The following is a 72089-nucleotide window of genomic DNA, read 5'->3' as shown; positions in this document are numbered from 1 at the left end:
TCCATTAGTGGAGAAGAGTATATCTTTTAGAAAGATTGGAATGTTTGTTTTATGAGGGGAGTAGAAGACAATCTCCAGACCTGAAGACACTGTGCTATTGTGTGGATCGGAGAGAGTGTGAGAAACTGATGACGTCATTTTTATCTTATCTCTTTAAAATGTAATGTTCTTTGTATTTTGGGTCAGTACTCTCTTGAATTAAACGCTGTTACCTGACTTTTAAGACCAGGGCTCTGTCTATTCTTATAAAAATACTGGGTCTTATAACCCCTTTAGAATGCATTGACAGAGTATTTAATTCTGATTGGGAAATAATACAGAGGAATTTAGAATTCCTCTAACAATGATAAAGTTAATCTTTATGTCCAAAAACTACATTTGAAATTGGTGTGTTATGTTAAAAAAATGCATTGTCTCAAACAAACATCCAGTGAAAGTGCAGAGAGCCACATCAAATTACAGAAATACTCATAATAAACATTGATAAAAGATACAAGTGTTATACATAGGATTATAGATAAACTTCTCCTTAATGCAACCGCTGTGTCAGATTTCAAAAAGGCTTTACGGCGAAAGCACACCTTGCGATTATGTTAGGTCAGCACCTAGCCACAGAAAAACATAGAGCCATTTTCCAAAGAAGGAGAGGTGTCACAAAAGTCAGAAATAGAGTTATAAATATTCACTTACCGTTGATGATCTTCATCGGAATGCACTCCCAGGAATCCCAGGAAGTCCACCATTTATGTCCAAATACCTCCTTTTTGTTTGCGTGTTTAGCCCAGTAATCCAATTGCACAATGCTCGATCACTTAGTTCAGACGAAAAGTCAATTTTTTTTAATTACAGTTCGTAGAAACATGTCAAACGATGTATAGAATCAAGCTTTAGGATGTTTTTATCATAAATCTTCATTAATGTTTCAACCGAACAATTCCTTTGTCTTTAGAAATGAAAAGGAACGCAGCTCACTCTCACGGCCGCGTGCCTGACTTAGCCCACGCCAGACCTCTTAGTCAAACATGCTCTTATTTGCTCCCCCTTCATATTAGCAGCCTGAGACAAGGTTCTAAAGACTGTTGACATCTAGTGGAAGCCTTAGGAAGTGCAATATGACCCCATAGACACTGTATATTGGATAGGCAAAGACTTGAAAACCTACAAACCTCAGATTTCCCACTTCCTGGTTGGATTTTTCTCAGGTTTTTGCCTGCCATATGAATTCTGTTATACTCACAGACATCATTCAAGCAGTTTTAGAAACTTCAGAGTGTTTTCTATCCAAATCTACTAATTATATGCATAATCTAGCTTTTGGGCCTGAGTAGCAGGCAGTGTACTCTGGGCACCTTATTCATCCAAGCTACTCAATACTGCACCCCAGTCCCATAGAAGTTATATTATCCTGCATTCCTTTCACATTTCCACAAACTTCAAAGTGTTTCCTTTCAAATGGTACCAATAATATGCATATCCTTGCTTCAGGGCCTGAGCTACAGGCAGTTCAATTTGTGGATGTCATTTTAGGCGAGAAAAAAAAGGAATTGATCCTTAAGAGGTTTTTAATATACCCAAAACAAACACGTAAACAAAATACTGGGATGTACCCAAACAAAAGAGCGAAGGTAAACCTTGTACAACGACATTGGGCAAAACCCGTAATACACAATGCACAAAATATGCAGCACAGACTGAGACAATGCATAGGTACTCACACAACCAACGGACATGGGAACAATAAATCGACATCCCAATGGGGAAACAAAGGGCACATTTATACAAACACAATCAGTGAGGAATTGGAAACAGGTGTGCATAATGAAAGTTCAGTGCAGCCTAGAAGCCCGGTGACGTCGACCTCCGGAACTGGTGAACAGAATGAGTAGCAGTACCGGGGGGATCCGTGACAGTACCCACCGACGCGCTGCACTAGCAGCGGGACAACACCGGCCTCGGGGATGAACACAGGGAGCGGTGCGGTCCGGTCACTGACTGTGAAAATCCCTGGTCAGCAAAGAATCCAGGATGTCCACCACAGGAACCCAGCACCACTCCTCTGGGCCGTACCCCTCCCAGTCGAAGAGGCACTGGAGAGGCACATTAACCCCGATGCCTTGAATCCAGGAACTCACGGACCGAGTACGCTGGAGAGACCCATGAAAGGTCGGGTTAATGCGATAATCAACAGGGAGTTGTAAATGGTATGTTACCTCATTAACCCTCCTCAGGACTTTAAACGGCCCCACAAACTGCAGGCTCAGCTTCAATCAGGGCAGGCGGAGGGGCAGGTTCTTGGTGGAGAGCCAGATCCGGTCACCAGAATATAAAACAGGCACTTCACTGCGGTGGCGGTCGGCCTGTTCCTTGTGCCAACGCCTGGTGCTCTTGAGATGAGTTCTCCTCAGCGTGCAGAAATCACTTGTCCACCACAGGGGCCTCGGTTTGGCTCGGATCCCAAGGTGCCAGGGTCAGCTGATACTCCTTTCCAGTGCGTGTTGGGTTGAGGTTAGTAGAGGAGTGGCGGAGGGAACGCCTTCCATACACTTGAGGTGAACTGAGAGCCATGGTCTGACACAATATCCTCCGGGATCCCGTAGTGCCAGAAGACGTGTGTAAAAAGAGCCTCCTCAGTTTGCATGGCCGACGGAAGCCCAGGCAGAGGAAGGAGGCAACAAATTTTGGAAAACCGGTCCACAATGACAAGAATGGTGGTGTTCCCCTGGGAGGAGGGGAACACCATTTGGACCATTTCGGCATGCTCCAAATGATATCAAAATATTGTGTGATATCTGTGGATTAAAATGTCCCAAAACAGTGCTTGCATAATAGGTAATGGTAGCCTTAGTATCATGTCCCATACATCCTATTCAAAAAGGTAGAGTTTTATTGGAATGGCTTCTTGTCCATGGTTCCATTTTCAGTACAGGGAAGTTAGTACAGGAAAATGTATTGAAATTGACAAAATACTGAATATCATATTTTATATCATTTGTTACAGGAATTAAATTCCTATATGTTTTAATACCCAATTAAAATTAAACACTGTCAATTCCTAAGAATTTGTAAGACTCTTATTTGCATGAAATGGACAGAGACCAGTCTCAAAATCTATCAGCAGCGTTTATTCTCGAGAGTACTGAACATGACACATTTTACCACAGATTATAAACTGAAAATTACATCATTCGTTTTCGTACTACCCCATCTCATCAACCAAATCAAATCAAATCAAATTTTATTTGTCACATACACATGGTTAGCAGATGTTAATGCGAGTGTAGCGAAATGCTTGTGCTTCTAGTTCCGACAATGCAGTAATAACCAACAAGTAATCTAACTAACAATTCCAAAACTACTACCTTATACACACAAGTGTAAAGGGATAAAGAATATGTACATAAAGATATATGAATGAGTGATGGTACAGAGCGGCATAGGCAAGATGCAGTAGATGGTATCGAGTACAGTATATACATATGAGATGAGTATGTAAACAAAGTGGCATAGTTAAAGTGGCTAGTGATACATGTATTACATAAAGATGCAGTAGATGATATAGAGTACAGTATATACGTATACATATGAGATGAATAATGTAGGGTATGTAAACATTATATTAGGTAGCATTGTTTAAAGTGGCTAGTGATATATTTTACATCATTTCCCATCAATTCCCATTATTAAAGTGGCTGGAGTTGAGTCAGTGTGTTGGCAGCAGCCACTCAATGTTAGTGGTGGCTGTTTAACAGTCTGATGGCCTTGAGATAGAAGCTGTTTTTCAGTCTCTCGGTCCCAGCTTTGATGCACCTGTACTGACCTCGCCTTCTGGATGATAGCGGGGTGAACAGGCAGTGGCTCGGGTGGTTGTTGTCCTTGAGGATCTTTATGGCCTTCCTGTAACATCGGGTGGTGTAGGTGTCCTGGAGGGCAGGTAGTTTGCCCCCGGTGATGCGTTGTGCAGACCTCAATACCCTCTGGAGAGCCTTACGGTTGTGGGCGGAGCAGTTGCCGTACCAGGCGGTGATACAGCCCGCCAGGATGCTCTCGATTGTGCATCTGTAGAAGTTTGTGAGTGCTTTTGGTGACAAGCCGAATTTCTTCAGCCTCCTGAGGTTGAAGAGGCGCTGCTGCGCCTTCTTCACAATGCTGTCTGTGTGGGTGGACCAATTCAGTTTGTCTGTGATGTGTATGCCGAGGAACTTAAAACTTGCTACCCTCTCCACTACTGTTCCATCGATGTGGATAGGGGGGTGTTCCCTCTGCTGTTTCCTGAAGTCCACAATCATCTCCTTAGTTTTGTTGACGTTGAGTGTGAGGTTGGCTGTATAGTGGCTGTATAGTTCTCAAGCCTTCCCACATCGTTTCTCCCTACTAAGATAATTTACGACCCAAGCCAAGGTGGGGGTCTGCCTGTGTAGATAAGCATTCTAGCCAGTCTGGCTATAAGTTCATTCATTTCTACCAAGGAACAGACAGGCATTGTTCTAATTCTTGATTATATTTACACACATTATATTCAGTACTAAGGTTAAAAGAAAATTCATACATCTATACAGTAACATAATAGTATTCTGATTAGTCAGTCCTGATTGAAATGTATACATAATTAGTCATTATTGATAAAAAAAAATCCCTTAACATCATTGTAATTAGTCAACTTTAGGGAACACCCATTTGACAGTTTTAAGTGATTAAATGTAAAATACTGAAAATGAGGATGGAAGTATGTTCAAGAATCAGTACATTTTGTAGATTTTTGGAGACTTTTCCACCACTTTTCTACAAAAATATATTTAAAGGATACATACATATGACATACCTGGACCATTTTGTTGTGTTCTCCAGACACCCTCAAACATTTTTAGCCATCCTTGGCCTGTATGTACCAAAATTCAAACCCCTTTGTTTTTACACTGCTGCTACTCATTGTTTATTATCGATGCATAGTCACTTAACCCCTACCTACATGTACAAATTACCTCGACTAACCTGTACCCCCTCACATTGACTCGGTACCGGTACCCTCTGTATATAGCCTCGTTATTGTTATTTTATTGTGTTACTTTTTATTTAATTTTTTACTTTAGTTTATTAAGTAAATATTTTCTTAACTCTATTTCTTGAACTTCATTGTTGGTTAAGGGCTTGTAAGTAAGCATTTCACTATAAGGTCTACACTTGTTGTAGTTGGCGCATGTGACAAATAAAATTTGATTTGATTTGACATTAAAAGTGCCCATCCAAGAAAGCTCAAGGTCATTTGCCACAGATAAAATGATGTCAAATCACATTATATCTACCATAGCTTTGATTGGACTGATCATGTCAACATCATACTTTAAAAATCTTAGCTTGCAAGCTATGCTGTCAATCCAGCATGACTTCTGCCGCATTCAAAACAACTGAAAACTCGGAACTGGGTCGCGTTAAACGGAACCCAAACCGGCTGCGCGCGTGCGCCATCGTGCATAAATGTATTTTGTCCCCCCACACCAAACGCGATCATGACACGCAGGTTAAGTTATCAAAGCAAACTCTTAACCAATATCATTAATTTGGGGACAGGTCGAAAAGCATTAAACGTTTATAGCAATTTAGCTAGCTAGCTTGCACTTGCTAGCTAATTTGTCCTATTTAGCTAGCTTGCTGTTGCTAGCTAGTTTGTCCTGGGATATAAATATCGAGTTGTTATTTTACCTGAAATGTCTTCTACTCCGACAATTAATCCACACATAAAACGGTCAACCGAATCGTTTCTAGTCATCTCTCCTCCTTCCAGGCCTTTTCTTCTCTGGACTTTGTATTGCGATTGGCAACTTTCATAAATTAGGTGCATTACCGCCACCAACCTCGTTCGTCATTCAGTCACCCACGTGGGTATAACCAATGAGGAGATGGCACATGGGTACCTGCTTCTTTAAACCAATGAGGAAATGGGAGAGGCAGGACTTGCACCATGATCTGCGTCACAAATAGAACTGACTTCTATTTTAGCCCTTGGCAACGCAGACGCTTGTTGGCGTGCATGAGCAGCGTGGGTGCAATAATTGAATAATATAGATTTCTAAATTATTTTACAACGCTCGCGTTGCATAGTCGGCCTGTTTGACAACCGAACCGATAGAACGAACAACCAGCCTGCTTGGAAAGCAACCCTAGGTTTGTGTCGGGACTATATCTTGTGGAAGGATTAAATAGTATGGATAAATGAATCAAAATAACGTTTTAATGAAAATATGTCAATCATTGTTTGAATATCTTGGTAACCCGATGCATAAAAGTAACAACACCCGTGCCAATATTTCCTCCAAACACCGGCTTATTGGGCATTATCGCTTGAATAATGACTCTTTTTTTTTTTGCACTCCGGCACCTAAATGAATAGCACTAAACTGCTGAGTATAACAGGTTACATCTGCAATGGCACTATAGCTAGACATCTTTATTTAGACTTTTACTTATTTGTTTAAAGGCTGAAAGGGCTCATCATCAAAGTATTTTGTTAAAATGAGTTACCTGTTTCTCTGCTGGACACAATACATTCCAATGGGATTTTACCTAGTGACGTGTGCAGGGCAGATTTCCTGTAATTCTTCTTAAAAGTGACACAAAACAGAATATCATATTACATATCATTGCAATCAGTAGAATTCAGGGAACACCCATATTACTGTTTATAGTGTAAACTATTGGAACTAGCCATGAAAACATTTACCAAAAATTTACCAAAAAACTCATTTGACACCCGGTTTCACCACTTTTCTACTAACGTTTAAAGGATAAGTATATATGGAATTTTTGACAATTTTGTTGTGCTTTTGGAGACGACCACAAGTCTGGTTCATCCTTGGCACCAAGCATACTTCCAAAGATGTGGCAAAATGGCTTAAGGACAACAAAGTCAAGGTATTGGAGTGGCAATCACAAAGCCCTGACCACACAGCCGTCATACCGCTATGGAAGGAGACGTGTTCTGTCTTCTAGAGATGAACATACTTTGGTGTGAAAAGTGCAGATCAATCCAAGAGCAACAGCAAAGGACCTTGTGAAGATGCTGGAGGAAACAGGTACAAAAGTATCTACAGTGCCTTGCGAAAGTATTCGGCCCCATTGAACTTTGCGAACTTTTGCCACATTTCAGGCTTCAAACATAAAGATATAAAACTGTATTTTTTTGTGAAGAATCAACAACAAGTGGGACACAATCATGAAGTGGAACGACATTTATTGGATATTTCAAACTTTTTAACAAATCAAAAACTGAAAAATTGGGCATGCAAAATTATTCAGCCCCTTTACTTTCAGTGCAGCAAACTCTCTCCAGAAGTTCAGTGAGGATCTCTGAATGATCCAATGTTGACCTAAATGACTAATGATGATAAATACAATCCACCTGTGCGTAATCAAGTCTCCGTATAATTGCACCTGCACTGTGATAGTCTCAGAGGTCCGTTAAAAGCGCAGAGAGCATCATGAAGAACAAGGAACACACCAGGCAGGTCCGAGATACTGTTGTGAAGAAGTTTAAAGCCGGATTTGGATACAAAAAGATTTCCCAAGCTTTAAACATCCCAAGGAGCACTGTGCAAGCGATAATATTGAAATGGAAGGAGTATCAGACCACTGCAAATCTACCAAGACCTGGCCGTCCCTCTAAACTTTCAGCTCATACAAGGAGAAGACTGATCAGAGATGCAGCCAAGAGGCCCATGATCACTCTGGATGAACTGCAGAGATCTACAGCTGAGGTGGGAGACTCTGTCCATAGGACAACAATCAGTCGTATATTGCACAAATCTGGCCTTTATGGAAGAGTGGCAAGAAGAAAGCCATTTCTTAAAGATATCCATAAAAAGTGTCGTTTAAAGTTTGCCACAAGCCACCTGGGAGACACACCAAACATGTGGAAGAAGGTGCTCTGGTCAGATGAAACCAAAATTGAACTTTTTGGCAACAATGCAAAACGTTATGTTTGGCGTGAAAGCAACACAGCTCATCACCCTGAACACACAATCCCCACTGTCAAACATGGTGGTGGCAGCATCATGGTTTGGGCCTGCTTTTCTTCAGCAGGGACAGGGAAGATGGTTAAAATTGATGGGAAGATGGATGGAGCCAAATACAGGACCATTCTGGAAGAAAACCTGATGGAGTCTGCAAAAGACCTGAGACTGGGACGGAGATTTGTCTTCCAACAAGACAATGATCCAAAAACATAAAGCAAAATCTACAATGGAATGGTTCAAAAATACACATATCCAGGTGTTAGAATGGCCAAGTCAAAGTCCAGACCTGAAACCAATCGAGAATCTGTGGAAAGAACTGAAAACGGCTGTTCACAAATGCTCTCCATCCAACCTCACTGAGCTCGAGCTGTTTTGCAAAGGAGGAATGGGAAAGAATGTCAGTCTCTCGATGTGCAAAACTGATCGAGACATACCCCAAGCGACTTACAGCTGTAATCGCAGCAAAAGGTGGCGCTACAAAGTATTAACTTAAGGGGGCTGAATCATTTTGAAATATCCAATAAATGTCGTTCCACTTCATGATTGTGTCCCACTTGTTGTTGATTCTTCACAAAAAAATACAGTTTTATATCTTTATGTTTGAAGCCTGAAATGTGGCAAAAGGTCGCAAAGTTCAAGGGGGCCGAATACTTTCGCAAGGCACTATATATCCACAGTAAAACGAGTCCCATATCGACATAACCTGAAAGGCTGCTCAGCAAGGAAGAAGCTACTGCTCCAAAACCGCCATAAAAAAGACTGACTACGGTTTGCAACTGCACATGGGGACAAATATCATACTTTTTGGAGAAATGTCCTTTGGTCTGATGAAACAAAAATAGAACTGTTTGGCCATAATGACCATCGTTATGTTTGGAGGAAAAAGGGGGAGGCTTGCAGGCCAAAGAACACCATCCAAACCGTGAAGCACGGGGTAGCAGCATCATGTTGTTTTGCTGCAGGAGGGACTGGTACACTTCACATAATAGATGGCATCAATTATGTGGATATATTGAAGCAACATCTCAAGACATCAGTCAGGAAGTTCAAACTTGGTTGCAAGTGGGTCTTCCAAAGGAACAATGACCCCAAGCATACTTTCAAAGATGTGGCAAAATGGCTTAAGGACAACAAAGTCAAGGTATTGGAGTGGCAATCACAAAGCCCTGACCTCAATCCTATAGAAAATGTGTGGGCAGAACGCAAAAAGCGTGTGCGAGCAAGGAGAACTACAAACCTGACTCAATTATACCAGCTCTGCCAGGAGGAATGGGCCAAAATTCACCCAACTTATTGTGAGATGTTTGTGGAAGGCTACCCAAAATATTTGACCCAAGTTAAACAATTTAAAGGCAATGCTACCAAATACTAATTGAGTGAATGTAAACTTCTGACCCACTGGGAATGTGATGAAAGAAATAAAAGCTGAAAGAAATAATTCTCTCTACTGACATTTCACATTCTTAAAATAAAGTGGTGATCCTAACTGGCCTAAAACAGGGAATTTTTACTCGGATTAAATGTCAGGAATTGTGAAAAACTGAGTTTAAATGTATTTGACTAAGGTGTATGTAAACTTCCAACTTCAACTGTAGATTCTTGTAATCTTTCCAATCTCCCTCCTCCTCTGTCAGTCTCTCTGTGTTTCAGTACCTCTACTCCCTCGTTCTTTATCATTCTTTATTTCTCCCTAGCCATCTTCTTTACACATCTCTCTCTTTCTTTGTTTCTCCCTCTCTCATTTACTCTATGCCACTGTACCTCTCTGTCTCTATCCCTCCCACCCTCTCTCTAGCTCTACCCCCTCCCTCTCTCTCTACCTCTCTGACTAGGGTGGCATGGTGGGGAGATACGTTAAAATAAAAGAGAGCCGCACACTCTAGGAGCTCAGATGCAAAAATGTAATACCAACGTTTCGACAGCCAAGCTGTCTTCATCAGGGTATAATCACAAACACTGCGGGATGACTCGTTTATATAGTGTCAAAAGACACAGGTGTCTGTAATCATGGCCAAGAGTGGCCTAATATCATTGGTTAATAATCAGATATTAAAATGTCATACAAAGAACAGCATACAAACAACAAATGGAAAGCATACGATCATAGATTAATTTGACTACACAAGTTTACAAACAATTACAATGGCAAAGTCACATTAATCACAAGAATGGCTTGAGATCAAAGTCTACGTTGAGACGTTAAACCAGGCATGTGCGTGCAATGTAAATGTAACCTCAGGGACAGAAACACAATAAAATAAAATCCACCCGGTATCAGGTTTCAAAATGGACACTAACAAATCTCCTCTCATTGCTCACACAGACAGGTTAGCATAGACATAGAATATATTTCATTCTCCTTCAGTCTACTGGCCTGCAGAGGGCAGTCTGCTAGAGAGGTTTAACCAGAGCCCTATGGCCCTGTCAAAAGTAGTGCCCTATATAGGGAATAGGGTGCCATTTTGGTACAGCTCAGCACACATACATCAGAGTATATAGTTTCAGGAGCAATTAGGAACAGTGTACAGTAATTTAATTGGGACTGGCAAACTGTAGTGCACCTAAACAGAGTTTGCATTTATCTGAAGTGCACTTATAAGGAGTGGACTGTCATTGGCCATCAATCTTGCTTCCTCCTCATCAGTCGACAACAATCTGCCTTTATCTGTGTCCTCTGTCTATTACTTGGACTGACGCCCCCAACTATCTCTCTCTCTCTCTCTCTCTCTCTCTCTCTCTCTCTCTCTCTCTCTCTCTCTCACTCTCTCTCTCTCTCACTCTCTCTCTCATATACACCTGTTACAACACCCTCAGCTTGTGTTACCATTATAAATGTAATAGAACACTGTGTCTTTCTTCTCCTCTCCCTCTCCCTCCCCTCCCGTCTTCCTTTCTTTTCTCTTCCTCTCTCTCTGTCTTTCTGTCACTCTCACACACACTGTGTCTCTCTCTCCCTATATTCCTCTCCTTATTTTCTCTAGTTGGCCAGGTCGCAATTGTAAATGAGAACTTGTTCTCAACTTGCCTACCTGGTTAAATAAAGGTAAAATAAAATAAAAAATAAATAGTTATGTTATCTGAACCTGGCTGCCACAACAACAATCTGGCTTTGCACTTTTTGCATGTAAATCAGGATTGGGGTCAATTCCATAAAAATCTCAGTCAGCCCGGGAGTTGGATTGTACTCCTGACAAAGGAACTCCTCGTCCAATTTACTTCTGATGAAATCATATAGGCTGTGTCCCAAATGGTACCCTATTCAAAGAAAAAATGTATTTGTCACATGCTGTGGACTAACAATGAAATGCTTAATTATGGGCCCTTCCCAATAATGCAGAGAGAAAGAAAATAGAGAAATAATAGAAAAGTAAAACACGTAATGACAAAGTAATAATAGATACACAATGAGTGACGATAACTTGACTATGTACAAGTGGTACCAGTACCGAGTCGATGTGCAGGGGTACGAGGTAATTGAGGTCGATATGAGCATATAACTAGGACTAAAGTGACGGATAAACAGTAGTAAACAGTTGTCTGGGTAGCTAGCTATTTGGTTAACCATTTAACTAACTCCTTAGCAGTCTTATGGCTTGGGGGTAGAAGCTGTTCAGGGTCCGGTTGGTTTCAGACTATCGCTTGCCGTGCGGAAGCAGAGAGAACCGTCTATGATGTAGCTGGAGTTTTTAGGGCTTTCCTAAACATGTGCCCTCTTCGCGATTGTGTTGTTGTGTTTGGACCATGATCGTTAGTGATGTGGACACTGAGGAACTTGAAGCCCTGTCGATGTGAATGGGGGGGTGCGCGTCCCTCCATTTTCTGTTGTCCACAATCAGCTCCTTTGTTTTGCTGTAGTTCAGGGAGAGCTTATTCCCTATATAGTGCACTACTTTTGGCCAGAGTCATATGGGGAATAAGGTTCCATTTGGGACTCAGTGTCAAGGCTGTTGAAGGATGAGGACCAAGTTGCAGCGTGGTGAGCCTACATTTTCTTTATTTTAAGCAAAATGATGCCAAACAAAACAATAAACACTACAAAAACAAACCGTGAAGCTCACAAGCAAAGTGCTCTAAACAGAGACAACCTCCCCCACACACAGGTGGGAAAAGGGTACCTAAGTATGGTTCCCAATCCGAGACAACGATAGACAGCTGTCCCTGATTGAGAACCATACCCGGCCAAACACAAAGAAATAGAAAACATAGAACACAAAACATAGAATGCCCACCCCAACTCACGCCCTGACCAAACCAAAACAGAGACATAAAAAGGATCTCTAAGGTCAGGGCGTGACACTCAGGCTATAGAGTAGGAGACCGGTATACTGTAATCTCTTCCCGTGCCTTGCTTTCTCCTCCTATGACCTCAGTCTCTCCAGCAGTTGCTGATAATGCCTCTGACCTTAATTATCCTTATGGCCTTTGTCTTTCACTCCTTTTTTGCTATCACACACCTCTCGCTCTCATTCTCTCACTTTCTCCCTCTTTCTGTGACTCCTTTTCTCTCTCACTCCTTTTATCTTTGTAATGGAGGTGTGTAATGTTGCACTGCAACAATTCAAATGTTTTGTTGAAGAAGACCTCTTGTATGCGGTTGTTTCAGGCAACACTGAAGCACATTGGTTTTATTAATAAAGAAGCACTTTTGAAATCTACTTCTATTGTCCTCCAAGAGAAGCTGAATATTTTCCTCTCTTCTGTTTCACTCTCTACAATGTATATTGAAAAAAGGAGGTGAAGGAAGAGGAGGAGGTGGAGTAAAAAGGTAATGCTACGGTGGTGATGGTGAAGGAGGATAAATCAGCAGTGAATATAATAAATAAACTCATACTTTTAACTTTTAAAAAACGTTTTGAAAGATTATTTAGAAAGATATAGTAAGTAAGGAGAAGTTTGTTCAAATCCATGCCAACATCGGCATTCCAGTCCTCTGTAGGCAGCGGCTTCAGTAACTGCTAGGTTAGTCCACCCCAGGCCACCATACTTCAGACGACAGTCTTCAAGCACCTTTTCCCCAATTGTTTCAGCACATACAATTCTCCTCTCTAAAACTCACTGAAGCACCGTAGAGGAGCGAGAGGACAGACCGTCGTTCCATTGGACATCTGTTCGTCAAGCGGCCGCATTAACACCGTGAAGGGTGACGAAGAGGATGAGGATGACGGTGGTGGTAGTGATGGTGATAATTAGTACGGCGAAGGCTAGGTGGGGGTCGAACACGGGACCTTCACAGCTTAGGTGAAAACACGGCCGGTTACCAGGCAACCGTGTCCCTGCCTAGGCCTTGTAAGGCTCGGAGTGGCAGTGGGGCCGAGGGTTTGACGGCTCTACCACCAAACCCCCTGCGGCTAAATATAACTCAGAGGAGAGAGGGGAGGAGAGAGATTGAGAGAAAGCCTGAGAACAGAGAAGATAAGTGAGTAATATGGGTAGGCAGTATTGAGGAGTGACAGTTGAGAAAGCAAGTGAGAGAAAGAGTAAAGAAGAAAAATGAGAGAAATAGGAGAGAGATAGGGAGAAGAAATGCAGTGTTAAAGGCGGCCGGAAGGGTACAGTAACACTAGCCTATCCCCTCTGTCTTCTCTGGGAAATCCTCAACTGCAACCCCCACCTGTCTCCTTTTACCTAAAACACCCAAGGATAACCCTACCTATTAATAGCAAGTGTTGTCATCTGTCACCGGAGAAATGGGCCCTTCTGTACAGTTAACTATTTTCCCCTCTGTCCTCTTTGTAGCCCCTCTCCCATTGTGAAATATCCCCAGTCAACAACAGATATTCCCAATTGTTCTCAATCCATTCATAGCCAAAACATTCCTATTTCCTACCGTCTGTCACTAGTCACTCACTCTCCAACCACCATGTTCTTCTCTATTGCTATTGGCCAGGGACACCTGGAGATGTTCTGAATTATTATTTTTTTTCTTTCTTTCAGTATTCAGTTTGAATTGAATCCTGAAGATTTATTTGTATTGATTCATGGGGTCTCCTCAATATTCCATTGAGGCAAGCATCTATCCAAAAAAGTATCTTCAAATCATCGCCGTTTCGCGTAGCTAATTGCGCCCTGGGTCAACAGTGAGTGGCACCCCAGGCTAGCTGCCACCTGTGGAGAAACCCTCCTCCAATTCAATGTTAGTAGCATATAGTAAGCATACATGTTAGGTCTAGCTAGTTAGCATAGCATAGCATGTGAAGTCTAGCTATTTATAGTAGCATGTTAGGTTTAGCTACTTTCTATAGTATATCATGATAGGTCTAGCTAGTTAGCATAGCATGTTAGGTCTAGTTAGTTAGCATGACATAACAATACATGTTACTGTAACCTTGGTCTGAGAGCTAGCCAGTTAGCATAACATGTTGCGAAAACAAAGCCAGTTAGCATGGATCATAACTAGCTAAATAGCCTTTCAAGTACATTTGGTTGTCATTTACATTGCTGGTTATGTACCAGCTAATGTGACATATAGAGCTGTTGGTCAGTAGGGCCTATATACAAATTGTCCAATTGAGCTTAGTTTTAAACCTGAGTAATTGTAGTGTGTGCAGTACTCTATATATTTTGTGCCAATTGAGAACTTCGGTCTAATTCCCTGATCTGGATCTTCTCTGGAAAATCATTATTTTAAAAATCTTTTTGTGATTTACTGCCAGGGCCCAGGTCTAGCAGTACTGCTCTAGCAGGTCCTGCTAGACGCCATGTACTGTGGGTGACAGCAAGCACAAGTCATCTGTGAAGAGCCGGCATTTAGCCTCTTAATTGTGGAGACTAACACCAAGGACTGAGGATTTTTCTAGAATAGTGTCCGAATTCATTGAAGTAAATATTGAAGAGCGTGGGGCTGAGATTGCAACTATTCCAAAGGCCCCACCCTTGGTTAAAGAATTCTGTTCTTCTCTTGCCAATATTGACGCTGCACCTGTTTCCCCCCTAAATAGTCATATCTGTTATGCCATTTGATTTAATTATGTCATACGTTTGACCCCCTACACCGCTTTCAATAACTTTATAGAACAGTCCTGTACGCCAAATAGAATTAAATACTTTTGGGAAGTCAATAAAGCAAGCATACACTTTGGTCTTATTGTGGTGGACATGTTATTCTATCAGGATGTTTAGGGTGGAAATATATTCGGTCGTGCGATGTTTGGGTATAAATCCAATTTGGTTTTTACTCGAGACATTGTGCTTATTAAGGAAGTTTAAAACTCACTCTGTACTCTCTGTCTGCCTCTCTCTCTGTCCCCCCTCTCTCTCTTTATCTCTATCTGCCTCTCTCTCTGTACCCCCTCTCTCTCTTTATCTCTATCTGCCTCTCTCTCTGTACCCCCTCTCTCTATATATCCTATATATCTCTATCTGCCTCTCTCTGTACCCCCCCCCCCCTCTCTTTATCTCTATCTGCCTCTCTCTCTGTACCCCCCCTCTCTCTTTATCTCTATCTGCCTCTCTAGCTTTACCCCCCTTCTGTCCTATCTGCCATACATACTGTAGCACACTGGACCCATCATTCAAAGCCCCCTACCTCTCATTCAAAGCACCGCTGCCCCCATCTCCCCCTCCCTGTTCTACTGACCATGCTCGATCCAAAAATGTATCTTATTTTCAGTTTGATGGCACACAGCGGACCCCCTCTGCAGTTGGTGCCCAATTCTTCCACGTGTGACGCCCCCCCCCCTCATAGGGCCCTCCCGGCCCACCCACCTTTGCTACCCTCAGCCAATGAGGTGCAAACGCATGGTGAGAGAGCACCAATCGCCTCACTTTTGTGTCCGTATAAAACTTTTCAGGAGCTTGTGCCAGGTTGCACTTTCTGTCAGTCCAGGGATCCAGTTTTGCCGGAGAGGTGAGAGAGAAAGAGCAGTGAGAGAGAGAGGGGAGAGAGCGAACGAAGGGGATTGTCAGGTTTTATCCCCATCCCACACTTTTATAAAGTGGTGGGTAACAATTAATATCTCTGGTTGTAAAACCTCATAACTGGAGAACTACCTACTGCACCAAGCCATGCATTACCGGATAGACGTGTCCTAAACGTATCTTTGTTTTGTTCTCTTCTCCTGAAGAGTCTCCTGTTTGGTGAGGATGGAGAATGCACACGCAAAAGATTCGGAAGAGGTCGTGTCATACTTTGGTGTCGACCAGACCACCGGCCTCACACCAGAACAGTTCAAGAAGAACCTGGCCAGATATGGTCACAACGGTGAGAAAGAGAGACTGTGATGGATGGATGGATAGATGGGTGGATTGATGGAAAAGCATAGAGAGACCAAGGGATGGACAGAGAGACATGGAGGTGGATAAGAGGAGGGATAGGGCTTGTTGGAAAGATGATGGTGAGGAGGAAGAAGAGAAGGGGAAAAGGAGGAGGATCTGGTTGGGTGTAGAGGTTCGGACCCAAAATGGGACTCATTGGTGCTAAATGCTGTGGAAAGGATGAATGCGATGGAGGGACAGACAGACAGCAACAGGTGTTCCATTGGCTTGGACAACAGCTAGTCTTTGTTTTGGTTATGACCAGGGGAAGGTCGGATGTTGTCTCTTTGTGATTGGCTGCTGGCTGGCTGACTGACACATTGGCGCGCGGCAACCAAAATGGTTCACGTGACCTTGTGATGGTGTGTCAGATACCATTTCAAGGTCAGCGGCACCAAGGGATGCTTGGGTAGTGTAGTTTGTGATCAGTCCAGTACAGGCTCCCTATTGTGGTTGATTGGTTGGTTTCCAGAAGTTCCTGACAACTTCTACTTGCATATCTGTTGTATCAATCCTTTCATTTTTGTATATTTGCAGTTAGCACACTTTATAATAACATTGAGTGGCTAAGCATCAGCCAAGATATACAGAGGCAAAAGTTAAGTTATGAGGCTTATGATAATATTTTATAAAAATGTTTCCTCTTGGTCATCCATGTGTAAATCATGATATGAAGCATTGGTATAGTCATTGTCTCATCCAACCAATGAAAAGTAATGACAGACTCAAGGCTCTAATTAGCTAACCAATCAGAGGTCGGTGAGAAGGACAAAGGTTTTCTATGGCTACTGTAGGGCCGAACTGGGACAAACCAAGGCCCTAACACTTGTTTGCAAAATAAAACCACTTAGTTTGACCCTTTAGAAATAAAGTAGAATCACAGTTGTGAAATGCCAGTTCTTTTGTTTGTTCACATTTTTTCTTTTGCATAATTTAAAGATTTGTAATGAGTTCAGAGAGATTTCAATCCTGATGTAAGTTATCAATGAAAAGGTGGATGACATGAGCAAAGTAAAGGTTTTTAGCTAATTAACTATAGTCATGTGTATCAAGTGCAAATGTTTGCACCTGTATTTTCAAAGACCTGATCTGACCGTTAAACAGGCGGGAACAAAGGCTTCGTAAATCTAGTCCTTTACATTTAACCACAGTGTATAATTAGCATTTCTGCTATCAAAGATAGAGGTAGTAGGCCTAATGCTATCCTCAATTAGCGATGTTAGTCGCAAATAGCAATGCTATGCTAATAATCTCCTCTCTTCGCTTTCCCCTTTTACAGAGCTCCCAGCTGAGATTGGTGAGTTACCAACGTTTATCTTTGCCCCTCACACACCTGTCTGTGGTCGGTCTGCACACACACTCCTATTTCCGTCCCAGTGTCCGGGAGGTTACACATCCCATCAGTCACACTACCTCTTTATTTCTTGCCACACACACATATAATCACACACCTGTTGTTCTGCTTCCTGCCTGGGATGATGGGCATTCTGTCAGTCTTGATATCTGTCATCACAAACCCTCCAGACATTCTGAATTGCCCATTTGGATTGGTTGCTGTAGGGTAGCCATATTTCTTATCCAAATCCGATGCTTGACAGGGAGTGGCTACACACTTCAGAGAGAAGGAAGAGGAGGATGTGAATGGGATTGCTCTTGTTGTCCGACTTGTCATAACCCTGAAAGAGGAGGATATTCCTATGCACAGATCTGTGTCCTCACTTACCCATCACATCTGGCACACAAAACCTTGAAAACCCAGAAGTAAAAACTTGCATGACTGCGTCAGATGCTTCAGTTGGGTTATCACTAGTTTACACAGTCACAAAGTCATAAACCACACCTATTTCCACAGTTTCTCTTCTTAAAATCTGATTTGAAACCCCAGGCGGCTGGTGGCACCTCAGTTGGGGAAGACCGCCTCATAGTAATGGCTGGAACAGAATATATAGAATGGTATTGAACACATCAAGCACACGGTTTCCACGTTTTTGATACCATTTCATTCTCTCCATTCCAGATATTATTATGAGCCTTCCTCCCCTCAACAACCTCCGGTGTTTTAAACCGAACCCTAACCTTAACATTACGCTTAACCACACTTCTCTTTATGCCTAACCCTAACCTTGACTTAAGACCAAAAAAAGGTCCTTTTTGCTTGGATACATTTTTTATGAAACACACCACTTTGACTTTGTGGCTGTGTTATCTAGTGGGAACCTTCCAGTTGTGTTGCGTGTGTCTGTCTACCCATGAGAGATTATTATCACACTGACTATCCCTCCCTGGAACGGTTATGATTCTCACATCTGACAGTACTAAATCATCATGATGCCAATAGAGACATTAGCAATGGTCATCGAAATTGTTAAAATGTTTTAAGAACAATTCTAATTAAATGCAACAGTTGGACAATGGATGAAGGTACTCCAAACTTTTCGAATTTTTATAAACCATCAGATATTGACTGAATTATAGCACATAAAACATTTTACTGAAAGCTGACAAATATTGAATGGAGTCCAGGGGTTTAGGTGGGAATTTAGGTGTTCAATTTATTGTAAAATTTTTGTTATAAAAATTTTTTATTTGTTATATGTATATTTTTTTCAATTGTGTTTTACAATAATGGAAACTATATGTGCCTAATTTGTATAAATACACTGGGTGTATTTGCATATATTAGCACACTAACATAAAGGAGAGAAACAAGGCTGCAGCAACCAAACACTTGCTCTGTCTACCCTATTTGCACTCACCTGCGCTGTCTAGGCTGCCTCATTAATTACTGTTGTTGTCACTTTATTTTGCATAATTGAACAAGTGTGTCAATAACAGGATACCCTCGGATTAAAAATCAACACGCTTGGCTCTAGATTCAAGCTACTTTGCATTGTTTGCGAGATCAGACATGCACTACATGATCAAAAGTATGTATGCTCGTTGAACATCTCATGCCAAAATCAGGGGCATTAATATGGAGTTGTTCCCCCCCTTTGCTGCTATAACAGCCTCCACTCTTCTGGGAAGGCTTTCCACTAGATGTTGGAACATTGCTGCGGGGACTTGCTTCCATTCAGCCACAAGAGCATTAGTAAGGTCGGACTGTGATGTTGGGCGATTAGGCCTGGCTCGCAGTGGGTGTTCCAGTTCATCCCAAAGGTGTTAGATGGGGTTGAGGTCAGGGTTCTGTGCAGGCCAGTCAAGTTCTTCCACACCGATCTCGACAAACCATTTCTTTATGGACCTCGCTTTGTGCACACATTATCATGCTGAAACAGGAAAGGGCCTTCCCCAAACTGTTTCCACAAAGTTGGAAGCACAGAATCGTCTAGAGTGTAATTGTATGCTGTAGCATTAAGAATTCTCTTCATTGGAACTAAGGGGCCTAGCCCGAACCATGAAAACAGCCCCAGACTATTATTCCACCTAAACCAAATTTTGCAGTTGGCACTATACATTTGGGCAGGTAGCATTCTCCTGGTATCCACCAAAGCCAGATTCGTCTGTTGGACTGCCAGATGGTGAAGTGTGATTCATCACTCCAGAGAATGCTTTTCTACTGCTCCAGTCCAATGGCGGCGAGCTTTACACAACTCCAGCCGATGCTTGGCATTGGCATGGTGATCTTAGGAGTGTGCAAAGCTGTCATCAAGGCAATGGTTGGCTACAGCATCCAATGACATTCTCTCTCTCTCTCTCTCTCTCTCTCTCTCTCTCTCTCTCTCTCTCTCCTCTCAGGTAAGACCATCTGGGAGTTGGTCGTAGAGCAGTTTGAGGATCTGTTGGTCAGAATCCTTCTGCTGGCTGCCTGCATCTCTTTTGTAAGTAGACAAAATGTTGTCACTGATTTTGACCGACTATGGAGTATAGATATTGCTATGGGTTACAGAGAAAATATTGCAGAGTAATGACACAAGACAGGGTAAAGTGATGTTATCTGGTCTGCTCCTCAATAATTGGTGTGATGAGAGCAAGGGGAAGATATTCATGTATTGATAATACCTACTGAGTCCTCTCAGATCTCCACAAGTGCATAGAGGGTAGAGTCTACACAGGTCGATATGTTTGGGTGTATTTATGTGTTTGTTGGTGTTAGCACCTGTAAGATCATTGTGAAGTCACTTCCTGTCAATTTCCTCCTTCCACGTCCTCTCCTTACCCCAGTGCAGGATGGGTAAATGTTTCAGCGTAGCAGGTGTGCATGGTGGCAGAGGCTCTGAGATGACACTGACAGCTAACACACACACACACACACACACACGCGCACACACACACACGCGCACACACATGCATGCACACAAGGTTACATACCTGTACTATGAAAGACACATACTGTACACACACAGGTCAGTTATGCTTTGCGCACACACAGAACACATGCTGTGACCGGTCAGGTTATATTTCATATGGATTGATGTCCTCCCTCTCTCCTTCCCTCACTCCCTCGCTTACTCACTCACACACACTCACTCATTCACTCTAGGAATCCCTCCCTCCCCCCTCCCTCCCTCTCTCTCACTATTTCATTTCACTGTTGTCTCCCATCTGCCCTCCTGTCTAGCTCTCTCTCTCTTCAAATCTGTTTTGGAGTAGAGGGGTGACATAATGTTTTAACCCCCCCACCCCAACCCTTTACACTCTGTCCCTGACCAGCTGTCATTATGGCCTTAGAAAGAATGGTGTGTGTGTGTGATGTACTGTGTGTGTGCGTGGTGTGTGTGTGTGTGCGATGTACTGTGTGTGTGTGCGTGGTGTGTGTGATGTACTGTGTGTGTGCGTGGTGTGTGTGTGTGTGTGTGTGTGCATGCGGGCGTGCGTTTGTATGGCAAGAGGGCGCGAGGGGAGAGAGAGCGTGTTATTTTAAGAGAGTCTCAAGCCAGGCCGAGAAACTGTATCCTTCCACAAAGGTCAGGGATGAAAGGAACAAAGGATTGCCGGCGAGAGAGAGATAGTATTGCACAATGGCATTGTTTGTTTCAGATGACAGGTACATATAGTATATGGTTGAGAAAGACACTGTAATGATAGTAATATGTCATTAATAAATGCATAATATATAGTTAATATACTGTATAAATATATAAATGCATTGGCAATATCAGTGTAATGTTTTTCATGTGCTTTCAAATAAAGTTTTGGAATGGAAAGGTTCTATGGTACGTGTGAGTAGGCTTCAATGGATTTCAATGCAGTATAGTTTAGAATAGAGAAGACAGAGAGGATGAATGACATAGAGATCTTAAAAGAGAGGGAATAACAGAATAAATGGATAGAGACAACAACAAAAAATTAACAAACAAAAGAAAGAAAGAAAGAAAGAAAGAAAGAAAGAAAGAAAGAAAGAAAGAAAGAAAGAAAGAAAGAAAGAAAGAAAGAAAGAAAGAAAGAAAGAAAGAAAAAAAAAAGAAAGAAAGAAAGAAAGGGAAAAGAGATGGAAGAATTACATCTTTGCACTAAGGAACAACAGAGTAGAGAAGGGAGAGGCGATGGAAGAAGGTAAAAGAGGACGGTTTGGAGAAAGGAATAGGGAATAAAGGATAATGGATGGATGTATACAATAATGGAGGGATGGAGGGATATCTCTCTTTCTCTGTGGGTTAGATTGCTTCTTCCTCTGCTTCAGTGGACCATAACTGATCTGTGTCCATATCAACACAGCCCCTTTCCTAAACAGACCAGTGACAACAACTCGTTACACAGTCACGTACACGGACGCGCATACACACGTGAAGAAACACACACACACAAAACTCCCTCTATCACACATGCACGTGCACGGACACACAGACAAAAAAGGCTGGCATATAGTGGGAAAAAAGTGTTTCTGTTACGGGCGCATATTGTCAAGTGTCATAAAAGTGCATTCCATTCCATTATCAATAAACATAAATTCCCTCCCTCCCTCCCTCCCTCCCTCCCTCCCTCCCTCCCTCCCTCCCTCCCTCCCTCCCTCCCTCCCTCCCTCCCTCCCTCCCTCCCTCCCTCCCTCCCTCCCTCCCTCCCTCCCTGCCTGCCTCCCTCCCTCCCTCCCTCCCTCCCTGCCTCCCTCCCTCCCTCCCTCCCTCCCTCCCTCCCTCCCTCCCTCCCTCCCTCCCTGCCTCCCTCCCTCCCTCCCTCCCTCCCTCTTGCTTTCAGGTGCTGGCCTTGTTTGAGGAAGGTGAGGAAACAGTCACAGCCTTTGTGGAACCCTTAGTCATCCTCCTCATTCTCATTGCTAATGCCATCGTTGGAGTCTGGCAGGTCAGTTAGTTGAAACACATACACACGCACGCACGCACACACACACACACACACAATACATCACGTGCGTTAGTTTACCCGTTCAGGGTCAGAATGTATTACCCGCGGGGGTGGGGGCCATATTGGCCACAAGCAGCGGGTCCATATTGGCCTTGTGGTGGTCATTTGGAAACTATGCACAAGGATTCACACATGGGGGGGTTATGAGACAAGGGAGCGGGGAGGGGGTGGATGTGATGGGTGTAGGGGGTGGGCATATTGGCATAAGTCAGGCTTTACACTTCTGGAAGGGAGGTCAGGAGGAATAGGAGGAACTGATGTTCTGTGGGGTTATTGTTGCCCTGAAGGAGCGCAATGCAGAGAGCGCCATCGAGGCTCTGAAGGAGTATGAGCCTGAGATGGGGAAGGTTTATCGGTCGGACAGGAAGAACGTCCAGATGATCAAGGCCAGGGAGATCGTCCCTGGAGATGTGGTGGAGGTGTCTGGTAAGATTCAGATTCAGTGATTCAGATTTACGTAATAACTGTATAACCCCATAAACACTGATCTGGGTTCAGTTATTTTTCTCTCCTAATGACTAAAGGGCTCAGATTTAGGCTTAAACTGATCCTAGATCTGTGCCCAAGGGCAACTTCTACCCCTATAAGCCCAAGAGCTGTAGGCCCAGTTCCAAGTCGACCCTTAGCCCCAATACCCACAAGCCACTAAAATAAATGTAGATCTGATGTAAGCGGAAAAACAATCTACCTTGCCTATCAGAGATTAAGGTGTAGAGATTAAAGCATATGGCCCTTTTTACAACAATTTTTTATCACAAAGTGTACAATTTGTCACAAAGTGCTTGAATCTGTCAAATCCTCACAGATGGACATCACGTCTTTAGGATTTGCTCATATATTATACCACCTCTTCCAAAAAATCAAGGCCTAATACCCATAGTGAATATTGCCAGTCTACTGGTTGACAGGCACTTCCCAAAGTGCACTCTATTCACTTTATAGCCATAGGGCTCTGGTCAAAAGTAGTGCACTGTATACTGTAGGCCCTAGAACCCCTGAGGGTACTTGGCCTATCCACAGAATGTACTTGAGAAGACTCATGACACCATAGAGCTACTGGTAAAATGCACATGAGGGGGTACTTCGGGGGTACTCAGGGTAGAGTACAATTCTGTACTGTAACTGAAAAAGATTGGGAACCACTGATGCAGGATATAGAGTGCCATTTGGAATGTATACCAGCGCCTGGTCCTGGGTCAGACTGGTTTATCCCTCTAATGTTTAAGGTTAGGTTTAGGGTTGGCTAATCTGATCCTAGTATAGATTAAGGGACAGATTTGACTAATAAGGGCCCATTTTACTATTTAATGCATGTTGTTCATTTGCAGGCACAATTTCCAAATTTAGCAGGTGATCTACTAAGAACAAACACTATAATCAATGCATTACATTTCCATTTGACATTTTACTCATTTAGCAGATGCTCTTATCCAAAGTGTCTTACAGTAGTGAGTGCATACATTTTTTCTTTCGAACCCACAACCCTGGTGTTGCAAGTGCCATGCTCTACCAACAGAGCCACACAGGACCTGCACCAATGTACTAGATGTGTGGCTCGGACATGTGAATGAGTGTGTGTGTGTGTGTGTGTGTGTGTGTGTGTGTGTGTGTGTGTGTGTGTGTGCCCGTGTGTATATGAGAGGGTAAGAAAGAGAGAGAGGGATAGAGAGTGTATGACAATGACTAAGTGTCATTGTGTGAAGGAGGGAGGGAGGGAGGGAGGGAGGGAGGGAGGGAGGGAGGGAGGGAGGGAGGGAGGGAGGGAGGGAGGGAGGGAGGGAGGGAGGGAGGGAGGGAGGGAGGGAGGGAGGGAGGGAGGGAGGGAGGGAGGGAGGGAGGGAGGGAGGCTGTCCTTGAGACAGTGGGTCCTTGAGGCAATCAGAGGGTAAGAGAGAGGGAGGTATAGAGAGAATGAGAGAGAGAACAAGAAAGAGATGGTATATAACTGACAGTAATACATAGTGGAACCATCATCCATTTTGTTGTTTATTTATTAGCCATTCTTTATTTATTTTTTATCATCTTATTTTTCTTTCATAAAACTGATCGACCGAAGATTCCACAATACAACAGCAGTAGTGTTGTACCGGTATACATGATTAGATGTGCTGTTATTATTACTACTGAAATTAATTGTATTTCATTATCCTCATTGCATTGTACTGAAATGCTGTACCACTATACTTTTTTGGCAATATCTACAAATTGTATTTCATGCCAATAAAGCAATCTGAATTTGATTTTGAATTTGAGAGAGAGATAGAGAGTTAACGTGTATGCTTATTACTAACACCTGTCTCTCTCTCTCGCTCTCTCTCTCGCTCTCTCACTTTTTCCCATACACCTGTTCTCTCCATATCACTGTGTCCCCAAGGTCTCGCCCTCTCTGTCTTTCTCTCCCTCTCTTTCTGTCTGTCTGTGGGGTCAGCTTTCAGTGTCACTATTCATCCACAGTGTTAAAACTAGTCTTTCTCTCTCTCTCTCTCTCTCTCTCTCTCTCTCTCTCTCTCTCTCTCTCTCTCAATAGTTTAGCATTCTTATGGCTTGGGGTAGTAGCTGTTAAGGAGGCTTTGGTCCTAGACTTGGCGCACCAGTACCGCTTGCTGTGCGGCGGCAGAGAGGACAGTCTATGACTTGGGTGACTGGAGCCTTTGACAATTTTGGGGGTTTTCCTCCGACAACGCCTAGTATATAGGTCCTGGATGGCAGGAAACTTGGCCCCAGTGATGTACTGCGCTGTACGCACTACCCTCTGTAGCGCCTTACAGTCAGATGCAGAGCAGTTGCCATACGGTGATGCAATTGGTCAGGATGCTCTCGATGGTGCAGCTGTATAACTTTTTGAGGATCTGGGGACCCATGCCAAACTTTTCAGTCTCCTGAGGGGAAAAAAAGGTGTTGTCGTGCCCTCTTCACGACTGTCTTGGTGTGTTTGGACCATGATAGTTCGTTGGTGATGTGGACACCAAGGAACTTGAAACTCTCGACCCGTTCCACTACAGCCCCGTCGATGTTAATGGGGGCCTGTGTTTGGCCCGCCATTTCCTGTAGTCCACGATCAGCTCATTTGTCTTGCTCATATTGAAGGAAAAGTTGTTGTCCTGGCACCGCACTGCCAGGTCTCTGACCTCCTCCTTATAGGTTGTCTCATTGTTGTCGGTAATCAGGCCTACCACTGTTGTGCAGTCAGCAAACTGAATGATTGTGTTGGAGTTGTGTTTGGCCACGCAGTCGTGGGTCAACAGGGAGTACAGGAGAGCAGGTGAGCAATACCTCAAGACTTCTTTAATATTAGACATCGCGCACCAGTTGTTATTGACAAATAGACACACATTCTCACCCCTCGTCTTACCAGACGTAGTTTCTCTGTCCTGCCGATGCATGAAAAATCCCGCCAGCTCTATATTATCCGTGTCGTTGTTCATCTACGACTCGGTGAAACATAAGATATTACAGTTTTAATGCCCTGTTGGTAGGGTAGTCTTGATCGTATATCATCCTTTTTGTTTTCCAATGATTGCACATTGGCCAATAGAATGGATGGTAGTGGAGGATCCTCACTCACTCGCCTACGAATTCTCCAAAGGCAGCCCACCCTCCGCCCTCTTTTTCGCCGTCTTTTCTTCATGCAAATGACGGGGATTTTGGCCCGTTCCCGAGAAAGCAGTATATCCTTCACGTCTGACTTGTTAAAGAGTAATCGCTGTTCTGATGTCCAGAAGTTATTTTCGGTCATAAGAGATGGTAGCAGCAACAATATGTACAAAATAAGTTTAAAAATAAATGACAAACAACACAAAAAAACTAACAAAATAACACAGTTGGTTAGGAGCCCGTAAAATGGCAGCCATCCCCCCTCCGGCGCCATTCTCACAGTGTATGGTTTTTTTTCCCCCCAGTTGGTGACAAAGTCCCCGCTGACATCAGACTCGTCAAAATAAACTCTACTACTCTGCGTGTTGACCAGTCCATCCTCACCGGTAAGTGATATTATCAACTCTGTCTTAACCCTCTTTACAAGACTACAATGGAAATAAATTAGGACTGTCAGAGTTAATCAGTTAACTCAAGTTAACTTTTTGTAATTTCAGTGCACTTTTTTGTGCACTCTCTCTCTCTCTCTCTCTCTCTCTCTCTCGATTAATCGCATTGTCTGAAAGCGTTGAATCTGAAAACACTGAAAACATCCAAAATACATAATCTATACAGCTAAAATCTACAATGCCATGTAAAAACAAGTTGACATTGAGGTTAAATAAAGTGTGCTATCTCAATTTGGCCTAAATAAAATAAATCTATTTGACTAACCATTATTTTAGACCAAATCAAGACGCCAATATTCTTGATATGTTTTTTTTGTATGAAAAATCTTAAATTACATTCTGAATTTGCAATAAAATCCCGAGTTAACTTTATTAAGTGTTTTTAATCTTTTGACAGCCCTAATATAAATACATGTAAAACTATTTTGTTGTAAAAATCACTCTATCTGCCTCATTCTATCTGCTCTGTCTCTCTCCTCGCTCAGGTGAGTCTGTCAGTGTGATCAAGCACACCGATGCCGTCCCAGACATGAGAGCTGTCAACCAGGACAAGAAGAACATGCTTTTCTCTGTGAGGGACTCTCCGATATATTTATCCATCTATCTATTTTTCTATTCTTCCATCTCAGAATCTCCGTCAATCGAACTGTTGTTTTCCACACTCCTGCCCTTCTCTTTATGAGCCTCTTCCACTCTTCATCTCCTCCACCCTTTTACAGCCTTAATTGACCACTCCCCTCTATCTCCTTCTCCCCCTCTCTCTCCCTCCCTTTCCCTCGCTCCCTCTCTCCCTCCCTCTGTCCGTCCCTCAAGGGCACCAACATCGCTTCAGGCAAGGCTATCGGCATAGCCGTGGCGACTGGTGTCTCTACAGAGATCGGGAAGATCCGCGACCAGATGGCTGCGACAGAGCAGGAGAAGACCCCCCTGCAGGCCAAACTGGACGAGTTTGGAGAGCAGCTCTCCAAGGTGAGACAGACAGCTACTACTACACTACTACTACTGCTACTACTACTACACTACCTTAGTTGTTGCAACAAGATTAGTTTCCCCGCTACCTTAAAATGGTTAAGTAGCCAATTTTTGCCAGTTTTGATTTGATACAACTTTAAAGGGATATTTCACCCAAATTACAAAATGACAGTGGGACTTGAGCCACAAATGGTCAAATGTAAGCATTTAGAAACAGTGTCAGGGAAATAAAACCAAGTCATACCTTGTCCATAGACTTACAATGTAAGGAAACTAATAGTGTAATGATAACAATTGCATTATATATGCATTATATATTTTAAACCAGGCTTTATCTGACAACCTTTTGTTGTCTATTCCATAACAGGTCATCTCCCTGATCTGTGTTGCCGTGTGGATGATCAACATTGGCCACTTCAACGACCCCGTTCATGGAGGCTCCTGGATCCGCGGGGCCGTCTACTACTTCAAGATCGCTGTGGCCCTGGCTGTGGCTGCCATTCCTGAGGGTAAGCAACTTTTTATTTATTGTATTTATTTTACCAGGCAAGTCAGTTAAGAACAAATTCTTATTTTCAATGACGGCCTAGGAACAGTGGGTTAACTGACTGTTCAGGGGTAGAACGACAGATTTGTATCTTGTCAGCTCGGGGGTTTTGAACTTGCAACCTTCCGGTTATTAGTCCAACGCTCTAACCATTAGGCTACCCTGCCGCCCCTGATACTGGACTAGCACTAATCTAATCTAAAAAGTCTAGATGGGTCAAAATAAAGTGGACAAAAGTCAATCAACCAATCACCCTTGAGACTAAAGCCTATGTAGCAGATCTAATGCAAATCTTCAGGTCTCAAGCAAGGTTTCTCATCACAAGAACATGAACATGGTTCACTGCCTAACTAATAAGACTCTTTCCCCCTCTCTCTCTCTACCATCTGTCCCCCTTCTCCCCCTCAGGTCTGCCCGCTGTGATCACCACTTGCCTGGCTCTGGGTACCCGCCGTATGGCCAAGAAGAATGCCATCGTCCGCTCCCTGCCCTCTGTGGAGACCCTGGGCTGCACCTCCGTCATCTGCTCCGACAAGACCGGCACCCTCACCACCAACCAGATGTGTGTCACCAAGGTGGGTAAACACACACACACATGCACACGTGCGCCGTGCGTTCAAACATACACACACACACACAACACACACACACACACAAATGCACCAGTGATCCACCACACTGTAAAAAAGGTGTGGATTCAACATACAATTGTAAGGCAACCAGCCGCAATAGGAGTCCCATCACAATCCTATTGCAGCTGCGTGCCTTACAATTGTACGTTGAATCAACCTGAATGCCATTATTATTATATATTTGTATTATTTATTTATTTAACCTTTATTTAACTACAATCCTATTGCAGAACACTCACAATCCTATTGCAGCTGATTCCCTTACAATTGTACGTTGCTATTAACCTCAATGCTGGTTTGCAAAGTGATGTTTAATTCCTATTGGAATCCAGATTATTGAGACGACCTAAATCATATACACTGGAACAGACAGCTCAGTAACGGGTGCAAAACGTCCAACTACTAACACATTAGATTCGTTTCTGAAAATGTACACTGAGTGTACAAAATGTTAGGAACACTGACCAGGTGAATCCAGTATGAAAGCTAAGATCCCTTATTGATGTCACCTGCTAAATCCACTTTAACCAGTGTGGACGAAGGGGATGAGACAGTTTAAATAAGGATTTTTAAGACAATTGAGACATGGATTGTGTGTGTGCACCATTCAGAGGGTGAATGGGCAAGACAAAAGATTTAAGTGCCTTTGAACGGGGTATGGTAGTAGGTGCCTGGCGCACCGGTTTGAGTGTGTCTCGAACTGCAACGCTGCTGTTTTTTTCACGCTCAACAGTTTCCCTGTGTGTCAAGCCTGATCCACCACCCAATGAACATAGTGCACAGCCAACTTGACACAACTGTGGGAAGCAATGGAGTCAACATGGGCCAGCATCCCTGTTGAACGCTTTCGATGAAGTCCAAGCCCCGATTAACTGAGGCTGTTCTGTGGGCAAAAGGTGGTGAATATTAGGAAGGTGTTTCTAATGTTTTGCACACTCAGTGTACGTTATTTATTTGTAATCAACTAATCCGTGCCTTAAGAAAGTATTCATACCCCTTGGTTTTTTCCCACATTTTGTTGTTACAGCCTGAATTTAAAATACCTTAAATTGAGATTTTGGGCTCTATTTCAACAAACCTAATGCAGTGGTAAATCTAAGCACTGGCGGTAGCACTATAGGTTCAGGGGTATGTCAGAAATATTTTTGCTATTTTCACCACAACAATTATAGGCACAGTTGCTGGTGGTGGTGCGAAAGGGCTGGGTTTTTATAAATAAACCAGTTGTGGGTGTGTCGAGACTGGCCAATCAGAACATGCTCCATGGCTAAATAGGTGGTTGCTTCAAGTTGTGTATTTACAGTCTTTTGTGTATTGCGTTGTTATCAACTCCAATTTGAATGTTACTCCCTTATAGCCTAGTTCGTTAAATAGCCTGCCCCATATTTGCAACATACGTTGAAAATGTTTGCAGTCGACCTGTTTATATAAGCATTACATTGCTTCAGAATGGAAATACATTGTTAAATAGGCTTTAGCATTTGCACTGATATAGAGGCTCCTAGGCCTACTGTAAATTGCAGTCTGGACATGCCAAACGTAGTCAATAAGCAAGATTACATTCACTAGGCTATTGACAAGGCCTAAAAAGACTGTGTATAATTGTAATCAAATTCTAATAAAAACGAAATGACATTTAAATAGGCTATGTCTAAATACAGATACAGGAACCATAATGGCTCCCTGTGGACATATAATACAGATACAGGAACCATAATGGCTCCCTGTGGACATATAATACAGATACAGGAACCATAATGGCTCCCTGTGGACATATAATACAGATACAGGAACCATAATGGCTCCCTGTGGACATATAATACAGATACAGGAACCATAATGGCTCCCTGTGGACATATAATACAGATACAGGAACCATAATGGCTCCCTGTGGAAATATAATACAGATACAGGAACCATAATGGCTCCCTGTGGACATATAATACAGATACAGGAACCATAATGGCTCCCTGTGGACATATAATACAGATACAGGAACCATAATGGCTCCCTGTGGACATATAATACAGATACAGGAACCATAATGGCTCCCTGTGGACATATAATACAGATACAGGAACCATAATGGCTCCCTGTGGACATATAATACAGGCTTAGACTATGAAGGGTTTTATGCACATCTAAACCTTTCACAGGTGCTGGATAAAGATCCAATATAAAGAGAAAGGGGAATTGTCCACAACATTATACTACTGGCAAATGTAATGTTTTATAAACATTATGGAACCATCTTACAGATCATATCTGCACCACAGAAATAGCAGATGAAAATTGCATTGCATTTGAACCATGTAGCAGCTTACTTAATCACCATAAACCCATGGATGTGAATATTTCTACGTTTGAAATATTGGATGTGAATATTTCTACGTTTGGTTTTCATTCAAATTTATTGAAAAACAATCCATTTTTTTAAACCAATGTTGTGGAATTATTCTAATCAAAAGGAGAGACTTTTAATTTCTTTAAAACAAGTTAACTCTATGATTTAATTACTGCAGTAACGGAGCTTGTCAACGACCTTCCCGTAGGTGATTCGTTGAGAGCCCAATGAGCGGATTTGAGCCACAGCATTTTATAGCAAAGTCCATCCTCCTGGATGTTCATGACAAACAACAGATGTATGGAATGGGTCACAAGGTTAAGATTCGTATGAAAGATACTAATAATTCACAGAAAACAGTATCTGCTGTAAAGACTGCTCTCATTGTGTAGAAACTAGGGTCTGGCCCCCAACTCCATACTGGAGCCATCTCCATCCTGGCACCTCAGTACAGAAACACCAACTCATGCTATGGAATGTAGTCTTGTTAGTTTTATCACCCAAATACATTGTAAATATTCTGTCAGCATTAAATCTCCCAGAGGCCCATTCTCAGTAAAATACACACAGAGAGTGTTCTATGAACCCCTTATTCTGTTGCATAAAATAACCATTTGATGCAATAACAGTATTTATAACATAATCTTGCAACACCAACAACAACATTTCTAATAAGGATTGGGTCAGAAGCTTGATATCATAAATCACTTATCTCATTCGTTAGCATGTGTGCACAGGCAAGCCTAAATGTCTTTATGCATAACATTCAAATTTATACACAAACTAGACTCCAGTCAATTGTATCGTTGCCTATGTCCTAGGGAGATTCTGAAAAAAATACAGCATTGATATGGCATTATAGGAGGTTGGAATAGTTTGGAGGAGCGCGGGTGTCTTTGGTAACGTTAATTGGGTGAGGGGCGCTCTTTGAAAATGGAGACAAACAAGCGAAATGAAGTATGCAGGTATGGGAATTTTGAATACCAAATGAAAAAGCATGAGGGCCAGGCAAAAAAATATACACCTATGTGATGGTGCTAAACCAGCCTTGATTAAGGGAAGGATAGGCTATGCTTGGTTCTTAATCAAAGTAAACTGAATGGGGGGAAAATCAATAGTTTATGTTTCTAAATACTAGATTCAGCAGCATTAAATCACATCTCTCTTCCATGGGTACTCACTGTGCATCACGGCTGGATAGGCTGCACTTTCTCTCTCAAAATCCATGTAAGTATCAACTGCGTTACTGCTAAGACCTGCTTTTTATGAGTCTTAAAACTTCCCATTAGCACTGCATGAAATTGTCACTTTTGCATGTGTTTTTAAGGACACATCTCAAATTGCCACCCCTCCCCTACAAAGCTAGAGAGCTGATGTTAGACAGGTAAATTGCAGAACCTGGAGTTAGGGCTGGAAAATGCTAGTGCGAAATTGACAAAAACAAAAATGTCTAAAAACATGTTTTCACTTTGTCATTATGGGGTATTCTGTGTAGATGGATTAGAAAATGAATCCATTTTGAATTCAGGCTGTTACAACAAAACGTGGAATAAGTCAAGGGGTATGAATGCAAAAATACAGGTATTGAAAACTCAAACTGCAATAAAGCGTGCTGGGAAACAAGATAATGATGGCTCTGCTTTTCAGTGGTTTTGAGCAAACATACATTTAGAAATTTTACTCATCAAGCTTGTTCAAATTCAGCTCACCTCGAGCAGAGTTTGTTGATTCAAAGTACAATTGTAAGGCAGCCAACTGCAATAGGATTGTGAGTATGCTCAACATTTGGGCATATACCGTAGCGGACCCAACATACATTGTTGCCTTTTAAAAATGTACTCACACATACATTAGATCAATTTATTGTCCTTCCAAAGTCCACCCAACTCACAAAATAACGGTGATTAAGAAATTGGTTCAGTTGGCTTTTTTAAATGCATAGTTAAGTAGTGTGTGTTTGTGTTGTCTTTGTGATGTGATTCCAGATGTTCATTATTGACAAAGTGGACGGAGACAGCGTTTCTCTGGGTTCTTTTGACATCTCCGGTTCCAAGTACACTCCCGAGGGAGAAGTGTGAGTATAGCCTGGAAACACACACACACACACACACACACACACACACACACACACACACACACACACACACACACACACACACACACACACACACACACACACACACACACACACACACACACACACACACACACACACACACACACACCTGACTTACTGTCTTCTCCATCTCTCTCTCAGTACTAAGAACGGTGCGTTAGTGAAGTGTGGCCAGTATGATGGCTTGGTGGAGCTGTCCACCATCTGTGCTCTGTGCAATGACTCCTCTATGGACTACAACGATGTAAGTGTTTGTGAGTTTGCGTGCGTGTGTGTACATGCGTGTGTCAGCACTCAGTATCTGTATACATATATGTGTAGCTGTTATTTTATGTATCTGATATGTGTATTAGTCTAGCCCAGATCTGATAGTGTCTTTCCCCTCTCTCCTGCAGACTAAGGGAATCTATGAGAAGGTGGGCGAGGCCACTGAGACCGCTCTGTGCTGCCTGGTTGAGAAGATGAATGTGTTCAACACTGAAGTGCGCGGCCTGTCCAAGCCCGACAGAGCCAACGCTTGTTGCTCTGTAAGTCTTCCTTCCTCCCTCCCTCCACCTTTCCTCTATGCCTCATTTCCTCCCTCACTCCAGTCCACCCTCTCTCACCTCCCTCTTTTCCTTCTGGCTCCCCTCTCCAACCTACTCCCCCATTCCATCCCTCTCATTCCTCCCTCTCCAGCCGACCCATGTCCTCTCCGTCTCTCTCCCAGGTGATCAAGCAGCTGATGAAGAAGGAGTTCACCCTGGAGTTCTCCAGAGACAGGAAGTCCATGTCAGTGTTCTGCTCCCCAGCCAAGTCCTCTAAGGCCGCTGTCGGCAACAAGATGTTCGTCAAGGTGAGAGAATACCGGCAACCGTCTCTATGGAAATGCTCAGAGTAAATGCCCCAGTGACGTTGTCATATCAGTAATCTCTATTAGCAATCTTGCAGTGATTGTTGATAAAGTTCCAAAATGCTCCTTGAGCCCTGACTGTTATCTCTCTCCCTCTATCTCTCTCTCCCTAGGGTGCTCCCGAGGGTGTTATTGAGAGGTGTGCATATGTGCGCGTTGGCACCACCCGTGTGCCCTTGTCCGAGCCTGTCAAGAACAAGATCATGGCTGTGATCAAGGAGTGGGGTACCGGCCGTGACACCCTGCGTTGTCTGGCACTGGCCACCCGCGACACACCCCTCCGCATGGAAGAGATGAACCTCGAAGACGCCACCAAGTTCGGCGACTACGAGGTGAGAAAGGAGAGGAGAGAAGGGTGGGAGCGCTTCAGGGAGAGAGGGGGGGAAGAGGAATTTAAGTACTTACTGTATTAATTACTAGGTAAATAAAGGGGTTCCTGAGTTGCTCAGCGGTCTAAGGCAATGGATCGCAGTGCTGAGGCGTGACCGGAACCCCATAGGGTAGTGCACAATTGGCCCAGCGCTGGGGGGGGGGGGGGGGTTGGCCGGGGTCTTTCTTTGGCTCATCGCGCTCTAGCGACTCCTTGTGGCGTTGAACGGGTGTTTCCTCCGGCACATTGGTGCAGCTGACTTCCAGGTTAAGTGTGCAGAGTGTTAAGAAGTTTCAAAGGACGCATGTCTCAACCTTCACCTCTCCCGAGCCCATTGAGGAGTTGCAGCGATAAGACAAGGTCGTAACTAACAATTAGGGGGAAAATGTATAATAACAAAACAACAAAAAATTTATACGAATAATTACTAGGTAAATACAAACAATTCTACTGGAATTTCTATCTAAATTCATTGCATTCAAGCTTTATTTGCACAACAACTCATTTCATCGTCTCCTCTCTCTCTCTGTCTGTGGTCCTCAGACTGACCTTACCTTCGTGGGCTGCGTGGGCATGCTGGACCCCCCTCGTAAGGAGGTCATTGGAGCTATTGAGCTGTGCAGGGCTGCTGGCATCCGTGTCATCATGATCACTGGTCAGTATACTGGACAGTAAAAATCTGCTGCTTTTCCTAAAGTTCCCTGGTTTCCTAGAAAACCCGGTTGGAAGTTCCCGGAATAAAGACAGAATAAACAGGAAATCCGGAATCCTCCAACCAGGAATTCTGGAAAACCTGGGATTTTGGGAAAGTTACCCAATTTTTGCAACCCTAACTCACTTTTTCTCTCTGTCTCCATGCCTTTATCATTCCCACTGTTTCCATCCATCTACCTCTTCTCTTTTGGTTGTCTTTCCTCCATTATAGTTCATTCTGAAATAAATTGAGAAACAATATCTTACAACTCATTATCCTCCCTCCCAGGTGACAACAAGGGAACAGCCGTGGCTATCTGCCGTCGTATTGGCATCTTCACCGAGGATGAGGACACTACTGGCCGAGCCTTCACTGGCCGTGAGTTTGACGACCTGCCCCTCCACGAGCAAAAAAAAGCAGTCCGCAAGGCCTGTTGCTATGCCCGCGTTGAGCCCTCTCACAAGTCAAAGATCGTTGAGTTCCTGCAAGGCTTCGATGAGATCACCGCCATGGTGAGGGGAGGAAACAGGAACAGAGGAGACATCTATTGAAAACTCAAAAGCTTTATTGTACAACCTTCCAAATGACAAAAAACTGAACATTTGCCGTAATACGATTCATATCATCCAGAACACAACACTAACAGTCATCTTCCTTCTCTATCTTCTCTTTTCTTCCTTCTCTCTCTCTTCCTCCCCCTCCACCAGACTGGAGATGGGGTGAACGATGCCCCCGCCCTGAAGAAGGCCGAAATCGGCATCGCCATGGGCTCTGGCACTGCCGTTGCCAAGTCTGCCTCTGAGATGGTCCTGGCCGACGACAACTTCTCTTCCATCGTGGCAGCCGTCGAGGAGGGCAGAGCCATTTACAATAACATGAAGCAGTTCATCCGTTACCTCATCTCCTCCAACGTTGGTGAGGTCGTCTGGTGAGTGTCCGGGGTGGGGGGTGTGGGTGTGGAGGTGGGGTGAAGTGACCACATCACAACTGAGACATAACCGTGGTTGACCGCTAATCCAGAGGGATTTATTGGAAGAAAGATTCACTGTAGTAGCAGCATAACCACTTGACTGCCAATACATGAGTGACCAAGACACCACTGCTGAGCAAGAACATCAATATGACGGCCACACACAGTGCTAGTCACAAATGACTCTTCTTTTTTCTTTCTTTCTTTCCCTCGCTCATCATCCATCCCTCCATCTCTCTCAGTATCTTCCTGACCGCTGCCCTGGGTCTGCCGGAGGCTCTGATCCCTGTCCAGCTGCTGTGGGTCAACCTGGTTACTGATGGTCTCCCTGCCACTGCCCTGGGCTTCAACCCCCCTGACCTGGACATCATGGGCAAGCTGCCCCGTTCCCCCAAGGAGCCCCTCATCTCTGGATGGCTGTTCTTCAGATACCTCGCCATTGGAGGTACGATACCATACCATACCAACACTTTTATTGTCCATTTTCATGGAAATGTATTCTGTGAAGTCAGGAACACGTCAAAAACACCAAATACAAAACAAAACGATACAATTACAAATGCACTGGCCATTCTGCTTTCCTCCTACTCTCCTTTTCTTTCAACAACCATTGATTGGGGTCACTAGAATATCATTGTGAATGCATGACCAATACACTGCCTCATTCTAAGTAGTTTGCTAGTGTGGATGTTGTTTCTCAGTAGTATGCTAAGGTGGATATTGTGTCTAAAGCCCATCCTTTGTTCACATTCTAATTGTGCCCACATTTTTAGACAGGTGTAGACAATTAAAAGACTCATTGTGATCTAATTGTAAATCAGATCTTCCAAGTGTAAACAAACAAGATCAGGTCAAAGAACACATTTTTTATATTACATTTTTTTTGTCATTTAGCAGACACTCTTATCCAGAGCAACTTACAGTAAAGCACATACCTTTTTCATAATTGTGCCCTGTGGGAATCAAACCCACAACCTTGGCATTGCAAGCTCCATGCAAAGCCAACTGAGCCACATGGGACCTGTTAGCAGGAGGTATAAACAGGGGTTCTGTAGAATGCAAGTGTGGATATTGGAACAGAGCCATGTTCCAGGTTCAACATATGCTCACTATCATGTACCTCATGAAGCTATGTCCGACACTCCAACCCTGAACTATCCCTGGCTCAGTCGTAAATCTAACTGCAACCCTGACCCAATGTCAAACACTTAGAGCCTCAACCCTCACCGACTGCTGCTTTGCCCAACAATGGGCGTACAGCAATGGTGGTCGGTGCCGTTTAACATGAGGGAGGACAATTATTTTTTAATGAGCATGGCCTTATTTTTATTACAGCACATTGGATGACTGTCATTCATATTCCATTCACCCAGTTCAATGTAACATTGCTAGGTTAAGGCTACTACATGATACTACATTTTCTCTTTACCCATCATTAGGTTGCTACAACCTAACCTATGAATGAACGTTTACAACGTATGTGCACAGGTTGAGAGAAAAATTTTAGTAATCAAGGTGACAGACAGTCGCACATTCAATACCGCCTTGCACACTCTTGCCGACATCTAGCTGATCTAGGGTGTATCATTAGTCCAACAGTTACAGCTAAAGTTAGCTAGCTAACAGTACACTTTAACTTGACATTAGGTTTATGCAGTTTTACGACGCAATATATAAAAAAAGCCGCGTTTCACACGAGTACCTAGACATACTGACCAGCTCCAGTGGACAGAAGCGTGCCATATGGCAGACCAATCGAAACTCATCTCTCGGCATGTCCAGCCCACTCATTATCTCAGCCAATCATGGCTAGCGGGAAGGTTGCTCCCTTTTTCTGTGGCTAAACCAACTAGGCTAGTAATTTAACAATTTTATTCATGTTTACAGATGGCATACAAGTTTGATATTAAGGCACATGAAAGTTCACATGTTCGTGAAGGTATTTCTGCCCCCCAAAAAACGCATTTTGATAAAACAAATATTTTTTTAACGTTCAAACAGCTCTCCTGTGAAGTCGTGACTTCTGACATATGCCTAGTGTCTTGAATCGGGTCACATATAGCTAGCTTAGCTGTATCTTATGCTTTCAGTACTACATTCATTCTCTGATGCTTTGATTGGGTGGACAACATGTCAGTTCATGCTGCAAGAGCTCTGATAGGTTGGAGGACATTCTCCAGAAGTTGTTATAATTACTGTGTAAGTAAGTCTATGGAAGGGGGTGAGAACAATGAGCCTCCTAGGTTTTGAATTGATGTCAATGTAGCCAGTGGAGGACGGAAAGTAGCTGTCCTCCGGCTATACCATGGTGCTACCCTAAAGAGTGCTGTTGAGGCTATTGTAGACCTTCATTGCAAAGCAATGTGTTTAATCAATGCTTTCAGTACTTGATTCATTCTCTGGTCCTTTATTTGGGTGGACAACATGTCAGAGGAGAACGGAAACTAGCTGTCCTCCAGCTACACCATGGTGCTACCCTATACAGAGTGCTGTTGAGGTTACTGTAGACCTTTAATCAATTATTTGGTGCCGTGAATATATTTAGAAAAGTTTCATCTAAAAATTATAATTTATTTTGTTTCACAACAACAAAAAATACCCCTTCCTCCTCTGAGGAGCCTCCACTGGTGTACAGCCTAGACACCCTGCCCCCATCTACCACACCACATTTAAATGGAGCAGTGCTTTATTGGCATGGTGGTGGGACACAAACTGCAGCCAAAGCAATAATCAAATTAATGTTACACCATTTCTGTACATCCTAGAGATAAAGGAACACGGTAGATTAAAAATAAACATTTAATTAAAAGTAATGAAATTCTACACAAGCAAACAACAACAAAGTATGCAATCATCTCATCTCGATACTTCAACAGGAAAAGGTAATCAAATCTATTGGACAAATTACAATTTAGATCAATGTTACCTGACTTCCTGTGGTGTGTGTTCCAGGCTACGTTGGTGTTGCAACTGTTGCTGCTGCCGCCTGGTGGTTCCTCTACAGTGAGGACGGCCCTGGTGTGTCTTTCTACCAGTTGGTGAGTAGTAGCATTAGATACGGAAGAGGAAGCAAGACCTCCCACTCCCTAATTTTTATTTCAATGGAAGTCAATGAACTAGACTGCTATCACATTGGTGTCTATAGGAGGAGCACCCCCTTAAGCAAGTCCTGACCAAATCTGACCAAGTCCTAAAGCAATGGGACTCCCTAAATCTGTCTCAGATTATTACCAATCCCACAAGGTATGACTCCAAACACTCAGAAAAGACTACTGTCCTCGATGTTATCCTCACAAATAATCCTGATAGGTACCGTATCGGTCTTGTGTTTTCTGTAATGACCTTAGTGATGATCATTGTTTTACAGCCTGTGTTCATAATTGCTTCTCAGTGCAACGACCTATCCTGATTTGTCATAGACGCTTGCAAAAAAAAAAATCATGAGCAAGCCTTCCTTCATGAACTGGCCTCTGTAAAATGGAATAGAATCAGCTTGATCCCCCTCTGTCAAAGACATTTAGACATTATTTTTTGATATTTTCAGTGGTATTGTTAAAAAACACGCCCGCATAAAGAAAATGAGAATTAAAAACAGGTTCAGCCCCTGATTCGACCGTGATCTTGCAGAGTTACTCCACCTCAAGAATTGCATTTGGCGAAAGGCTCGTTACACGCATACTCAGGCTGGCTGGCTACCGTTCAGGGCAAATTAGAAATAAGGGCACTCAGGCTACCCGGAAGGTCAAAGTTAGTTACTTTAAGGAGCAGTTCTCTCTCTGTGGGTCTAACCCCAAGAAGTTCTGGAAAACAGTTAAAGACCTGGAGAATAAACCCTCCTCCTCACAGCTGCCCATGTCCCTTAATGTTGATGATGTGGTTGTTACTGACAAGAGGCATATGGCTGAGCTCTTTAATTAATCACCACTTCATTAAGTCAGGATTCCTATTTGACTCAGCCATGCCTCTTTGCCCATCCAACATTTCCTCATATCCCACTCCTTCTAATGCACCTATCCCAGATGCTTCTACCTATTTTTCCCCTGCCCCGCTACAAAGTTTCTTCATGCAGGCAGTCACTGAGTCTGAGGTGCTAAAGGAGCTCCTTCAACTTGACCCCCAAAAAACATCTGGGTCAGATGTTTTAGACCCTTTCTGCTGTCCCTACCATCGCCAAGCCTGTCTCTCCTTTCTGGGGAGGTTCCTATTGCTTGGAAGGCAGCCACGGTACGTTCTTTATTTAAAAGGGGAGATCAAGCTGATCCTAACTGTTATAGGCCTCTTTCTATTTGCCCTGTTTATCAAACGTGTTGGAAAAACTTGTCAATAATCAACTGACTGGCTTTCTTGATGTCGATAGTATTCTCTCGGGTATACAATCTGGTTTCCGCTCAGGTTATGGATGTGTCACTGCAACCTTAAAGGCTCTCAATGATGTCACAATTTCCCTTGAGTCTTAGCAATACTGTGCTGCTATTTCTATTGACTTGGCCAAAGCTTTTGATACTGTAGACCATTCCATTCTTGTGGGCCCGGCTAAGGAGTATTGGTGTCTCTGAGGGCTCTTTGGCCTGGTTTGCTAACTACCTCTCTCAAAGAGTCCAGTGTATAAAGTCAGAAAATCTGCTTTCTCAGCCACTGCCTCACCAAGGGAGTACCCAGAGGCTCAATCCTAGGCCTCACGCTCTTCTCAATTTACATCAACAACATAGCTCAGGCAGTAGAAAGCTCTCTCATCCATTTATATGCAGATGATACATTCTTGTACGCAGCTGGCCCCTCCCTGGATGTTGTGTTAAATGCTCTTCAACAAAGCTTTCTTAGTGTCCAACAAGCTTTCTCTACCCTTGACCTTTGTTTTGGAGGTGTTCAGAACAAGGTTATGTGGTTTGATACGAAGAATGTCCCTCCTCCCACAGGTGTTATTACAACCTCTTAAGGGTTTAGAGCTTGAGGTAGTCACCTCATACAAGTACTTGGGAGTATGGCTAGACGGTGTACTGTCCTTCTCTCAGCACATATCAAAGCTGCAGGTCAAAGTTAAATCTAGACTTGGTTTCCTCTATCGTAATTACTCCTCTTTCACCCCAGCTGCCAAACTAACCCTGATTCAGATGACCATCCTACCCATGCTAGATTACGGAGACATAATTTATAGATCGGCAGGTCATGTTGCTCTCGAGCGGCTAGATGTTCTTTACCATTCGGCCATCAGATTTGCCACCAATATTGTTGTCTTAGGCCTCACTTTATGTATTGTTGTGTTGTCTCTCTTGTTGTGATGTGTTTTGTCTAATATTTATATCGGTTTTTTTTTTTTATCCCAGGGACCCATCCCCACAGGAGGCCTTTTGCCAGGCTGTCATTGTAATTAAGAATGTGTTCTTAACTGACTTGCCTAGTTCAATAAAGTTTAAATAAAATAAAAATGAAGCAGACAATCCCAATCCCAAATCGGAACCCTAGTCTGGCTCTCTATGTCGCTCTGAATTCATGTATTTTTTCCCTATACAATCCTGGGGGTAGGGGCTACCTAGGACTTACATTTCAATTCGTTATTGAGCAAAAATGTGGAGTCTGGTGTGTAGAACAGAGGTTGCGTCCCACCCTATTCCCTATATAGGGCCCTGGTTAAAAGTAGTGCACTATTGGAAATAGTCACATTTGGGATTTAACCACTCTGTAGAACAGGGATTGGTCTCCACTTTTTGTCCCAGCCCAGCACCAACACACCTGTATCACATAATAAACTATTGCTTTTTAGAATTAGAAAAACTTTGTAGTTTGTGTCTTTTTATTTTACCTTTATTTAACTAGGCAAGTCAGTTAAGAACAAATTCTTATTTTCAATGACAGCCTAGGAACAGTGGGTTAACTGCCTGTTCAAGAGCAGAATGACAGATTTGTACCTTGTCAGCTCAGGGGTTTGAACTTGCAACCTTCCGGTTACTAGTCCAACGCTCTAAACACTAGGCTATCCTGCCGCCCCTGTCTTTAGCTTCACCAGACAAAAACAGACATGAAACGCCATCCCAGATAAAGAAATAAACCGTACAAAAGTGCTACAGTGCCACTGCGGTTCCAAATTCATATATGTTGAGTCATTGGTCTAAAACCATAATCATCATTAAGAGATCCTCATTTAAAATACACCAATAGTCAAAGGCCTTCATCATGATCAATTTTGGGGATATTTAATGTTATGGGTAGGGGCTACCTAGGATCTAAATTTAAACGTCTTATTGAGCAAAAAAATGTAGTGAATGATTCTGTGATAATCCAGTAAATGGTTCCATCCTAATTCTCTTGATTTTTCTCTTCAGTCCCACTTCATGCAGTGCCACGAGGAAAACGAGGACTTTGTCGACGTCCACTGCGAGGTGTTTGAGGCCGCTCCCCCCATGACCATGGCCCTGTCTGTGTTAGTCACCATCGAGATGTGCAATGCCCTCAACAGGTCAGACTGCAACTTTGGTTCCTGCCTGGTTTAATATAAAGGAATGTTTGAAGATTCATGTTAGAAATGCAAGATTCAATAATGCATAACATTAAGGGCCCGTATCCCAGATTAAGCCTACTCCTTGACAACAACAAAAAAGCACTTTCAATGGAGATGATCCATTTGTCATGCTTTGTAATGCAGGACAGGAGTAGGTTTAATCTGTGTCCTCAAAACTTGCGACATTGGTAGTTTGTTAGCACTGTAATTCTTGATACACAGTATATCAATTTAGAGGTAGAACAGTAAAGTTACATAAAACACTCGTTTATGTTTATAAATTATAGCACTTCTACAACAGTGTGTTTCTAAAACACAGCGTATCAAGAGTATGATATGAAAGCCTAATAACATTGAAAGTGTAGTGTAACCCCAAAGAAATTTGAAGAGTAATTTTAGAATAAACCTGCAGAACAAACATTATCCGCCATCCCTCACCATGTAATGTCAGATCACACACTTCTGCACACCTCTTGGCACACACCTGCATCAACACACACATTTTAAATACTTTATTTGGATCCACAAATCAAATGTACATTTAAAAAAGGATTCAAACATCTCAGCGCCCGCACACAGTGTTTAGCCAGCGTGTATTATGTAACCCCTCTGTACCCCCCCCCCCCCCCCCCCCCCCAGTTTGTCTGAGAACCAGTCCCTGCTGCGCATGCCCCCCTGGAGCAACCTGTGGCTGGTTGGAGCCATGTCCCTCTCCATGTCACTCCACTTTGTGATCATTTACGTCGACCCCATGCCCGTGAGTCTGCCTTACCTCGCACCACAACCCTCACCTCACGTGCTTGTCCTGTCCGGCTCCAAGGACCACTCGTTTTGATCCCAGATCCATCTCTCTCTCTGCCTCCTTTTTGTCTTACTCTCTCTCAATCTCCTTCTGTCTGATTCTCTCTCTCTCTCCCCCAGCCATACATTTGTATACAGTGTTCCCTGACATGAAGGGCTATTCAATTCGTATTGTGGAAATGTAGCGTTAGAGCGCGATTGAAATTGAAAAAGCAATGTTCCCGCATTAGCCGAGACTGCATTCACATCTGTAACGCTTCAGCGATACAGATTGAATAGAGCCCGAAGTAAGAGTGATACTTGAGTTAGAGTATTTGACAATTGAGTAAGGCCTTCAATCTGGACCGTTATAGTGCGATTTACATTTAAAGGTAATTTCAGATTGAGCCGACATATGCACGGTTTACAGCGAGTGGTCTACGCAAGCGCGGAAACATTTCTTTTAAAAAGGTGCATAGCCCGATCGGATTGAATCTAGCCGTAAGAGTATGTGATAACTAAGTAGTAGTACGTGATATGTGTCTGAAATGTGCCTGTCCTCTCCGCTGCAGATGATCTTTAAATTGACCCACTTGAACGTGGAAAAATGGATGGTGGTGCTCAAGCTCTCGATCCCCGTCATCCTCATTGACGAGGTCCTCAAGTTTGTGGCCCGCAATTACCTGGAGGGTAAGGACACACAATAACATTCCTTGTAATAATATCCTGTAATATCCACAGAAGTATTCCCTCTAATTATTTTTGGCACTGAGCAAATTTCAGGTCTTGTTAGTGGAAACTGGAATGTTGGGAGAAATGTGTAACTTTACAGTTTTAGACAGTAGCCAATAAGATATTGTGGCTATTTGAGCATAATGTAGACCTATCAGAGTGGCCTATCAACAAAACCAATCATGCAAAATCACATAACATTTTCACAATTCTGATTTCTATGATATAGCCTACAGTAGTCTATATGGGGTGTTCAAAGCAGTCTTTTAAAAACGTTTTTACATTATGCTCTTGTAGGAAGCAGTAACACCCCATCGCTGACCAATTGAAGAAAAGGCGTTGGGGCTAGGGTGGACTGTAAATTAGGTTTAGGACTGTTCCTGACCAATGTGCAATAGCGGTAGTATGTTAGAGGAATGAGGAGATGGCCAGGAATCCAATACTTGATTTTTATTGCATACACAGAGCACACTGGGTTGTTTGGAGGTTATGGAATTGTGTTTTTTATTGTCAGTCACGCACAACAAAGAAAGAACAAAAAGGCAAGATGGCCACCGGATTGAATCACCAGCACAACTGAAAGCTAGTAGGAAAACTGCAGCTTAAATAGTGCAGGAATGTCAATTAGTTTACTGGGAACAGGTGTGGTAATTAGCCAGGGAGGGGCATGGCCAGAGGAGAAGGAAAACCTGGTTGCTGTCATGAGCCTTTGTGACACCAATACTTACATATAACTGGGCTAATAACTCGCTAACTAGCAAAGAATATCAACAACCGTGCACACGCACAGCTCTGAAAAGCAGCTCCACTGGCTGGTGATTGAAAGACCACTCGTGCACTACCCGTCAATATAATTATACTCCGATGCGCTTTGGCTTAGCCTAGACAGCCGATAGTGGGCGTTTGAGCTGTACAATTTTTTGGGGGATTGATGTGCCCAGCAGGTAAAACATTCATGTCACCTGTGGGCCGGCTCGTACATGAAGCATCCTCCATTCATGCTACAAAAGCATCATTTCCCTTCTTAACCAGCTTTAATGGCGGGCTGTCAGAATGTCTTTTTAGAAAAGTGTGTACTGTAGCAGTGATGTAAGAACTTAAGTAGATTTTTTTTTGGTATCTGTACTTCACTTCATATTTTTGACAACTTCACTACATTCCTAAAGAAAATGTACTTTTTACTCCATACATTTTCCCGGACACCCAAATTGTGCTCGTTACATTTTGAATGCTTAGCTGGACAGAAAAATGGTCTAATTCACACACCTATTAATATAACGCATTGTCATCCCTACTGCCTCTGATCTGGCAGACTCACTAAATACATGCTTCGTTTGTAAATGATGTCTGAGGGTTGGAGCGTCCCCCTGGCAATTTGAAGAAGAAAAAAATGGTACCATCTGGTTTGCTTAAGGAATTTGAAATGTATACTTTATTCTTAAGTATATATAAAACATTTTTTTTTTAAACATTTACTCAAGTAGGATTTTACTGGGTGACTTTCATTTGAGTCATTTTCTATGAAGGTATCTTTACTTTTACTAAAGTAGGACAAATTGAGTACTTTTTCCACCACTGTGCTGTAGTTGAAGAAAAGATCTAGAGCCCACTATCGGCTGCCTAGGCTAGCTGTGGCTTGAACTACAACAAAATCACAGACTCAATCTTAGATTTGTTTTGTTGCACTGAAAAGTGGCTGATATAATGTTGATTAAATCAGAGAAACATTTATCTACACAGAGTGAACTCAGTTAAATTCAATCTCTTGCATCCCTGACATACCATCTGCATGGGAGTCCTGGAGGTGGTGCGTGTCTGTGCACGCAAACAGCTTAGAGTGAACATTGATCCAGACTTTCATACCTGCTTCAATGGCTTACTAAGACTATCATCCATTCTAAATATTACCTATTTAAATTGCAAAACCTTTAATAAGTTAATATGATTTCTCTTCCCATCGGGTGCCTTCATTGCCCTCTCCCCCACTTTTCCTATACCTGCCACTGCCTTCGCTACTCCCCCCCCCCATCCCGTTTTCCCGTTTTCACATGATTCAATGGTTTTGTATCCAGATGGTGTCAACACTAAATTTACACTGATAATATATAATATCCACTCATATGTATTCACTAAAGTCTGTGCGAGTGTCTTCCTACAGGTTTCTATGTATCCCCATATTGCTTAATAAAAGTTTGTCTAATTTTATGGCTGTGTCACATTTAGGTAGTAATTGCCTTTGTAGACTCTTCCACCAGCAAGATCTAGCTTGGGGACAAATCAAATCAAACGGTCACATGCTCCAAAATACAACAAGTTTAGACCTTACCGTGAAATGCTTACTTACAAGCCCTTAACTCTTCTTGAACTGCACTGTTGGTTAAGAAAATATTGACCAACTAAAGTCAAAAAGAATAAAAACAATAACATAACGAGGCTATATACAGGGGGTATCGGTACTGAGTCAGTGTGCGGGAGTACAGGTTACTTGAGGTAATTCGTACATGTAGGTAGTGGTAGGACAAGGTTAGCCTTTGCAGTTTTAACTTTGTAATATTACAATTTTCCAACATTAACATTTAACTACAGTCAACACACAATAGTAGCCTATTATTGTATGGAAAAGTCAGGTTTATTTTATGAACATAGTAATACTTTTGGTATCATTTAGCAGACGCTTTTATCCAAAACTTGGTCATGCGTGCATACATTTTAAGTGGGTGGCCCCTGGGAATTGAACCCACAATCCTGTCATTGGAAGCGCCATGCAGTTAACCCACTGTTCCTAGGCCGTCATTGAAAATAAGAATTTGTTCTTAACTGACTTGCCTGGTTAAATAAAAGGTAATAAATCAAAAATAAAAATGCTGTACCAACTGAGCTACACAGAACCACCAATATTTGCTGTTGAGTAGATAAGTGTTGTATAACGTCAATTGAGCAGAACTAAAATGTAACTAAATGGCCAGAATAATAGATGAATGCCCAACTCCACATCAATCAATAGTACTTCATGTAGATCTAAAAAGACTGTATTTCTAATAATATGGGAATTTTAGGCTGGGTTGGAATGTTCCCCATATTGCTTATACCTATCCTCCAAATTGATCCCTAGTGACTTAAGTCTAGTCCTACCTTATCCAGTTGCCAATACCCTTCTCTTTCCCTTGCAGTTGCTGATGACAATCTAGTAAGCAAGAAGTGGGACTAAAAGAACACCAGGAGTATAAAGGAGAGAAAAGAATGAGAAGAACGGTGGAAGCACTTCCCAGAAAACCAGAGCATCACTAGAAGTGAGAGAAAAAAGTCCAACAAGATCAAAGAATGAAACAAAAGCCACCAGAAAATTAAAACAAAAAAAAACAAAAAATGTAAAATTAAAAAAAATATATATATATATATTTCTTTGTGGATGTATTGAAATTAAGTTAATATATAAGAAAGTGTTATGAACAATATATTCAAATTATTCTGACTATTCTTAAAAAATAAAAACTGTATTAAAAGAGAATACAAGAGTGGCTGGTTAATTGTTATTGGTTTGATTCCCAGTATCTCACATACTTACTTATGGTTGATGAGAAGCATCTTCGCCTTCACTTATGAGTCCTTTGGTGTCTGTGGAGATCAACCATGGATTTACAGCTGCAGACAGCGCATGTGAAGGCTTGGTTGGAGGGGGCAGGAATAGCCCTGTGAGCATGCCTCAGGTGGCTAGGTCTTCTATACTGGATGGATTGATCTTGCACCTCTTCAGAGTGGTTTTAATTTGTTCCTGCATTTGCTTCTTCTGGCCACCAGCAGAGCGTTGGCCTTCATGTGGCCGTTGAGCACTGTCGGCGGATGTCGGCCCTCTAGGACGCAGATGACATGACCAAGCCATCTTAGTTGGTGATTGTTTAAGGTGGACTGCATGCTACCACTGCCAGCCCATTTCAGTACCTCCGTGTGGTGTACTGCATCCTGCCAGGTAACACAGAGGATCTTCTTGAGGCCCTATATTTGGAAGGCCTCCAGGGTTTTCATGTGCCGACTAAGGGATCCATGCTTCACCGCTGTATAACAGGGTGGACACACACACACACCTCTCTCCGCAAAAAATTACAAGAAAAACATGATCCTGCAATGAGTAGTTTTTCAATGTATATTTATATATTAAGGCAATTAGTATCAACAAGAGAATGCAAAATTCATTCACAGGTTTCTTCTCTTATTCTTCATTTTAAAAAGTGGTAAAGTCTAAAAAAGGTATAAAGGTAATTGTGTCACTGGAGTGGTTGTTTATAGAGTTTGTGTTACTCGGTGGTATCAAAAAGGGCAGTGCTTTTAGATCCATGATTGGAAGTCAAAGCAAAGTGCCCACTGGTCCTGAGAGGTGGGTGAGTGTGTGCATTTCCATGTGTCAGAAGTATCATAATACGGTATAACTTACTGTAGATACTGGCCTATTTTCAACATATTGCATTTTAGTGACTTCCACTAAAGCAGTAATGGAGTGTTTCTCATCACATCCGACTGGCGGGAATGTCAAGTCAGGAACTTCAATACAAATATTCAAGTTCTCAATGAGTCCAGTTAAAAAAGGGGGTTAAGGCCAGTCTTCGAATGAGTGTTTGGTCATTGAACATGAGAAAATACATTTTTTAAACTCCCAAATATGGAAAGATGTGGAGGGCGCTCAAGCAACAAGTCGAGGTGCAACCAAAAATATATAATTGAACAGCTCCAAAGTACAAATATTCCAAGTCACATTACAAGCTGAGGTGGTGATTCCCAATGTTGGAGAGGATTGGCCTGAACAAGGCCAGCAAAGATCTGACTCATTATTAGTGGTCTGGAATGAAAAGGTGATTTGTCTATCAGTGATTATTCACAGTGCCTTGCTAAGCCCACTCCTCTTCAAAGCGGGGATAGTAGTCACGTCTTTTTCCATGGTTACGGTTGCACTTCATGTCCAGCCTCGTTCTTATTGGTCACCCTTGGAATACTTCCCGTTTCTCCCGTCACTTTGGCTCTGTTGTGCTGCTCTGATAGACTCACGTGGCACCAGTGGGCGGGGCACCCTCTTCAGGAAGCCCCTCCTCCAAGATGTCCCTGACCTGGTCCAGAGTTTCAGCCTGACGGATCAACTCCAGCTTCACCTAGAGGAAAGTGATAAAGGACGGAGAGACAGACAAAAGGGAGAGAGAGAGGGTGGAGTAAGAATGCCTCATGGTCATTTGACTATGGAAGAAAAATTATATGGAATCCAGCTGGACTTGACCTAGATCAGTGCTGTAAAATAACAAACCAACCCAATGTGAATACACCCCCAGTGGGCTGGTCCTGAATCTGTGTAATGTACCTGCAGTGACTGTGAAAGCTGGACAAAGTCCCTCTGCACCATCTGGCTGGTGTCCACCTGAGAACGCATACTGATGATCTGGCTACGCAGCTCCAAACACTGTTGCTGGAGGGACGCCTAGGAGGGAGATAGAAAGGTGCAGTTGTGAGTGAGAATGGTGAGAGAGGGAAAGAACTACAGTAACATGTTATCTTTACTACTTTACTACTATCTTTTTACTTTACTACTAACACTAAGTACACAAAAGGTACAACACAGACGGACAGACACATCTATCCCTGGTCCCCCTGTACAGTACCTTGTCATGGCTGAGAGTCTTGCTGTCTCCTTGTAGGTGTGAGAGCGCCACGCCGAGGCCTTGTAGCTCGGTGCGACCGTTCTGTAGCTCCAACTGCAGCGTCTCCTCTTGACACTGGACCCGCTCCATCTCGGTCTTCAGACTGGACAGCTGCACTGCAGAGGGCAAAGCTTTTTATTGAACAAGGAAGTCCCATCGAGGTTAGAAGACCGGTTTCACAAGGGAAAGACAACGGGCGTGTTCGAGCAGATACGTTTTGTCAAGTCACCGCCTTTCAAAGTGTATTGCATTATGTGGATAACTGCATGAACGTCACAAAAACAACCATGTGATCAAAGGTTATGCGGTTTGATGAAGTCTCCTTCAATTGCTGCAGTTGCTTTTCACTGACGGCACCATGCAGCCATCGCCTGGCTACTGGGAGGCACTACTTGTCAACCAATCAATGTTTTTGGTATTTGAGACCTTTAACAAATGCTTTACACGGGTACACACTACCTTCAGAAAGTATTCATACCCCTTGACTTATTCCACGTTGTTGTGTTACAGCCTCAATTCAAAATGGATTAAATCAATTTTTTTCCTGCTCACCCATTTACACAATACCCCATAATGACAAAGTGAAAACATGTATTTTTTAAAATGTTAACAAATAAAGTAAATACAGAAATATCTCATTACATTTGTATTCACACTTGTTAGAATTTCCGTTGGCAGCGATAACAGCTGTGAGTCTCTGGGTAAGTCTTTAAGAAACGTGTCAAACTCATTCCATTTGCTTCTCCCTTGTACTTGATTGATGAATTAAGGTCACTAATTAGTAAGGAACTCCACTCACTTGGTTGTCTAAGTCTTAATTGAAAGGATAAAACAAAAACCAGCATACACTAGGCCCTCCATGGAATGAGTTTGCCACCCCTGCTCTAAGCACTTTGCACACCTGGATTGTACAATATTTGCCCATTATTCTTTAAGCTCTATCAAATTGGTTGTTGTTCATTGTTAGAAATCCATTTAAGTCTCGCCATATTCACCCTGATTTAAGTTAAAACTGTAACTCGGCCACTCAGGAACATTCACCGTCTTCTTGGTAAGCAACTCCAGTGTAGATTTGGCCTTGTGTTTTAGTGTCTGATGGAAAGCAGACAGACAGGTTTGCCTATTGTCCTGTAGCCCATCCCAGCCTTGTGCAGGTCTACAATTTTATCCCCGATGTCCTTAAATATCTCTGGTCTTGGCCATTGTGGAGAGGTTGGAGTCTGTTTGACTGAGTGTGTGGACAGGTGTCTTTTATACAGGTAACGAGTGGAGAACAGGAGTGCTTCTTAAAGAAAAACTAACAGGTCTGTGAGAGCCAGAATTCTTACTGGTAGGTAAGTGATCAAATACTTATGTCATGCAATAAAATGCAAATTAATTACTTAAAAATCATACAATGATTTTCTGTATTTTTTTGTACATTTTTGTCCGTCTCTCACAGTTGAAGTGTACCTATGATAAAAATGACAGACCTCTACATGCTTTGTAAGTAGGAAAACCTGCAAAATCGGCAGTGTATCAAATACTTGTTCTCCCCACTGTATATATACCATTTTCTAGATCTGAATCTGTACTTTTATCCAATATGATTAACACCATTTCAAATGTTGCTCCATAGGACCAAATCCAAGTGGTAGGTCACATTTCAGCTTTACATTTTTAATTAATTTGTACATATTTCAAAAAACACAATTCCACTTTGACATTACGGTGTACAGTGACAAATCTCAATTTAATTATTATTTTTATTTTTGTCAAACAATGTGGAAAAAGTCAAGGGGTGTGAATACTTTCTGAAGGCACTTCAGAAAGTATGTTTTCAGTTTGTGTGTGATCTGGGGTTAAAGAAAGGTTTAATAGACCTTTATAAAAGGTCTTGGCTGTGGCAGATGCACCTCCCTGACTTTCGTCTACAGTCATCTTCGTTAGCCTACCTAATCTAACGTAACCTATGAGTTTACTACGGTCAACGCTTGTTATCAACTGCCCGTGTGTGATGCATTACTGATTCATTCCTATGGCCTTCTATACCACACACTTACATATGATCTCTCTCACACACACACACACACACACACACACACACATATATATATATATATATATATATATATATATATATATATAGAATGCCCACTCACCTTGTAAAACTTCTGTTGAGGCAGAACCATAGGAGAAAGAGAGAATGTATGTTGGTTTTGAACCAGCTGGCAAGTTCTATTACACTTATTAACACAAAGAAAGAGCAAAGGAAAGGCAGATGAACAGACCGCTCTCCTCCACACGGGTCTCCAGTTGTTCCTTCAGATTGACGATCTCAATACGCAGCCTCTCCTCACTGTGTGCCCCCTACAGGTGAGAGTACAGTAGTGCATACAGTAATAGTATATTTCCTTTGTATTGCAATGATTCTTGACTGTATGAACACACACAAAAGTGCACGCATATACACACATACTGTACCTGTAGTGTAGGACCAAGGGGTGTGTTGGCGTCCCCTGCCCCAACCATCTCCTCGATCTCCTCCCCTTTTAGCCTGGACAGCTCGTTACACACCCTCCTCTGAGAGAGAGACAGCTCTGCCTGGGAACACAACACACAAGCACACACACAAAATATCTCAAACACACACTACATGAACCTCATCCCCCTCCTCCCTGGTTGGACCAAGTGCCGGTCACTCACCAGCCTGCTATGGATGGCATTCTGTGATTGGTTGAAAGACTTCTGCAGCTCCTGTAGGAGGGCCTCGGAGGTCTGAACCTGAGACTGGAGAACTGAGACCTGACACACACGACACACAGTAACATTCAATTCCGTGGATAACTGACGTTTCTCAATATACAGTATATGCCATGTGTGTAAAGGTGTGCGTACGTGTTTGTGTGTCTCGGTAGTCTGTGTGTCCAGCTCGCTCTCCAGCTTGGTCCTCTCTTCCCTCAGTCGACTCAGCTCTCCCTCCTGCTCCACAACCTGCAAATCAGACCACACCACATTAGACACCATGACTCCACACCACGTCAGACGTCACGAGACCACACCACAGAAGACGTCACGAGCCCATTACAGACCTGTACAGTTCTGCTCACCTGTTTGATAGTCAAACACACCAATGTTGGCTGTTTTGAAGGCTTGAAGTACACTTAAAAATAACTGCAATAATTTCAAAAACATTTTACCGAGTTATCGTTCATATAACGAAAATCAATTGAAATAAATTCATTAGGCCCTAAATTATGGATTGTACATGACTGGGAATATAGATTTGAAAAAAGGTAGAGGCATGGATCAGAAAAACAGTCAGTATCTGGTGTGACCATGAATTGCCTCATGCAGCACGACATCTCGTTGGGAGGGAGTTGATCAGGTTGATTGTGGTCTGTGGAATGTTGTCCCACTCCTCTTCAATGGCTGTGCAAAGTTGCTGGATATTGGCGGGAACTGGAACACGCCGTCGTGTATGTCGGCGGATAAATGGCACGACAATGGGCCTCAGGATCTCGTCCCGGTATCTCAGTGCATTCAAATTGCCATCGATAAAATGTAATTGTGTTTGTTGTCCATAGCTTATGCCTGCCCATACCATAACCCACCATGGGGCACTGTTCACAACGTTGACATCAGCAAACCGCTCCCTCACACGACACCATACACGCCGTCTGCCATCTGCGCGGTACAGTTGAAACCGGGATTCTACCGTGAAAAGCACACTTCTCCAGCGTGCCAGTGGCCATTGAAGGTGAGCATTTGCCCACTGAAGTCAGTTACGACACCGTCCTTCAGGCCAAGACCTTGGTGAGGACAACGAGCACGCAGATGAGCTTCCCGAAGACGGTTTCAGACAGTTTGTGCAGAAATTCTTTGTTTGTGCAATGCCATGGTTTCATCAGCTTTCCGAGTGGCTTGTCTCAGACAATCCCACAAATGAAGAAGTCGGATGTGGAGGTCCTGGTGTGGTTACACGTGGTCTGCAGCTGTGAGGCCGGTTGGACGTACTGCCAAATTCTCTAAAACAACGTTGGAGGCAGCTTATTGTAGAGAAATTAACATTAAATTCTCTGGCAACAGCTCTTGTCGACATTCTTGCAGTCAGCATGCCAATTTGCACGCTCCTTCAAAACTTGAGACATCTGTGGCATTGTGTTGAGTGACAACTGTACATTTTAGAGAGTGGCCTTTATTGTCCACAGAACTTATGTAATGATCATGCTGTTTAATCAGCTTCTTGATATGCCACACCTGTCAGGTGGATGGATTATCTTGGCAAAGGAGAAATGCTCACTAACAGGGATGTAAACACATTTTTGCACAACATTTGAGAGAAATAAGCTTTTTGTGTTTATGGAACATTTCTTGGATCTTTTATTTCAGCTCATGAAACATGGGACCAACACCTTAGATGTTGCATTTATATATTTTTTCAGTATAAGTCCTAGTTGGAGTGTGGCTGGTGCTCACTTGTTTGCTTAGTGAATTGATGTCAAAGTGTGTGTGTTCACCTGTGTGTTAAGCGAGTCCCATTCGGTGTGTGTGACCAGACGGTGGCCAGGCGGGGGCAGGTAGATGGCCTCGGGCACCAGGGTTCCCGTGGAGACCAGGGAGGCGGTGTCTTCCTGGGAGGGTTGGCGGCGGGGCAGTGAGGGCGTGTCCAAGGAGAAGGAGGAGAAAGAGGCGAAGTCACAGTTCTGGGAGAAATAGCCCTCCAGCCCTGCCCCTTCACCCTCCCCTGGTCCTTCAGCCTCCGCTGGTTGGCTATCCCATCCGTCTGTTCTTGGCTTTCTGAGGCTATTGGTGGGGTCTGTCGACTGGCCCTCGGACTGCATAGCCCCCGCCTCCACACCGTCCTTCTTTATACTGCCCTGAGTGAGAGCGAGAGCGGTCAGAGACAAGAAAATGGGTTAAGTAACGTTGAGGTGAACACACACACACCTGAGACTGCACACTGGCTCTCCTCCACTGGGCACGCTCAGACTGCAGAGTAGATATTCTAGCCTCATACTGAGAAGCCGTCTCTGAGAATAGAAGAGAGAAACGAGATGACAGACAATAACAGGCCATCTAGGTGGGTCCTACACATTGTCTGCATTCCAAATGGCACGCTATTCTCTATCTAGTGCAAAAATGTTGACAATAGCCCCCATTGGGAATGGATGATGAATAGAACGGAACAACCTTCCTCAGAAGAGAGGGGACCCGCCCCATCTATACAATGGTAGGGAAACACTGGTATGTAGAAAAAATTTCTTTGACCTCTGACTGCATCTCCTGGTCACACTGTGTGTGTGTCTCTCTCTCACTGACCTCTGAGGGCCTCCTGAAGAGACTGCATCTCCTGGTCACACTGTCTCTGCAGCTCTCCCAGCTCCTCCTGTTTGCTCAGTTCGCAGATTGTCGCCACACCCTGCCAGTGCTCCAGCTGCGCTCGGCAATCTGCTAGCTGGGCCTGCAAGCTCTCCATTGCACCTGACAAGAAGGAAAACAGATGATGTCATCTCTCAATTTATGGTGAACACAGGACAATGGGGTTCAACAGTCCCAGAGAGACAGACTTCAAGATATCTTATAAGCTGCGTAAAGCATGATCATGCCAGCAATTGCATTTAGGCCTACTACACAGGCTATCCCTTCCAATGTCAATAACATTATAAAACACCCCATGCAAAGCAATTCACGAATGTAATAATACACCTGTTGACAATCGAACTGACAGATAACATTGTTTTGGCTGTCTCTCAGTGGAGACATGGCAATCCTTGGCACACCCCTGCCACAGCTTCTAATTAGGCTGACTGACGTCTTCACAAAAATCATACTTATTATGGCTAAATCCCTGCCTCTTTCTACAATTCCTCTTCTGAAAATCTGATTTTAAACCTAACCACACTGCTGACCTTATGCCTAACTAACCTTAAATTAAAAGACCTAAAAGTACATTTTAGTTTATACATTTTTACGATATAGCCATTTTGACTTTGTGGTAGTAACAGGAAGGTCAAAAGAGTTCACTCAGCAAGTGACAGCTCCAGCAATAGCAACATTTCGTACATGTTCAGTGGTCTGTAGCTACATTCCGAAATTCGCACGCATTTGTGAGATTTGGCTATCACAACGGGTTAACGTTAGTTAGCTAGCAATCAAGCCAGCGTAGCTAAAGCACTTGTTGATGGCTAACTTGGTGACTTTCTTACCAGTGTCGTCCTTCTGAGAGTTCACCGACGGTTCCATTATCATTTGTTTCCCGAGCTGTTCTATAATGGCACCAACTGTCTTAGTCGTGAAAACCATCTACTGGTTGGGTTGGTGTGAGAGCTCAAAGCATGACTTATTCACTCCTGGTCAACCTCAGGAAATAACTTTCCCCGGTTTAAACCCACGGATATTACTTAACATCCTTCCTAAATGCCGACGACTGCATTGAATTTTCCGTTATTCTCCCCAGTTAAACTACCGTATTGTGATGGGATAAGCAAATCCTAATATGTGGGTTATTAAAATGCCAACCATTTTAAAAGGGAGAGAATCTGTATTTTGAATACAGCTAATAAGTGCTGTCTAGTTTCCGTATGTCTGTTCCTGCCACGAATTTTGCGTAGCTGTGCCAAATATATTTTTTTATAATGGACTGTACGTTATTTATTAGGGATACCTGGAGAAAATCGGATCTCTGAAATGAAAATTACGGCCCTCCTTTCAGTAAAATATATTTTGACCTGACCCTACCCGAAAACACTTTTAAAAAAGTGACCCTCCCCTATACCCCAAATAATAATTAAAACATAAAGTGGATAACAGAGAAAATTCCTACATTTTACCCTCACTCCTACGACAGACCAGAGCCTTAGAAAATATATATAGTACCAGTCAAAAGTTTGGACACACCTACTCATTCCAGGGTTTTCTTTATTTTTGACTATTTTCTACATTGTGGAATAATAGCAAAGACATCAAAACTATGAAATAACACATATGGAATCATGTAATCAAAACAATGTTAAACAAATATATTTTATATTTGAGATTCTTCAAAGAAGCCACCATTTGCCTCGATGGCAGCTTTGCACACTCTTGGCATTCTCTCAACCAGCTTCACCAGCTTCCCACATATGCTGAGCACCTTTTGGCTGCTTTTCCTTCATTCTGCGGTCCAACTCATCCCAAACCATCTCAATTGGGTTGAGTTCAGGTGATTGGAGGCCAGGTCATCTGATGCAGCACTCCATCACTCTCCTTCTTGGTCAAATAGCCCTTACACAGCCTGGAGGTGTGTTGGGTCATTGGCATGTTGAAAAACAAATGATAGTCCCACTATGCGCAAACCAGATGGGATGGTGTATCGCTGCAGAATGCTGTGGTAACCATGCTGGTTAAGTGTGCCTTGAATTATAAATAAATCGCAGGCAGTGTCACCAGCAAAGTACGCCAACACCTCCTCCACCATGCTTCACACTGGGAACCACACATGCAGAGATTACCGTTCACCTACTCTGCGTCTCACAAATACATGACAGTTGGAAACAAAATACCAAATAAGGACTCATCAGCCCAAAGGACAGATTTCCACCAGCCTAATGTCCATTGCTCATGTTTCTTGTCCAAAGCAAGTCTGTTCTTCTTATTGGTGTCCTTTAGTAGTCGTTTCTTTGCAGCAATTCGACCATGAAGGCGTGATTCACACAGTCTCCTCTGAACAGTTGATGTTGAGATGTGTCTGTTACTTTTATATGTGCTGCAATTTCTGAGGCTGCTAACTTTAATGAACGTATCCTCTGCAGCAGAGGTAACTCTGGGTCTTCCTTTCCTGTGGCGGTCCTCATGAGAGCCAGTTTCATCATAGCGCTTGATGGTCTTGAAATATTCCCGTATTGACTGACCTTCATGTCTTGAAGTAATGGACTGTCACTGTACATTGATTTTAATTGTGTTATTGACTGTACTGTTTATCCCATGTGTAACTACTCTGTTGTTTTTTGTCGCACTGCTTTGCCTAGGCCAGGTCGCAGTTGTAAATGAGAACTTGTTCTCAACTGGCCTACCTGGTTAAATAAAGGTGAAATAAAAAATTATCTTTGCTTACTTGAGCTGTTCTTGCCATAATATGGACTTGGTCTTTTACCAAATAGGGATATCTTCTGTATAACAACCCTACCTTGTCACAACACAACTGACTGGCTCAAAAGCATTAAGGAAAGAAATTCCAGAAATTAACTTAAGGCACACCTGTTAATTCAAATGCATTCCAGGTGTGTGCAAAGCTGTCATCAAGGGAAAGGGTGGCTACTTTGAAGAATCAAATATTTGTTTAACACTTTTTGTTACCACATGATTCCATGTGTTATTTCATTACGTCTTCATTATTTTTCTACAATGTAGAAAATAGTAATAAAATACAGAAAAACCCTGAAATGAGTAGGTGTGTCCATAATTGACTGGTACTGTAAAATAGTTCATCTGGTACTTTCCTTCAGTGACTGAAGGAATATTAAATATTACAAATCAATCATATTTGGTTCTCTGAGCTTGACACCATTAAGAATAAAGTAAGAAAAATGTGACCTATATTTGTTTATTTTATAGGCATAATTATGTTCCATAAATGTGGCGATTTTACTTTTGGGATGTGCCTCTTTTTCCAAGAATGACCATAATGATTGTATCAGATGTTATCACAGAATAGAGTTCATAAACAGTGGCTATTATGGTGTCGTCACCTGCTCTTCTCTCTGGTTGTCACGCCCTGGTCTTAGTATATTCTCTATTATTTTGGTCAGACATGGGTTAATTATGTGGTGTGTTTTGTCTTGGGGTTTTTGTAGGTTTTGGGATTGTGGTATAGTAGAGTTGTCTAGGTAAGTCTATGGTTGCCTAGAGTGGTTCTCAGAGGCAGGTGTTTATCGTTGTCTTTGATTGGGAACCATAGGCAGCTATATTCTTTGAGTGTTTCGTGGGTGACTGTTCCTGTCTCAGGGTTTGTTTGCACCAGATAAGGCTGTTTAGGTTTTCACGGTTATTGTTTCTTTTTTATTAAACATGAATCGCAATAACCACGCTGCATTTTGGTCCTCCTCTCCTTCACCGGAAGAAAACCGTAACACTGGTGGTTTAGCCATCAAAGTTTTGTTTACAATATTTAATGGTATTGTGTAAAAAAATAAACCATTATGTGAATCCTGAATCTGCTATGATAAGGAAACAGCCAACACTTACACTTATTTCAATACATTTTATTTTCAATGTCCAGCAATGCAATATGGTATGAAATGACATATTAACATCAACATCTGTCTCTTTACAGTTCAACCAATACATAAACACTTCCCGAATAGCGCTGAGCCATAAAAGGGCATTATAATGTCAAGCAGTAGAAATGAGTATTTCCTGAATAGCAAAACGTATTCAGTGATACTGTACTAATGCATTTTGAAAAGTCCATTATACAAGTCCTTCGCTTTAGTCAAACTCTTCAATGGTTGAGCCTTGGGAGCTGGCACCAGAGCTAGACCATGTCAGTGGTCATCCCTCCTTGCTGGTACAGCTTGGTAATGATGAATGAAGCTCGTGCTCCTCTCAAAGCTGCTCTTCATATTGAAGGTGCAATTTTCTCCCTCTGTGCATTGTCCTCAGCTTTGTATTTGTTGGCATCCTGCAACATCCTCTCAATGTCCTTTTTGCTGAGCCGCCCCTTGTCATTGGTGATGGTGATTTTGTTCCCTTTGCCCTTGCGTGTCCACCACTGATATGTTCAGAATGCCGTTGGTGTCAATGTCAAAGGTCACCTCAAGCAGAGGGATTCCTCGTGGGGCAGGGGGGATTCCAGATAGCTCAAACCAAATATTCTAACAAACTATAATGTTTTAGCTAGGGCTTTGTCTACACAAGCAACATTGCATAGTATTATATTTCTATAAAGCCTATAGCCTAATTGTTACAGCCATTTATGAAAATAATGAAAGTTACTTACAGTTTGTGAACGTAGAGGTCTCGTTGAAAGGTATAGGGCAGTAGCCTAAGGTCGCTCTTCTCTTTACTTGCCTTCTCTCTTTAGTGTTCTCATTGAGTCAATGTTTGAAACTGAACGAACTTCGCCAATTTAGATCCTTTTTGATTTCTCGACATTTATCAACTCTGACTACACTGTAGAGCTCTGCTACCCGACCCCATACAGCGCAGTACAGTCATATGACTAAGATCATAACATGGTGTCATAAGTGCTTCAATCTCTTCAAATAAAAAAACGTATTAAATTATTTCACCGAAAATAGTAATGTTCCTTGAGTTTTGTCGGAGTTTAGAGTGACAAAAAGTAGCTCAGCTAACTACTCTCTCATCTCATTATTGAGCAGAGCAGCCCAAGCAGAGCCGACGCTGCCATGGATACTCACAGACCCAGAGCCGCCATAAGCAGAGTGTATGAACAGTAAGCAGTGTGCAGAGAGTGAGTGAGACAGAGAGGAGCAGCGAATGGATTTACTAATGGAGGAAGTTATTTCTGATTTTGGGTTTCGGGCAGGGCCGGTGTAACGCTCGTTGTCGGTGGAAGGAAGAGTGTACCAAAGCGCAGCGTAGAAAGTGTTCATGATATTTATTTACAAGAAGCACTCAAACAAAAAATAACAAATCCAAAAGCGAACAGTTCCGTCAGGCACAGACACTAAACAGAAAATAACACCCCACTAAATGCAAACGGAAAATCACAATTTATATATGATCCCCAATCAGAGACAACGATAGACAGCTAGCTGCCTCTGATTGGGAACCACACTAGGCAAAACAACAAAGATATAGAAAACATAGATTTTCCCACCCGAGTCATACCCTGACCTAACCAAACATAGAGAATAAATAAGGATCTCTAAGCCAGGCCTTAAATTTGGCAGAAGCAATCGGGCCTGGATAGGGTAAGGCTTGAATGTTGTGGGCATGGGTAGGGTCCGGCTTAAAATTCATGCAAAGCAGGGCTCTACTATACTGACCAATAAGTGCACAGCTTCCTGTGCGGGGTCTTTCGGTTACAGAAGCACGTAGACCTGTCCAGAACTACTTGTGGAAGAATATTTGTGCTATGAACTTTGACAAATCAATAATTTATTATTATAAACTGGGTGGTTCGAGCCCTGAATGCTGATTGGCTGAAAGCCATGGTCTATCAGGCCGTATACCTAATTACATTGGTAACCAGTTTATAATAGCAATAACGCACCTCGGGGGTTTGTGGTAGATTGCCAATATACCACGGTTAGGGCTGTATCCAGGCACTCTGTGTTGAGCCGTGCTTAAGAACAGCCAATAGCCTTCTATTTTGGCAATCTCGGGCCTTATTGCTTAAGTATCCAACGTTGAATAACATCTAAAGGCAATTATTATTATTAATCATAGATCAACTCATTTCAAATATTTGCAACTAGTCGCTTTATGGACACCAGGATTGAATCAGATAACCCATTGCACAGACTCTACTGCAGGTGGCGGTAATGAAACTTTTGTCATACCGCTCAGTGGATAAACAAGCAACCGAGCATGTGCGCTTCATTGTTTTGTGCTGTTCCGTAACAAGAGAGTACGTGTGGAATTTTGATCGGACAGGACAGAACAACGACTTTCATAATGCGAAAATATCATTGCTGCAAGTGCTTCTCAATGAACGATTAACAGTAGCTGCTGATGAGATATTTGGGGCTGTTAAAAAAACGGTGGCAGAGTACCAGGAAGAAATCTATCGTTCAAAGGAAGAGAACGAGAAGCTACGGAGGCTGCTTGATATCGTTCTAAACCAGATATGAAGTTGCATAGAGCAGGTTAGTAACGTTAATTGATTAAAGTGTGTGTATATGACCATTTTTAGCAGGGCAAACAACGGTTAGAAAATAACTCAACAACCAACCACCCATCCTCCCAGGAGCCTATTCATAACCAATAGCAATCTAATTTCACCTAAGTTTATGACCCCCATAAATACCTTTCCCCCTTTTTCTCTCTACTCTACAGATTTGACTCTTGGAAAGCCCGTTGTTAACATAGAGAGAGTCTGGTAACATCAAAGGGTTGGGAATGGAACCATATTTCAGTAATCCAACCAGTTGAAAGTATCCGTTGGTACAGTTGTCGTCTGAGACATTATTACTGATGATAGGACGACATAAACTGTTTATTGGAAAGTCTACACATTCTAGTTATCAGATTCACATGGAATTGTTGTGCAATTTAAATGTTTAAATATTAAACTATTTGTGAAAAGATGAAGTGTAATTTTAGCTTCTAAATGAGATAATGGTTTTCATAAGTGAACTATGCTCACTCAGTGGCCTCGCCCAAGTGAACAGGCATTGGTTGTGAACTATGAAACATGCCCTTCTCTCCACCACAACAAAAGCCCATTGACGAAAGTCAACCTTGTGTTCCCGATGATGTGAGGACTGCTGTCCATACGTTTAAAAGGGCTAATATCAACTACAGAACTAAGCCAATCTCAGTGTGAGCTCTGGTTGCGAATTGTTGAACACCTACAACCTAACAAAATTAACATTGTGTTGCCAGTGATGTGAGGACTGATGTCCATATGTTTTAGAAGGGTGAATTTCAACGTCTGGTGACGATCAACGTGCTGGAAGGATGAATTTCAACTATACCAGCCAGAATATAGCATGAGCTTATAGTATGGCAACTTGGTATGAACTTTGAACTCTTATTCACTAAAGAAGTGATACATCCTAGACGTTGAATTAGCAGCAGCAGCAGCTGTAAACGTGGGCTAGGAAAGGACGGACAATCTCTTCAGGAAGACAGGGTACTACAACGTATCCATTCTACCAAAATACATATTCTTCAAAGGACAAGGGAGATCTCTGCTGGGCAACCCAGCCTTCCATCTATGACCAATCTATTGAAGTGCAGCTCAGAGTAAATATTGCTGTCATTTTCCTTTTCCAAATGGGTGGTTATTTAGAATGCATAAGATTCTGTATTTATGATAGCATAGCTTCATAAAGGTCCGATAGAGACCCAATCCTTTTGTTCCTCAGTCTCCCGCGCTTTCATTCAAACCCAGCCCCCTTTCTTTGTGTAACCAGCCGTCATATAGTTTCCGTCCGCTAGGGACGTTTTCTTGTAAGACATAATTAGTAATCAATGTATGATCCTGTGTATATGTAATTCTGTGTGATTATTTAGGTATTTAGTAAATAAATAATTAAACCAAATTTTGTATTGCTGATTCAACTTGATAGCCAGGGTTCCTGAAGATAATCCAGAATTTTACAACGTTCAAATGAGACTGAATAAGGTGAGGATTAATAATTGACTGCTATTGATATGAAAGATTACCAGGTCTTTAAGAGTTTGTTCGGAAGACAACAGCTCTATAAACATTCTTCCGTGGTGCCTCAACTTCCTAGTTAATTACATTTACACGATTAGTTTAATCAGGTAATATTAATTACAGAGAAAAGATTTGATAAAATAGCATGTCATATCACTTAATCCATAGCAAAGACACGAACACAATAAAAAAGAGGTAGCCTACCTTTGGCTGCCTGTCATATTCTAGCAGGCCTAAATGAGTTCATGATGAGTTTTTCTACTGTGATTATTATACATTTTCTGGTTAATATGCTGCAGTTGATTGACTGGTTCCTCTAGTGACATCAAAGTCCATTGTTTCAGAGCGCCAAACGTCCCCGAACATTCAGGAGTACTTTGCAAACCGTTGTTTCAAAATTCATATTGATTCATTTTTAGAGATATAAATAGACAGAAAAACAATACTGTGGTGCCTGGTGAAGGGTTTCTTTCTCCATGACCCCTTGTTTCATATACACCCTTTAAGTAAATCGCAATTATGTTGTCTTGGTTTATTATTGTTGTCAGCTGAATTCACTATAGTCATCTGTTTCATCCTTCCTCCAGAACCTACAGCAGCTCACTCTCTCTGTCTCTGAAAAGGTTCCCACCAGAGCAGCAGCACTGTGAGCATGAGTGGAGACCTAGTCTGGGGCAGGAGGACCCAGAGCCCACACAGATTTATGAATAGGAGCTCAGGACCAGTTATGGGTAGAGAGCAGCTTCATGCTCTGGAGTCCAAAGACCCTAATGTTATATTCACTATTGCTTGTGTCAGAATCAGGACTCAACTGAGCCTTCACATATTTACCAAACTGAACGTGAGGAATATGGACAGGGAGCCTTTCTACCATGCACTTCAACAGAACAGATCAAAACAGAACCTGATGGAGAGGGTTCCATATCCCTAGAACCAACCAGTGAACCTCAGCCCCTCTCTGCATTTAATCACTATTCTAGTGTTCAGCGTGGAAACAGTGTGATCCTCAGTGTAGATCGTGTGGCGAGTGGAGAGCTTCCATCAGGTTCAATGCCACTGGAATCAAAGAGTGCACGGGTCAGTCAAACTGGCACTGCTGGTCTTCATTGGTGCAAGTTGTGGGGATTCCTTTCACACCACGTTTTCTGTTATGATTAGAGTGCATACTAGTGAGAGAAAACCTGTCTGTGGTGTGTGTGTGTGTAGAACACTTTGAGTAAAACATTTTTTTTTAAAGTGTAATAGATCATCTTGAAACTAACGTTGACACACATTTGATTAAATGGAAATTTAGCAAATACAATCTGAACCTGCACATGGAGACTCATTATGAGAAATCTTTCCAGTGCCAGGTTATGGTGATTGTTGTAAGTTAAAGAGTACTCTCATAAAGCCTCAGAAGATTCACATAAGGGAAAATGGACCAATGAAATGGCAGCAGGTCTGAAAAAACTAAATGGAATCCCAAGAAAGTAACTTGAAGAGTATTTATTGCCATCAGTGAGAAGGTATATGAATAGATTAAAGTAGAATTCTTATAGGTATTCTGATTCTGCGTCTCTGCTGCCGGATCGAGGCCAGGCCACAGCAAGCCAGTCCCTGGACCCCACTCTTTCCCCACCACCGTCCCACTGCTCAGCTGTACCCCGGTCCATTGCATGGTGCCAAAAGAGGAAGGGTGAGGAGTATGCACACGCCCAGCAGCAGGGCGCTCTTTACCCGAAGCGCTCAAATGTATACCTCTCGAAGGTTCCCCCTGACATTTCCATTCCTCATCAGACACTAGAATATGACAAACTGCTCACCAACCGCAGTGGGGGCCGTCTGGACCGGACCGCTATGCTGTTTTGCTATTCCGTGCATGCATAACCGAAGAGAGACACCACGAGTTAGGTTCTAATTCTCAGAGTAAAAAACTCAACAGACATTTATGAAAGCTTAACCAAGTTTATTGTGCCCAGAGGGTCAATACAGCTGCATTCCGACAACACGTTTCTACCGCTGCAAGTACAGTTGAAGTCGGAAGTTTACACACACTTAGGTTGGAGTCATTAAAACTTGTTTGTCGACCACTCCACAAATTTATGTTAACAAACTATAGTTTTGTCAAGTCGGTTAGGACATCTACTTTGTGCACGACACAAGTAATTGTTCCAACAATTGTTTACAGACAGATTATTTCAATTATAATTCACTGTATCACAATTCCAGTGGGTCAGAAGTTTACATACACTAAGTTGACTGTGCCTTTAAACAGCTCGGAAAATTCCAGAAAATGATGTCATGGCTTTAGAAGCTTCTGGTAGGCTGATGACATAATTTGAGTCAATTGGAGGTGTACCTGTGGATGTATTTCAAGGCCTACCTCTCAAACTCAGTGCCTCTTTTCTTGACATCATGGGAAAAATCAAAAGAAATCAGCCAAGACCTCAGAAAAAGAATTGGAGACCTCCACAAGTCTGGTTCATCCATGGGAGCAATTTCCAAACGCCTGAAGGTACCACGTTCATCTGTACAAACAATAGTACACAAGTATAAACACCATGGGACAACGCAGCCGTCATACCGCTCAGGAGGAGACGCGTTCTGTCTCCTAGAGATGAACGTGATTTGGTGCAAAAAGTGCAAATCAATCCCAGAACAACAGCAAAGGACCGTGTGAAGATGCTAGAGGAAACAGGTACAAAAGTATCTATATCCACAGTAAAATGAGTCCTATATCTACATAACCTGAAAGGCCACTCAGCAAGGAAGAATGCCATAAAAAAGCCTGACTACAGTTTGCAACTGCACATGGGGACAAAGATCGTACTTTTTGGAGAAATGTCCTCTGGTTTGATGAAACAAAAATAGAACTGGCCATAATGACCATCGTTATGTTTGGACGAAAAGGGGGAGGCTTTCATGCCGAAGAATACCATCCCAACCGTCCCAAGCACAGGGGTGGCAGCATCATGTTGTGGGTTGATTTGCTGCAGGAGGGACTTCACACTTCACAAAATAGATGGCATCATGAGGAACGAAAATTATGTGGATATATTGAAGCAACATCTCAAGACATCAGTCTTCAGTTAAAGCTTGGTGGCAAATGGGTCTTCCAAATTAACAATGACCCCAAGCACACTTCCAAAGCTGTGGCAAAATGGCTTAAGGACAACAAAGTCAAGGTATTGGAGTGGCCATCACAAAGCCCTGACCTCAACCCAATAGAAAATTTGTGTACAGATCTGAAAAAGCGTGTGCGAGCAAGGAGGCCTACCAACCCGACTCAGTTACACCAGTTCTGCCAGGAGGAATGGGCCAAAATTCACCAAATTCATTGTGGGAAGCTTGTAGAAGGCTACCCGAAACGTTTTGACCCAAGTTAAACAATTTACCAAATACTAATTGAGTGTATGTAAACTTCTGACACACTGGGAATGTGATGAAATAAATAAAAGTTTAACTAAATCATTCTCTCTACTATTATTCTTACATTTCCCATTCTTAAAATGTTTTGTTTTGGTATGTTAATGACATCTCCATGGGGCCACCTTGGTTGGGGGTCAAAGGTCATACCTGTATGTATTTTGATACCTGTATGTATTCTGTATGTATTTTGAGGTATATTGATGAGACAGAATGGGCAGCAGTGGGATGTGCTTTATTATCACATAGTACCATAAATGATAACTACACCAAACTTCACACAGAACAAGGAGACCCATTGGAAAAGTTTCATAGTCATCATAAGATTTAATATAAAATCAGTCACAACAGCCTATTTTCAAGATGGCCGACATTAATTTCAATGTGGAGAAACTGAATAGATTTTTCAGGGCATAGATTTGGGTGTCATTTTAGGGTCCGATCCTCAAGAGGTTTTTAATTTAACTGTTTGTAGCTCAGGATCTGAAGCAAGGATATGCATCTTGATACCATTTGAAAGGAAACACTTTGAAGTTTGTGGAAATGTGAAATTAATGTAGGAGAATATAATACATTAGATCTGGTAAAAGATAAAAGATTCCCCCCCCCCCTTCATCTTTAAAATGCAAGACTAAGGCCATTAATAATAATAATAACCTGCCCAGGGACTGCGGTTGAAAATTTGCCGGCTGGCTAAAACCGGTACTTTTACTGAAACGTTGATTAATGTGCACTGTCCCTGTAAAAATTAAATAAATAAACTATATCACTTAGGAATCTAGGTGCAATATAGGTTTTGGCAACTAGATGGCAGCAGTGTATGTGCAATGCTTTAGACTGATTCAATGAACCATTGTATTTCTCTTCAAAATGTTGTATTAAGACTGCCCAAATGTGCCTAATTAGTTTATTAATACATTTTCTAGTTCATAACTGTGCACTCTCCTCAAACAATAGCATGATATTATCTTACTAAAATAGCTACTGTAAATTGGACAGTGCAGTTAGATTAACAAGAATTTAAGCTTTCTGCCCATATCAGATACAGTGCCTTGCGAAAGTATTCGGCCCCCTTGAACTTTGCGACCTTTTGCCACATTTCAGGCTTCAAACATAAAGATATAAAACTGATTTGTTAAAAAAGTTTGAAATATCCAATAAATGTCGTTCCACTTCATTGATTGTGTCCCACTTGTTGTTGATTCTTCACAAAAAAATATAGTTTTATATCTTTATGTTTGAAGCCTGAAATGTGGCAAAAGGTCGCAAAGTTCAAGGGGGCCGAATACTTTCGCAAGGCACTGTATGTCTATGTCCTGGGAAATTGTCTTGTTACTTATAACCTCATGCTAATCACATTAGCCTACGTTAGCTCAACCGTCCTGCCGGGGATCCACCGATCCTGTAAATAATTGGTGTAATAAGACTAAAACTGAAAGTGTGTGTTACTGTGAGGAAAATGCTAAAAGACATCCCAGTATATGTATTTAGTCAAATTATTACCAGAGCGTCTGCTAAATTACTCAAATGTAAATGTAATAATGGTAGAAATATGACAAAATGACCAAAAATAAGGTCAGGTTAAGACGGGCTTAGGAGATCGTATACGTTTCTTCTATGAGACAGTATTAGTCATTTAACATGACCTTTCTCAATTATGAAGCCTTTATGTGCATAAATGCTTTTTATAAAATCACAAAATGTGACGTTACCTGATGAAGATTAACTCATAGAACAAAACATATAACATTTCCTAAGCCTGTACTTACCAAATAAGTAAATGCCATTAATTACCCAATAGGCTGTCGAACGAACCATGGCGGAGTTAGTACCTACAAAAATATGCCATTACTTTTCCTCTCTAGAACTGGAACAGCGAGCTGGCTGAATGTAGTGGCGCCCCCTGGTGGCCCTCACTGGGCCCTCTCCCCACTAACCCTTGGGGCAGGGAGCTGGCTGGATGAAGCGGCTACGGGCGGAGGTCAGACCCCCTGTCCTGGGATCGGCTCCGAGTCCCTAGGTTGGCTCCAGCCCTCTCTGGGTGACTTTAGTAGCACACCCTGGTCGCCACGGGCCGGGCATGGGCCCTCTCTCTGGGATGGCCCCAGTCCTCTCTGGCCCTCTCCCCCATCTCCCTGGTGCAGGGAGCTGGCTGGATGTAATGGCACCCCCTTTTGGCCGTTGGTGGGGGTCGGCACCCCTCTCCGGGGGTTGGCCCCCCTCTCCCTAGGTTGGCCCCATCCCTCTTAGGCCCTCTGTAGGGAGCTAGGTGGATGTAGTGGGTCCCCTGGTGGCCCTGGGCAGGGGTCAGCCCCCCTCCCTGGGTCTGCCTCAGATCTCTGGCCCTCTCACCCAGAGTTGGGTGGATGTATTGTCGCCCCCTGGTGGCAGTGGGTGGAGGTAGGCACTCCTCTCCGGGGGTCGGGCCCCACTCCCTGGGTCTGCCTCCCCTCCCTGGGTCAGCCTGAGCCCTCTCCGGTCCTCCCCCCCACATATCCCTGGGTAAAGGAGCTGGCTGGATTGGCCCCCGTGCCCGGGGGTCGGTCCACCCAGTCTCTGGAGTGAGAGCATAAACATCACTTGTAAACTCAGAGTCTCTGAGTTAGAGCATAAACATCACTTGTAAATGCACACTGGACAGGTGTAATGAACGCATGTAAAAATGACCATTACAAGCATTCTAATCACCTGTAAATGCACAATGAACAGGTGTAATGAATACATGTAATGTGTAAAAATGACCATAGCAAGTGTACAAATCATCTATAAACCCACACTAGACAGGCAAAAAAAATGGTGTACAAAAAAGGACATTTGACACTTGAAAAAAGCAAGTGAAAAATGATAATTACAAGTTCAAATCAAATTAACTCCTACAGCTGCTAAATATACACCTGCACACGCTAACACACGCGTTCCTTAATATGCAAATTTTACTAGCCAATTTCCCTATCTCCTCCTTTCAGATTTAAGTTTGAAGGAACTTCCTTTCCACTGCAAGCAGAGTATGAACCTTTACAAAGTAACGATTTTGTCTTTGAAATTGTTACTGAATCATAAAGTGATTCAACTCCAGTCTGTGAGTTGGTTTGTCTTGTATGTTTGTCAAGTCAACCAGTGTGGTTTTTCCCTGTACTCATTTTTCGCTTCTCTTTGCTAGTCCTCCCGGTTTTGACCCTTGCCTGTTTTCTGGACTCCATTTCTGCCAGCCTGACCGTTCTGCCTGCCCTTTGGTACCTACTGGACCTACTGGTTTTGACCTTTTGTCTGTACACAACCATTCTCTTGCCTACCCCTTTTTGGATTAATAAACACTCCAACCATCTGCCTCCTGTGTCTGCGTCTGGATCTCACCTTGTACCCATATAAGCAAGATTGTTGCTTGGAATGCAGGGCCAGGAATACATAGATTAGATAATGGAAATAGTGCCAAAAACATCCTGCTCAAAATCCTGGTAATTCTTGATTTTTGGGCTATTGTCTTTAGTTTTCTTTTTGTCAGTGACTAAAGAAAGACAAGCTACCTAAATGTGACTTATTGGCTAGTACTGAAGCAGGACATGTTTTTAGCCCAAAGCCCTGTATTTAAGCAAAACAACAGTGAAAAGCTCACATAAAGCAAGTTTGGCTAGTGACAACCTTGTAAAACCTTTGCTGGCATCTACAACAGCTTTCGAACAGAGTAGAATTTAATGTGACGTTCACTTCGTTTTTGGAATATTTACATTCCATCAAAGCCTATTAGAATAAAATAACTTCAAGCATATGCCCAGTACTATATACTACTGCTTCAAAGGAATAGGGTTCCCATTCCTTATGCTTTATTTTCACACAATTGTGTCTTGCAGAAGAGAACCATGAAGAGGAGCTTGGAGTGGGCAAGGGGGAGGCTGATAACGCAGCAGTGAAGACCTGATTCATCAAGTATTCTCACTTGGTTGGCATGCACAACACAGCAAGGTATGCAGCATTAAGCCCAATCAAATATCCAATGTTATTAAAACACGTATCCCAATCTACGATCAAGCAACATTTAATGTCAGTCGTGTGTTAATGTTATGAACTACAATCTATGGGTCTTGGAGTTAATTGAAAGTGACTACAATTATAACTTATTTTAAAACCACTGTGCCAGTAAAGTTGACAAAGGTAATCTCCTCTCTTCTGTTTAAATTTTTTCCAGACACTTCAATCCGACACTCTTGTTAATGTTTGACGTCAGGCAAAACGTACTCAGCCACCGTAGGATGGAGAGCAGCTGGTTGGCATTTTTGGCTGCAGTGTCTGTGTGGGTGTACTAGGAAAGGACGTTAGAAGTTAGGTCCCCATGATATCGAAACTTCTTACCATCTCCACTGCAGCCCAGTCGATATCGATTTTATAAACTGGAACAGTAGATATCGTGTAGCACATGGTAGCAAATATTCACTGGACCAACTCCAGTTCGCTTATCATCCCAACAAATGTCAAGTATACATTTGACATAAGTCCGTGTGTTTTCATTTATAGCTCTGCTTTCAACATCATCTTGACCCACAAACGGGTTAGCAGACTCAGGCCCCTGGGGGTAATTTGTTTTTTTACATTATCACAAGAATGTGTATCCCAGAATGGACCCAACACCTACACATGCTGACAACACTACCATGATACACCTGATCACTAGTGATCATGAGTACATGAAGGAGCTGTGGGACCTGACACGATGGTGATAGGACAACAGTCTCAGCGTAAGCAAAACAAAGTAGATGGTGATACTTGACCATTCTCCCATCTACTGTAAATTGACATGGAGATGATCAGCAGCTTCAAGTTCCTGGGCACCCTGACATCCTTTTCTGCCCTCAGTCACTTCACTCAAAGTCCCACCAGTGCTTCTCCACTTTCCTCATCAACTTGCTGCACCACGACCTATGAACCAACTACAGTGTCTGTTTTTATTGCCATAACACATGTAAATGGAATGGCCATATTTACTGTAATATTTATGGTAACATTGCACATATTGTAACATAGTCCCTTGACATACATGACTTAACTACTGTTCCTAATGCTCAGTTTACCCACTAAGAAATCATACATTTATTGAAATATTAAAGCTGCATTATGTATTACTGTGTCCAATTGACTCTGGTTGGTTGTAACGTTTTAGAAAACTTTCACAACACAACTTTTTTGTTTGTTGCTGATGGACAATCCTGTCGGAAACTTTCATAATACCAACCTTTTTGGGACACATGACCAATTAACGTTGGCTGCAGTATTCCTGACTTACTAGGTAGTCATGCAATAAACTTTTAGGATAATTCCCCTTAAATGAATTCCCTTTAAATCAAATCAATTTGTATTTGTCACATGCACCGAATACAACAGGTGCAGTACACCTTACAGTAAAATGCTTATTTACAAGCCCTTAACCAACGATGCAGTTTAAAAAAATACCTAAAGTAACTAATACTTAAAGAACAGCAGTAAAATAACAATAGTGAGGCTATATACAGGGGGTACTGGTATAGAGTCAATGTGCAGGGGCACCGGTTAGTC

General features: G+C 42.6%; 2 protein-coding genes across 5 annotated transcripts; one reads left to right on the top strand and one right to left on the bottom strand.

Moving 5' to 3' along the window:
* The first annotated feature begins 15765 nt into the window (after positions 1-15765).
* LOC109898208 (sarcoplasmic/endoplasmic reticulum calcium ATPase 1-like) lies at positions 15766-47655 on the top strand. 2 transcript variants are annotated; one of them, XM_020493079.2, is made up of 25 exons: positions 15766-15852; positions 16070-16206; positions 17539-17556; positions 19998-20080; positions 22395-22499; positions 22847-22985; positions 26459-26539; positions 27088-27173; positions 27416-27571; positions 27942-28083; positions 28530-28696; positions 33083-33171; positions 33355-33457; positions 33609-33740; positions 33923-34048; positions 34219-34437; positions 35019-35130; positions 35458-35681; positions 35877-36097; positions 36382-36584; positions 39092-39177; positions 42460-42593; positions 43275-43392; positions 43988-44105; positions 47318-47655. In XM_020493079.2, exons 2-25 carry the CDS (start codon positions 16089-16091, stop codon positions 47353-47355), a joined length of 3018 nt encoding a protein of 1005 aa, XP_020348668.1. In that variant the 5' UTR covers positions 15766-15852; positions 16070-16088; the 3' UTR covers positions 47356-47655. The 2 variants fall into 2 exon arrangements, with proteins under 2 accessions (XP_020348668.1, XP_020348667.1); XM_020493078.2 differs by having other exon boundaries at positions 15812-15943.
* Positions 47656-48274: 619 nt separating this feature from the next.
* LOC109898209 (rab GTPase-binding effector protein 2-like) lies at positions 48275-56396 on the bottom strand. Of its 3 annotated transcripts, none has more exons than XM_020493081.2 (12): positions 56014-56387; positions 55127-55288; positions 54755-54837; positions 54325-54684; positions 52703-52798; positions 52511-52609; positions 52289-52408; positions 52096-52174; positions 51967-51978; positions 49787-49941; positions 49489-49605; positions 48275-49285 (listed from the first exon to the last, which is right to left on the bottom strand). In XM_020493081.2, exons 1-12 carry the CDS (start codon positions 56108-56110, stop codon positions 49181-49183), a joined length of 1485 nt encoding a protein of 494 aa, XP_020348670.1. In that variant the 5' UTR covers positions 56111-56387; the 3' UTR covers positions 48275-49180. The 3 variants fall into 3 exon arrangements, with proteins under 3 accessions (XP_020348670.1, XP_020348671.1, XP_031689622.1); XM_020493082.2 differs by having other exon boundaries at positions 54325-54679; positions 56014-56382; XM_031833762.1 differs by lacking the exon at positions 51967-51978 and having other exon boundaries at positions 56014-56396.
* Positions 56397-72089: the final 15693 nt, after the last annotated feature.

This window comes from Oncorhynchus kisutch, linkage group LG10 (assembly GCF_002021735.2).
Source record: "Oncorhynchus kisutch isolate 150728-3 linkage group LG10, Okis_V2, whole genome shotgun sequence".
NCBI lineage: Eukaryota > Metazoa > Chordata > Actinopteri > Salmoniformes > Salmonidae > Oncorhynchus > Oncorhynchus kisutch.
This window is presented reverse-complemented; position numbering and strand designations above follow the sequence as displayed.

What these genes read in the sequence shown, in the direction of transcription:
- LOC109898208 (XM_020493079.2), top strand. Translation starts at nt 16,089, where the DNA reads ATGGAGAATGCACACGCAAAAGATTCGGAAGAGGTCGTGTCATACTTT. An exon ending in CCAAGTTCGGCGACTACGAG is followed by an intron (nt 34,438 to 35,018) that starts GTGAGAAAGGAG and finishes TGTGGTCCTCAG; the next exon opens with ACTGACCTTACCTTCGTGGG. An exon ending in CCGTGTCATCATGATCACTG is followed by an intron (nt 35,131 to 35,457) that starts GTCAGTATACTG and finishes CCTCCCTCCCAG; the next exon opens with GTGACAACAAGGGAACAGCC.
- LOC109898209 (XM_020493081.2), bottom strand. Translation starts at nt 56,110, where the DNA reads ATGGTTTTCACGACTAAGACAGTTGGTGCCATTATAGAACAGCTCGGG. An exon ending in CTCTCAGAAGGACGACACTG is followed by an intron (nt 55,289 to 56,013) that starts GTAAGAAAGTCA and finishes CCTTCTTGTCAG; the next exon opens with GTGCAATGGAGAGCTTGCAG. An exon ending in GAGCCAGTGTGCAGTCTCAG is followed by an intron (nt 54,685 to 54,754) that starts GTGTGTGTGTGT and finishes GCTCTCACTCAG; the next exon opens with GGCAGTATAAAGAAGGACGG.